At 51.4% G+C, this 51,423-nt stretch overlaps 4 protein-coding genes and 1 long non-coding RNA gene across 5 annotated transcripts; 4 read left to right on the top strand and 1 right to left on the bottom strand.

The window, feature by feature from the left end:
- Positions 1–659: 659 nt before the first annotated feature.
- On the top strand, positions 660–10,855 carry SENP3 (SUMO specific peptidase 3; the record flags this gene model as incomplete). Its single annotated transcript, XM_030970038.1, has 10 exons — positions 660–831; positions 1,297–1,575; positions 2,835–2,946; positions 4,706–4,853; positions 6,208–6,255; positions 6,338–6,415; positions 7,050–7,187; positions 8,220–8,303; positions 9,224–9,274; positions 10,417–10,855. Coding segments are annotated over 10 exons (1,221 nt in total), but the record flags the coding sequence as incomplete, so codon positions are not given.
- Positions 10,856–11,885: 1,030 nt separating this feature from the next.
- On the top strand, positions 11,886–25,826 carry LOC115916364 (eukaryotic initiation factor 4A-I-like). The gene is given in 12 exon segments (XM_030970069.1): positions 11,886–11,976; positions 12,532–12,580; positions 13,364–13,442; positions 13,445–13,489; positions 14,681–14,820; positions 16,829–16,997; positions 19,213–19,322; positions 20,962–21,105; positions 22,548–22,685; positions 23,770–23,859; positions 24,395–24,474; positions 25,519–25,826. Coding segments are annotated over 12 exon segments (1,212 nt in total). The 5' UTR covers positions 11,886–11,953; the 3' UTR covers positions 25,664–25,826.
- Positions 25,827–32,895: 7,069 nt separating this feature from the next.
- Positions 32,896–34,514, bottom strand: LOC115916337 (galactose-3-O-sulfotransferase 4-like; the record flags this gene model as incomplete). The annotated part of the gene is given in 4 exon segments (XM_030970037.1): positions 32,896–33,366; positions 33,369–33,505; positions 33,508–33,787; positions 34,131–34,514. Coding segments are annotated over 4 exon segments (1,272 nt in total), but the record flags the coding sequence as incomplete, so codon positions are not given.
- Positions 34,515–38,273: 3,759 nt separating this feature from the next.
- LOC115916366 (cohesin subunit SA-3-like) lies at positions 38,274–47,001 on the top strand. The gene is made up of 10 exons (XM_030970070.1): positions 38,274–38,394; positions 38,879–38,975; positions 39,080–39,190; positions 39,894–39,990; positions 40,502–40,578; positions 43,249–43,453; positions 43,986–44,137; positions 45,255–45,328; positions 46,327–46,450; positions 46,942–47,001. Exons 1-10 carry the CDS (start codon positions 38,276–38,278, stop codon positions 46,999–47,001), a joined length of 1,116 nt encoding a protein of 371 aa, XP_030825930.1. The 5' UTR covers positions 38,274–38,275.
- A 1,268-nt stretch (positions 47,002–48,269) lies between these two features.
- LOC115916336 lies at positions 48,270–50,590 on the top strand. The gene is made up of 3 exons (XR_004061595.1): positions 48,270–48,349; positions 49,978–50,057; positions 50,482–50,590. It is a non-coding gene; the product is annotated as an uncharacterized LOC115916336 (long non-coding RNA).
- The last annotated feature ends 833 nt before the right edge of the window (positions 50,591–51,423 follow it).

Raw genomic sequence — 51,423 nt, 5'->3', positions numbered from 1 at the left:
GGAATTTTGGGTGGAACGGTTGAGAATTTTGAGGGAATTTTGAGCGGAATTTTTGGGGAATTTTTTTTGGGAATTTTGGGTGGAATTATTGGGAATTTTTGGGGAATTTTGGGTGGAATTATTGAGGATTTTTTTGGGGAATTTTGGGTGGAATTACTGAGAATTTGGGGGGGGAATTTTGGGTCTAATTATTGGGAATTGTGGGGGATTTTTGGGTGGAATGATTGAGGATTTTTGGGGGAATTTTGGGTGGAATTGTTGGGAATTTTTGGGTGAATTTTCAGAGGATTCCTTCCATGATTTCTGTCTAATCCATCTCATTTTCTCTCTCCCCTCCCCCTCCCTCCCCGCCCCTCCCCCAGCCCATGAAAGAAGCCCCGCCCCGCCCTCACTCCGCGGGGGGAGGGGCCGCCCCTCGCCCCTCCCCCCCCTCCCCCGCTCCGCCCCCGTTCGGCCGCTCCCGCTGGGAGGGGGCGGGGCTGGGGGCGGGGCTGGGGCGGGGCCGGCCCCCGCGCAGGCCCCTCCCCCGGGGCGGGCGTGGCGGCGCGCGCGCGCCCCGGCGGCGGCTGCGGGCGCTGCGGCTGCTGCGGCTGCTGCTGGCGCGGGGCGGCCTCTGGGCGGGGCCCAAGCGCGGGGGCGGGGCGCCCGCAAAGCCCCGCCCCCGGCCCGTGGCAACCGCCCCGCCCCCGCCCCGCCCCCCGAGGGGTTCCAGCCCCTCCCCCACACCAGCAGGACATGGGGGAGGGGTCGCCGACCCTGGCCCCGCCCCCCCTTGCGGGGCTGCCGCCCCTCCCCCACCCCGAGAGCGCGGGGGGGGGGGGGGGGGTGAAGGTGAGGAGTGGGGGGGGAGGGGTTTGGGAGGGGAGGGGCCAAACATTGGGGTGGGGGAGGGGAAATTTGAGGAGGGAGGGGCTTAAAGGGGTGGGAAAGGGTTTGGGGGAGGGGCTTAAAGCGGAGGAGGGGCTGAAAATGGGGTGTGGGGGAGGGACTTGGAGTGGGGGAGGGGTTTAGGGGGAGGGGCCAAAAATGGTTGGGCAAGAGGCTCAAGGTTGGGGGAGGGGCTTAAATGAGTAGAGGGGTTTAAAAGGGGGAGGGGCTTAAAGTGGGGGAGGGGCTTCAGATACTCCGGGATATTCAAATTTGGAGGGGGGAGCGGCCAAAAGTTGAGGAGTGGTTGAACAATGTGGGAGGGGCTTAACTAAAAGAGGGCGTGGCCTAAGGTGCTGATGGGGGGAGGGGTTTTGGGGTGAACAATTCCAATTTTGGGTCTCTCACGCCCCCCCCCCTTTGTTCCAGGTCCCCTCCTGAACGGGCTGGGGGGAGGGGGAGGGGCGGGGCCTCTCCTGGGCTGCCCCTCCCCCCCCCGCGCCCCTCCCCCCTCCCAGGGCCCGATCCTGATCAGCAACGTCACCGGAGGGGGCGGGGCCGAGCCGGGGCCACGCCCCCTCCTGGCGGGGCAATGCCACGCCCCTTCAGCTTCCTCCCCCTCCTCGGCCACGCCCCCTCCGGCTCGGGCTCCGCCCCCTTCCCAGCCCAGCCCCCCCCTGCGGGAGGAGCACGTGACCTGCGTGCAGAGTGAGTGACGTCATCGTGACGTCATCGGGGGCGGGGTGTGGGGGGTGGGGCACAGTGGGGTGATGACGTCATCTAGGAGGCAAATTTGGGGCGGTGACGTCATCGGGGGCGGGGGGGTTGGGCGATGACGTCATCAGCAGCCGGAATATTGACGGGGATTTGCCGAATTTTGGGTCAAATTTGGGATTCGGGGTGAAATGTTGTAAATTTTGTGTGGTTTTGGTGAAACTCATCGGATTTTGGGTGAAATTTTGGGGTTTTGGGTGGAACTTGGTGAATTTTGGTCCAATTCAGCCACTTCTGGTGGAGTTTTGTGGATCTTTGGTTGAATTTTGGACTTTGGGGAGAAATTTAGGATGTTTGGGAAAATTGATCCAATTTTAAATGAATCCGATTTTGCGTGAAATTTTGGGCGTAATTTCGTGGGGTTTGGGTAAAATTCATCAGATTTTGTGTGGAATTTTGGGACTTTGGGGGAAATTTGCAGATTTTGGGTGAAATTCACCCAGTTTTGGGGAGAGTTTTGGGATTCGGGGTAAAATTGAGATTATTTTGGGTCAAATTTCGTGGACTTTCAGGGGAATTTTGGGTGGAAATTTGTGGATTTCGGGTCAAAATAATCAGATTTTTGGGTGGAATTCTGTGGACTTCAGGCAGAATTTTGCAGGAATTTTGGGTCAAATGTTTCAGATTCTGGGTGGAATTTTTGGCGATTTTTGGTAGAATTTTGGTTCTGTCGGGTGGAATTTTGTGGCAATTTCGTTGGAATTTCCCAGATTTTGGGCGGAATTCTGCAGTTTTTGGGTTTTGGGTCTTGATGGCGTCGCCAAGGAGGATTTTGGGTGGAATTTTGCAGATTTTGGGTGGAATTTCCCAGATTTGAGTGGAATTTTGCAGATTTTGGGTTGAATTTCCTGGATTTCATTCACAATTTCCCAGATTTTGGGTGGAATTTCCCAGATTTTATTCACCATTTCTCAGATTTTGGGTGGAATTTTGCAGATTTTGGGTGGAATTTCCCAGATTTGGGTGGAATTTTGCAGATTTTGGGTGGAATTTCCTGGATTTCATTCACAATTTCCCAGATTTTGGGCCGATTTTCGCAGGAATTTCACCAATTTTGGGCCGATTTTCGCAGGAATTTCACCAATTTTGGGCCGATTTTCGCAGGAATTTCGCCGATTCTGTTCAGAATTTCGCCGATTTGGTGTGGAATTTGGGAACTTTGGGTGACTTTTTGGTGTTTTGGCCGTTTGCAGGCATCCTGGATGAGTTCCTGCAGGCCTACGGGAGCCTGATCCCCGTCAGCGCCGACGAGGTGGTCGAGAAGCTCGAGGACATTTTCCAGCAGGAGTTCAGCACCCCCCAGAGGTGCCCGGGCCTTTTTGGGGCCATTCTAGGAATTTTTGGGCTTTTTGGGATTTTTGGGAATTTTTTCAGATTTTTTGCAGGATTTTTTGGGGATTTTTTCAGGATTTTTTAAAATTTTATTTGGGAATTTTTTTTTTTTTAGATTTTTAGGGGGTACTTTTTAAAAATTTTTATGGATTTTTGGGGGGTTTCGAGAGATTTTTTTGGGGTTTGGGGATTTTAAGGATTTTGGAATTTTTGGGGAATTTTGGGGGGACTTTTTTGGGGGATTTTTAGCAGATTTTCTGGAATTTCTTGGGGGAATTTTGCATATTTTGGGGAGATTTACAGAGGGATTTTTGGAGGGATTTCGGGGCCTCTTTTGTGGGATTTTGCAGTTTTTTAAGAGGAATTTTTTAGGGAATTTTTAAGTATTTTTGGTGGGATTTTTTGGAGGATTTTTGGAGAGATTTTCGGGGATTTTTAGGGACATTTTTTAGGAGCTTAGGAGGGATTTTTTCGGGGAATATTTTTGGGGTTTTTAGATGATTTTGGGGGGGATTTTGGTGGGATTTTTGGGTTTTTTTAAGGGGCGTTTTCAGGATTTTCTGAGGGATGTTTTTTGGGATTTTGGGGGGCGTTGTGGGATTTTGGGGGGATTTTTTGGGGGGATTTTTTGGGGAATTTTTTGGGAATCTTTGGGGCCTTGTTTTGAATGGTTTTGGTATTTATCTGATATATTTTTTATCCCGGGAGGGGCTCGGTGCAGCAGCTTTTGCAGTCCAACCAGCGGCTCCCTGGGATTGGGGAATTTGGGGGATTTTGGGGGGATTTTTTTAGGGAATTTTTGGGTGTTTTTTCAGCTGTTTTTGCAGGGATGTTTTTGAGGGTTTTCTGGGAATTTTTGGGGTACATTTGGCAGATTTTGGAGCATTATTTTATACATTTTTTGGTGCAGGAGGGGCTCAGTGCAGCAGCTTTTGCAATCCTACCAGTGGCTCCCCGGGAACGCGCTGCTCCTGGGAATGGGGAAATTTGGGGGATTTTGGGGAATTTTTGGGGGAATTTTCTGGGAATTTTTGGGGGGAATTTTGGGGGATTTTTGGGGGGATCGTTTTGGGGATTTTTGGGATTTTTTTGGGGGTATTTTTGGCAGATTTTGGAGCATTATTTTATACATTTTTCTGTGCCAGGAGGGGCTCAGTGCAGCAGCTGCTGCAGTCCTACCAGCGGCTCCCCGGGATTGGGGAATTTTTGGGGGGATCGTTTTGGGGATTTTTGGGATTTTTTGGGGGTACATTTGGCAGATTTCGGAGCATTATTTTCTGTGTTTTTTGGTGCAGAAGGGGCTCGGTGCAGCAGCTTTTACAGTCCTACCAGCATCTCCCCAGGATTGGGGAATTTGGGGGATTTTGGGGGGATTTTTTTAGGGAATTTTTGGGTGTTTTTTCAGCTATTTTTGCAGGGATTTTTTTGAGGGTTTTCTGGGAATTTTTGGGGTATATTTGGCAGATCTTGGAGCATTATTTTCTGTGTTTTTTGGTGCAGAAGGGGCTCGGTGCAGCAGCTGCTGCAGTCCTACCAGCGGCTCCCCGGGAACGCGCTGCTCCTGGGAATGGGGGAATTTGGGGGATTTTGGGGAATTTTTGGGGGAATTTTCTGGGAATTTTTGGGGGAATTTTGGGGGATTTTTGGGGGGATCGTTTTGGGGATTTTTGGGATTTTTTGGGGGTACATTTGGCAGATCTTGGAGCATTATTTTCTGTGTTTTTTGGTGCAGAAGGGGCTCGGTGCAGCAGCTGCTACAGTCCTACCAGCGGCTCCCCGGGAACGCGCTGCTCCGCGGGTTCCGCGTCAGCTACAAGCGCCACGTGCTCACCATGGACGACCTGCAGACGCTCTACGGCCCCAACTGGCTCAACGACCAGGTCCAGGGGGTTTTGGGGTGAATTCCGGGCATTTCGGGAAAATTCGGCTTTTTTCTGGGAATTTTTGGGGAATTTTTCGGGTTTTTTTTCTAATTTTTGGGGGAATTTCGATGGTTGTTTTGGGAATTTTTTAAGGGAATTTTTGGGGAATTTTTTGGGAATTTTTGGGGATTTTTTGGGGGTTTTTTTTGTAATTTTTTGGAGAATTTCGATGGTTGTTTTGGGAATTTTTTTAAGGAATTTTTGGGGAATTTTTTGGGATTTTTTGGGGATTTTTTGGGGTTTTTTTTTGTAATTTTTTGGAGAATTACGATGGTTGTTTTGGGAAATTTTTTAGGGAATTTTTTGGGAATTTTTGGGGATTTTTTGGGATTTTTTTTTGTAGTTTTTTGGAGAATTACGATGGTTGTTTTGGGAAATTTTTTAGGGAATTTTTGGGAAATTTTTCGGGATTTTTTGGGATATTTTTAAATTTTTAGGAGAATTACGATGGTTGTTTTGGGAATTTTTTTAGGGAATTTTTGGGGAATTTTTCGGGATTTTTTGGGATTTTTTTTCTAATTTTTGGGGGAATTTCGATGGTTGTTTTGGGAAGTTTTTTGGGGAATTTTTGGGGTTTCTGGGGGTTTTTCTGGGAAGTTTTTTTTTGGAAAAATTTCGGGAATTTTTGGGGAATTTTGGGGATTTTTAAAAAATTTTTTCAGACGCTTTTGGAGAATTTTGGGGGGGATTTTTGGGGGATTTTTTTTTTTTGGGGGAAATTTTTTTGGGAAATGTTGGGAAATTTTGGGGAATTTATGGGGAATTTTGGGATTTTTTTTGAGAGTTTTGGGGAATTTTTTTGAACTTTTTAATTTTTAAGGGTGTTTTTTGGGATTTTAGGGGGATTTTTTGGGGATTTTTTTGGGGTTTTTTGTGAATTTTAAAAAAATTTGGGGATTTTCTTGAAGTTTTTTTGAAATTTTTTTTTTTGGAATCTTTTAGGATTTTTGAAATTGTTTTTAATTTCTTGGGGCAATTTTGGAGAATTTTTGGATTTTTTAGAAATATTTTTTTAGGAATTTTTGGAGAATTTCTTTTGTATTTTTGGGGCTTTTGAGGGGAATTTTTTGGGGGGGAGAATCGTTTGAGATTTTTTAAAGAATTTTGGGGAATGTTTCAGGGGATTTTTTGGGTGGAATTTTTGCAGATTATTTTGAGATTTTCGGGGGATTTTTTGGGGATTTTTTGGGTGGAATTTTTGCGGATTTTTTTCAGATTTTCAGGAGATTTTTTGGGTGGAATTTTTGCAGATTTATTTGAGATTTTTGGGGGGATTTTTGGGTGGAATTTTGGCTTTTTTGGACCCCCCCAGGTCATGAACATGTACGGGGACCTCGTCATGGACGCCGTGCCCGACAAGGTGAGGGGGGGGGGCGTGGCCTGAAGTGGGCGTGTCCCGGCCGCGGTGGGCGTGTCCCCGCTAAGCCCCGCCCCCTCGCCAGGTGCATTTCTTCAACTCCTTCTTCTACGACAAGCTGCGCACGCGCGGCTACGAGGGCGTGCAGCGCTGGACCAAGAACGTGAGGGGCGGGGCCTGAAGGGCTGGGCAGGGCTTGTGTGGGCGTGGCCGGGGGAGGGTGTGACCAGCTATGCTAATGAATCTCTGTGGGTGTGGTCAGGCGTGGGTGTGGTTTTGGAAGCAGCGCTGGAGCAAGAATGTGAGGGGTGGGGCTTAATGGGGTGGGTGGGGATTAATGGGGTGGGCGGGGCTTAACGGGGTGGGCGGGGCTTTGTGGGTGTAAGCGTGGCTTGGGGATCGAAGTGATGAGCAGTCAGAGTTGTGGGCGTTGCAGGTTTGTTAAGGAAGATGTGAGGGCGTGGCCAGGTGTGGGCGTGGCCAGATATGCAAATGATCAGGTGTGGGTGTGGCCAAGTCCATTCAGATAGCATTTTGGGTGTGGCCAGGTGCACTCAGTGACAGGAGTGGGCGTGGCTTTAGAAGCAGCGCCACGCCAAAAAAGGAAATTATCATGCATTGAGGGGCGGAGCTTAGAGGGGCGTGTCCCTCTATGGGCGTGGCCAGATGTCCGCATTGCCGGACTGGGCGTGTCCCCCGATTAACCCCTCCCACCGCCCAAACCCCGCCCATTCCCCTCCTGGGGCGGGCGTGGCGGCGCGTGGGCGTGTCCCGAGCGTGGCCCCGCCCCCCGGCAGGTGGACATTTTCGGCAAGGAGCTGCTGCTGATCCCCATCCACCTGGAGGTGCACTGGTCGCTCGTGGCCGTGGACGTGGCGCGCAGAACCATCACCTACTTCGACTCCCAGCGCACGCTCAACCGCCGCTGCCCCAAGGTGGGCGGGGCCTCGGACAGGGGGCGGGGCTGCCCGGAGAGGGGGCGTGGTCGTGGGGGTTGAAATTGGAGTGGGCGGGGTTTGGTTCGATCCGTGCTCGTCGGGTACTCTGGGGGGAAATTGGATTGGTTTGGGAGTGGGAGTGGTTAAAAAACAAGAATTTGCCGATAAATGTGGGCGTGGCCTCTCAAGAAGGGGGCGTGGTCACAGGGTTAAAATTTGGAGGGGCGGGGTTTAATTTTATGCCGGCTTGTTTGAGAATTCCTGATGAAATTTAAATAATTTTGGGCTAGAAAGGGTAAAGTGGTCACTGAATGTGGGCGTGGTCACTTTAAAAGTGGGCGTGGTCACTTAAAAAGTGGGCGTGGTCATGGGCTTAAAAATAGAGTGGGCGGGGTTTAGTGTGATCCATGCCCATTGGTTGATTTTGGAGAAAATTTGGTTAGTTTTGGAATTCGAAGGGTTAAAAGGGAGGGGGATAACATAAAATGTGGGCGTGGTCTCACAAAAAGTGGGCGTGGTCTCCCAGTAGTGGGCATGGCCACCTTTGTAAATTATGAAGGGGCGGGGCTTGGCTTTTCCAGCAATTTAGAATTATTATGCAAATTAGATTAAAATTTCCATCTAAAACCGCCTCCGATCTGCAGTAGGAGGAGTTGAACAGGAAGGGGCGTGGCTTCCAAATTGTGGGCGTGGCCTCACCAAAGCAGCAATTTCTGGGGGTGTGGCTAAAGAAAAGGGGCGTGGCCAAACTCAGAGCACCTGAATGCCATTGTATTGCCTTAAAATGAACCGGGCGGGGCTTCAACGGGCGTGGCGGTGGGCGTGGCTTAATGGATGGGTGGGGCGTTGTTGGGAGTGGTGGGTGGGCGTGACTCACTAACTCAGGGGCGTGGCTTCCTATTTTGAGGGCGTGGTTTGCGTTTTGTGGGCGGGGCTTGGAGGCTGGTGGGTGGTGGGTGTGGCCGTAGGGGCCACGCCCAGTTTGGCCCCTCCCCTCGCTGACCACGCCCCCTTTGGCCCCGCCCCCAGCACATCTGCCGCTACCTGCAGGCCGAGGCCGACAAGAAGGAGCGGCCGGATTTCCGCGAGGGCTGGCGCGGCGCCTTCAAAATGGTGAGCGGGGCGAGCCCCAAAACGGCCCAAACTCACCCCAAAAACCCGCCCCAAATCCGCTCCTGACGCGCCCGAAAATCCTCAAATCAAACACCCCAAATAATCCCAAAATTTCCCAAGAATATTCCCACGAAGCTGCCCCGAGACGGGACAAAATCCGGGTTTTTGGTGCCTGAAAATTCCCCAAAAAAATGTCCGAGGTATTCGTAGAAAACCCGAAAAAAACCCGAAAAAATGGCCCCAAAAAATTTCCAGAAAAATCCTAAAAATTCCCCCCAAAATAAAAAAAACAGCCCGCCCTAAAAAACCCCAAAGCAATCCCTAAAAAGCTGCCAAAAAACCAAAAGAAAAACCTAAAAAAAATTCCCAAATATCCCCAAAAAACTCTTTAAAAACTCATAAAAATCCCCCAAAAGAAATCTGCTAAAAAGCCCCAAAAAAACCCCCAAAAAGCCCCCAAAAACCCGAAAAGAAACCTCAGAAATCCCAAAAAACACCCCTAGAAAAGCCCTAAGGAAAACCTAAAAAAATTCTCAAAAAAACTCCAAAATGTCCCCAGAAAAATCCCAAATCCCCCCCAAAAATCCCCCAAGAAATCCTCTAAGAAAACCCCTTAAAAATAAAAAAAAATCCCCCAAGAAATCCTCCCAAAAAATCTCCAAAAAGCTGCAAAAATAGCCCAAAAAATCCCCTTTAAAAACCTTTAAAAAACCCTAAAAAAACCTAAAAAATCTCCAAAAAATCCTAAAAATCCGCCCAAAAATCCGCCCAAAAAAACCTCCAAAAAACACCCCATTAAAAAAACCCCAAAAATCCCTAAAAATCCATTCCAAAATCCCCTAAAAATCCCCCCAAAATCCCCCCAAAAAATCCTAAAAAACCCTAAAAAAAAATCCCAAATTTGGTTTTTTTTCCCCCAGAACGTCGCCCGGCAGAACAACGACAGCGACTGCGGCGCCTTCGTGCTGCAGGTGGGGATTTGGGGCATTTGGGGAATTTGGGGTGAAATTTGGGGAATTTGGGGATTTTCTGGGGTGAATTTTCTGGGAATTTTGGATTTTTTGGGGTGAATTTTTGGGAGAATTTGGGATTTTTGAGGGGACATTTTTTGGGGCGATTTGGGGAATTTTTAGGGAAGATTATTGGGATTTTGTTGGGTGAATTCTGGGGTTTTTTGGGGGGAATTTGGCGAAATTTTGGGTGAATTTTTTCGGGAATTTCGGGGGCTTGGAGAGGATTTTTGGATGGATTTTGGGGAGATTTTCAAGGAGAATTCTCGGATTTTTGAGGGGATTTTTGGGTGGATTTGGGGGAGATTTTTTGGGAGGAATTATTGAATTTTCCAATGGATTTTTCAGGGGATTTTTGGGACAATTCTGGATTTTTTGGGTGGATTTTTCGTGGCTGTTTTGGGGGGAAGTCTGGGATCTTTTAGGGAGAATTTTGAGGGGATATCCAGAAGTTTTGGGGGGAATTTTTAAAAATTATTTTTTATAAATTAAATTTATTTTTTAATTTAATTTCCCCCCCAAACGCTCTCCTTTCCCCCCTTTTTCCCCCCACCCGTCCCCATTCAATTTTTACCCAAAATCGGAATTTTTGGGGGAACATTTGGGGTGAATTCTGAGATTTTTGGGGCAATTTTTCCAGAGATTTGGGGTGGATTTTATTTGGAATTTTTCAGGGGATTTTTGGGGGGATTTTTGTGGACAATTCTGGAATTTTGGGGGGGAATTTTTGGGAGAAACTTTTGAGGGAATTCTCCGATTTTTTAAAAGGATTTTTCGGGGGATTCTGGAATTTTTGGGGGAGATTTTTGGGCGGATTTGGGGGAGGATTTTTGGGGTTTTTTAAAGGATTTTTTAATGGCATTTTGGGTGGAATTCCGGGATTTTTTTAGGGAGAATTTCCAAAAGATATCCGGAATTTTTCAGGGGATTTTATTTTCAAATAAATTTTAAATTGAATTTTCTAAACTTCAATTTTAACTTTTTCTTTCATTTCCCCCCCAAACCCCCGTCCTTTCCCCCTCTTTTTTTCCCCCTTTCCCCCCCCACCCATTTGGGTTTGATTTTTACCCCAAATGTGAATTTTTTGCCCCGTTTCCCCCCAGTACTGCAAGTTCCTGGCGCTGGGGCGCCCGTTCAGCTTCACGCAGCAGGACATGCCCCACCTGCGCCGCCTGATGTACAAGGAGCTCTGCCACTGCCAGCTCGCCCTCTGAGCCCCAAAAATCCAATTTGGGGACACCCCGGATCCTTAAGAACAGAAAAAATAAAAAAAACCCCAAGAAAATCCGAAAATCCTGCGAAAAACGGCGTCAGAACGGAGGAGAAATGGGAAAAAAATGGGATTTTGGGGGGTAAAAATGGGAGGAGAAATGGGGAAAAAAAATGGATTTTTTTTTGGGGTTTCTGAGATTCTAAAGATCCGAAAATTACAAATGAAATGCGAAAAAAAAAAGCCCCAAAAAATCAGAAAATTCGGAGGAAAAATGGAGTCGGAATGGAAGAAAAATGGAAAAAAATGGGATTTTTGGTTTTTTGGGTAGCAAGGGGTGGGTTTTGGGGGTCTTGGGGGCTCCAAAAATTTGGGAATGGTTTGGATCCTGAAAAAAGCCCCAAAACAAGTCCAAAAACACAAAAAAATAATTCCCAAAAATCTCAAAAAAAAAATACAGAAAAAACCTCAAAAAAAAAAACCTAAAAAAATTCCCCAGAAATAAAATTTCAAAATCCCCGGAAAACCCCCAAAAATTCCTTGAAAGTCCCCCAAAATTCACCCCAAAATAAAACTTTTTTTGGTGGCAAACGAAGGAATTTGGGGTTGTTTTTCTTGGGTGTGGGGCCAATTGGGGGGTTTTGGGGGGATTTGGGGCCAATTTTGGGGTGGGGGAGGGGTCCAGGGAACACTTGGGGACATTTTGGGGTTTTTTGGGTCATTTTAGAGAGATTTGGGGACACTTTGGGGGGATTTGGGGGATTTTGGGGTCACTTTTTGGGTGAGTTTGAGGAAATTTTTGCTTTTTTGGCGCTTTCTTGAGGGAATTTGGGGAGGAATGGAGCCATTTCAGGGACATTTCGGGACAATTTCGGGGGATTTGGGGATAATTTGGGGCAATTTTGGGGCTATTTGGAGCCATTTCGGGGCCATTTTTGGGTCATTTTCAGGGAATTTTGTTCCATCCGCGCCCGGCCCGGGGGGGTCGCGCCCACTCCGCGGGGGGGGGAGGGGCGCCCTCCTTCCCCTCCCCCTTCCTTTCCCTGCGTCACTTCCGGTTCTCGGCCCCTTTAGAAGCCCCTCCCCCCCGTTTTAGGGTCTCCCCTCCCCCTCCCCGGGAAATTTTGGGGTCTCCCATGAGAGGGGGGCGCCCAAACCCCCCCTCCCCTCGCCCCCACATGGTTCAGTCCAGCCACGCCCCCTCCTCCCTTCGGCCACGCCCCCTCCGCCATTAAATGAATAAAACCCTCAGAGGGGGCGTGGCTTTGGTCTTCCCAACCAATCCCCGCGCGATTCTGAGCTTCCAACCAATCACAGCGCGGCGCGGGCGGGGCTTAGGGCGGATCAAACCAATGGCGGCGCGGGGGGAGGCGCGGCCTGGGCCCTTTTAAGGCGGCGCCGGGCGGGGGAGGCCCGAGCGGAGCGCGGAGATGTCGGCGAGTCACGACAGTCGGTGCGATAGCGGCGGGGGGGAGGGGCTCCGGGACCGCGGGGGGGGGCGCAGGGAGGGGGGAAAATCGCGACCCTTTGGCGGGTGGGGGGGAAGCGGCGATTTCGCGCTCCCGCCGCGATTTTCTGAGGGGAACTTTGGGTCCTTTTGCCTTTTTTACTTCAGTTTTGGTCTGTCCTGCCTTTCCCGCGCGGGTTTTTGGGTTTTTTCCGGTTTTTGCCCGTTTTCTCGGGGTTTTTTCTGCCTTTTTTCTCGCTCCCCCCCCCCGCCCACGTGGTCGGCGCCGCGCGCGCCTCCATTGTCCCGGCGGACGCGATGACGTCACTTTCGACGCGCTGGTGGATTGGTCAGTTCGTGAGGCTTTAAGAGCGGAAGTGGGCGGAGCTTTCTCGCTGTGGCGACTTCCGGTGCCGCCGCGTGGTCGGGGAGGGGGCGGGGCCGGCAGCGAGTTTCGGTCACGTGGGGGCGAAACGCGGGAATTTCGCGGTTCGGCGGCGGTGACGTCACGGCTCCGCGGGTGATGACGTCATTGTTTCCCCCTTCCCCCCCCCCCGGCAGATCTCGCGAGAGCGGCCCCGAGGGGATGGAGCCGGACGGGGTCATCGAGGTCAGGAACTGGGAGGGGTTAAATTGAACTGGGAGGGGTTAAATTGAACTGGGAGGGGTGAGAGACAAACTGGGAGGGGAATTGGGTCTGACTGGGAGGGACTGGGATGAACTGGGAGGGGTTTGAGCGGGACTGGGCCAGACTGGGATGGACTGGGAGGGGTTAAAGGCAAACTGGGAGGGAACTGGGCCTTACTGGGAGGGGTAGAACCTGGGAGGGGTTTGGGCCATACTGGGAGGGACTGGGAGGTTAAACTGGGATGGACTGGGAGGGAGCCGGGCCATACTGGGAGGGACTGGGAGGGGTTAGAGTTAAACTGGGATGGACTGGGAGGGAGCCGGGCCATACTGGGAGGGACTGGGAGGGGTTGGAGTTAAACTGGGAGGGAGCCGGGCCATACTGGGAGGGACTGGGAGGGGTTAGAGTTAAACTGGGAGTGACTTAGAAAGACTGGGAGGGGTTAGACTGGGAGGGAGCCGGGCCATACTGGGAGGGATGTATTAACTGGGAGGACGGCTACTGGAGGATGGGGGGTAATAATGGGGGACGGGGGGGCCGGGCCATACTGGGAGACTGGGAGGGTCCAGAAACTCTGACGGGTCATACTGGGACTGGGAGGTGCGGCTCCAGTCCCGGTTCGTACTGGTTTGTTGGGGGGTCTGTACTGGGTTGTACTGGTTCCCGCGGGTGTGCACTGGTCTGTACTGGGTTGTACTGGTTCCCGCGGGTGTGCACTGACTGCGCCCGGCCCTCACTGGTCCGTACTGGTCTGTACTGGTGCAGAGCAACTGGCACGAGGTGGTGGACAGCTTCGACGAGATGAACCTGTCGGACGGCGCTTGCCGCTGCCTCGGGATCTACGCCCGTATAGCCAGCCCGACCATCCAGAAGCATTGCCCTGCATCAAAGGTGAGAACCAGTACGGACCAGTATAGACCAGTACAGACCAGTATAGACCAGTACAGACCGGTATGAACCAGTACAGACCAGCACAGACCAGTACAGACCAGTATAGACCAGTATAGACCGGTATGAACCAGTACAGACCAGTACAGACCAGTACAGACCAGTATAGACCAGTATAGACCGTATAGCGTATGAACCAGTACAGACCAGTACAGACCAGCACAGACCAGTACAGACCAGTATAGACCAGTATAGACCAGTACGGACCAGTATAGACCAGTACAGACCAGCACAGACCAGTATAGACCAGTACAGACCAGTATAGACCAGCACAGACCAGTACGGACCAGCACAGACCAGCACAGACCAGTATAGACCAGTATAGACCAGCACAGACCAGTATAGACCAGCACAGACCAGCACAGACCTGTGCACACCTGAGTGTGCATTCACACACCTGTGTCATACCTGTACACGTGTGCCACAGCTCTACACTTCTGTAACTCACCTGTACCTACCTGCCCTCACCTGTAACTCACCTGTGCACACCTGTGACACACCTGTGCACGCCTGTGACACACCTGTGCCTGCCTGCCCTCACCTGTGCCTGCCTGTGACACACCTGTGCATGCCTGTGACACACCTGTGCACGCCTGTAACTCACCTGGGTGCATTCAGCTGGTGTTCCAGGCTATGACGTCGCGGCGCAGGCGCAATCCGGCACAGGTAAAACCTGTGACACACACACACCTGTGCACACCTGTCACACACACACCTGTCTCTGTCTCTCCTTCCAGGTTATGATGTCATTGCCCAAGCCCAATCCGGCACAGGTAAAACCTGTGACACACACACACCTGTGCACACCTGTCACACACACACACCTGTGACACACACACCTGTCACACACACACCTGTCTCTGTCTCCCCTTCCAGGCTATGACGTCATCGCGCAGGCGCAGTCGGGCACAGGTAAAACCTGTGACGCACACACACCCTGTGCACACCTGTCACACACACACCTGTCACACACACACCTGTCTCTGTCTCTCCTTCCAGGCTATGATGTCATTGCGCAGGCGCAGTCGGGCACAGGTAAAACCAGGTAACACACCTGTGCACACCCCACACCCCCCCCACACACACCTGTGACACACACACACCTGTCACACACACACCTGTGTCTCGTTGCAGGCTATGACGTCATCGCGCAGGCGCAGTCCGGCACAGGTAAAACCGCCACCTTCGCCATCTCCATCCTGCAGCAGGTGGAGCTCGAGCTCAAGGCCACGCAGGCGCTGGTGCTGGCGCCCACCCGCGAGCTGGCGCAGCAGGTACGGACCAGTGCGCACCTGTACGGACCAGTATGGACCAGTATAGACCAGTATAGACCAGTATGGACCAGTATAGACCAGTATGGACCAGTGCGCACCTGTACGGACCAGTATGGACCAGTATAGAACAGTACAAACCAGTATGGACCAGTGCGCTGGCCAGTATGGACCAGTATAGAACAGTATGGACCAGTGCGCACCTGTACGGACCAGTATGGACCAGTACGGACCAGTGCGGACCAGTATGGACCAGTATAGAACAGTACAAACCAGTATGGACCAGTATGACCTGTATGGACCAGTATAGACCAGTATGGACCAGTATAGACCAGTATGGACCAGTGCAGACCAGTGCGGACCAGTGCGACCAGTATGGACCAGTATGGACCAGTGCTGGCCAGTATGGACCAGTATAGACCAGTACGGACCAGTGCGCACCTGTATGGACCAGTATAGACCAGTATGGACCAGTATAGACCAGTGCGGGCCAGTATGGACCAGTATGGACCAGTGCGGGCCAGTATGGACCAGTATAGACCAGTATGGACCAGTGCAGACCAGTATAGACCAGTATGGACCTGTACGGACCAGTATGGACCAGTATAGACCGGTATAGACCAGTATAGACCAGTACAAACCAGTATGGACCAGTATAAATCAGTATAGAGCGGTACAAACCAGTATAAATGTAGATAAATGAGTTAAAACCAGTCCAAACCAGTCTAACCCGGTCCCTCCCAGTCCAAACCAGTCCAAACCAGTCTAACCCAGTTTAACCCAGTATAACCCAGTCTAATAAGTCCAAACCAGTATAAATGTATATAAATGAGTCCAAACCGGTCCCTCCCAGTACAAACCAGTATAAATGCATAGAAATGAGTTAAAACCAGTCCAAACCAGTCTAACCCGGTCCGTCCCAGTCCAAACCAGTCCAAACCAGTCTAACCCGGTCCGTCCCAGTCCAAACCAGTCCAAACCAGTCTAACCCGGTCCGTCCCAGTCCAAACCAGTGTAACCCGGTCCGTCCCAGTATAACCCAGTCTAACCAGTATCCCCGGTGCCCCCGCCGCCTGGGCAGGGCCGGCGCCGCCGTGGCCGCGCTCCCGAATCCGGCGGGGGCAGAGCAGCCGCTCCCAGTTCATCCCAGTCCGGCCGCACTGCCCCGACTGGTTCATGCCTGGGCCACACCCCCCGTGACGTCATCGCCGTGACGTCATCGCGGGTGATGTCATCGAGGTTGACGTCATCGGGGGCGGGGAATGGGGGGAAATCCGGGATTTTTGGGGCGGGATTGAAATGGGGATTTTTGGGCTTTTCTTGGGCGCTGATGTCGCTGATGACGTCACTGGTGACGTCGCTGCTGACGTCACCGATGACGTCACCGACCCGGAAGGCGGCGGTGGCGCTCGGGGACTCCGTGGGCGCCCCGAAAACGGGGATTTTCATGGGATTTTGGGGTTTTGGGTGGGATTTGAGGGGGGGTTTTTTTGCACCGATGACGTCACTGATGACGTCACGCATTCAGGAGGCAATGACGTCGCTCGGGAGTAGAATTTTGGTGCTAAAATTGGGGTTTTGGGGGGTTTTAATGCAATTTTGGCGTTTTGAACGGGATTTGAGCGGGGGTTTTTTGCCTTGGTGACATCACTGATGATGTCATTGATGACGTCACATCCTTAGAAGGCGATGAAGTCGCTCAGGAGCTGAACTTTGGTGCTGAAATTGGGGTTTTTAATGAGATTTTGGGGGATTTCAATTTTGGGGGATTTCAATGTAATTTTGGCGTTTTTAACGGGATTTGAGCGGGGTTTTTTGCCTTGGTGACGTCACTGATGACGTCACAGATCCAGAAGGCGGCGATGGCGCCCGGGGACTCCATGGGGGCCCCAAAAATGGGATTTTCATGGGGTTTTGAGCTGTTGGATGCGATTTTGGCGTTTTTAACGGGATTTGAGCGGGGTTTTTTGGGTTGATGACGTCACTGATGACGTCACCGCTGACGTCGCAGATCCAGAAGGTGGTGATGGCGCTCGGGGACTACATGGGCGCCTCGTGCCACGCGTGCATCGGCGGCACCAACGTGCGGGCCGAGGTGCAGAAGCTGCAGCTGGAGGCGCCGCACGTGGTGGTGGGGACGCCGGGCCGCGTCTTCGACATGCTCAACCGGCGCTACCTGTGTGAGTGAGCCCGGAAACGGGAAAATTCACCCCAAAAACGGAACCCCCGACCCCGAAAACCCCAAAAACGACACCCGGGGGGCGAAAAACGGGCGAGAAACGGGCGAGAAACGGGCAAAAAAATCTGCGTTAAAATGGGGCGTGGCGGGGCTCCGCCGCAGATATCTGTGTGAGTGAGCCCGAAAATGCAAAAATTCACCCCAAAAACGGAACTGGCGACCCCAAAAACCCCAAAAACGACACCTGGGGGGTGAAAAACGGGCAAAAAATGGGCAAAAGCGGCCAAAAATGGAGTGAAAAAGGCCCAAAATGGGATCCGGGTTACAAAAATTCTGATTTTTAATGGTTTTATTTTTCTTTTTGTGTTTTGTTTTTTCCCATTTTTTAACTTTTTTTTTCTCAATATTTTGGGACTTTTAGGGATTTCAAAATCTCAATTTTTAGAGGTTTTTTTCCTCCATTTTTTCCAGGATTTTTTCCCCTTTTTTTGGGGATTTTTTCCCCCTTTTTTTTGGAATTTTTCTCTTTTTTGGGGATTTTTCCCCATTTTTGGGATCGGGATTTTTTGGGTATTTTGGTAGTTTGGGAATCTTGGGGGTCCCAAATCTGGGGGTTTTTCATTAAAATTTGAATTTTTATTAATTATTTTTTCGTTTTCTTCTGGGGATTTCCAATTTTTAGGGATTCGGATTTTGGGGTTTTGGGATTTTTGGGTTTTTTGGTTAAAAATCTGAATTTCTATTGATTTTTTCACCTTTTTTTTTTTTTTTTTTTTTGCTTTTTTTCCCTTTTTTTGGGCTGTCCTGTTTTTATGGATGGGGAATTTTGGGAATTCGGAATTTTGGGGATTTTTGGGAATTTTTGGGATTTTTGTTCCCCTCGGGGATGAGCTGCCCTGGCTGGGGGGAGCTCCCAAAATTGGGGTTTTTGGTTTAAAAAATCGGAATTTTTGCTCGTTTTCCCCCGTTTTTGGGGGGATTTTTGGGATGCCCGGTTTTTTGGGGATGGGGAATTTTGGGAATTTGGGATTTTTGGGATTTTTGGGGATTTTGTGCCCCCCGGTGATGAGCTGCGTGTCACCTGACCCCGGGCGGGCCCGAACCCGGCCTGGGGGCTGATCAGCGCCGCGGCTGAGGGGGACCCAAAAACGCCGGAATTCCCCCCAAAAATCCAACACCCACCCCAAAAATCCAACACCCACCCCAAAAATCCAACATTCCCCCCAAAAATCCAACACCCACCCCAAAAATCCAAAACCCACCCCAAAAATCCAACATCCACCCCAAAAATCCAAAACCCACCCCAAAAATCCAACATCCACCCCAAAAATCCAAAACCCACCCCAAAAATCCAACATTCCCCCCAAAAATCCAACACCCACCCCAAAAATCCAAAACCCACCCCGAAAATCCAACATCCACCCCAAAAATCCAACACCCACCCCAAAAATCCAAAACCCACCCCAAAAATCCAACATCCATCCCAAAAATTCAACATCCAACCTAAAACCCTGTGAACTCACCCAAAAAACAAAAACTCACCCAAAAATCCCAAACTCACCCCAAAAATCCAACACTCACCCAAAACCACCTGAACTCGCCCAAAAATCCAGGGTTGGAACGCTAAAAATCCAACATTCCCCCCAAAAATCCAAAACCCACCCCAAAAACACCCAAATTCACCCCAAAACTCCGGGTTGGAACACCAAAAATCCAAAATTCACCTTAGAAATCCAAAACTCGCCCCAAAAATCCAACATCCACCCCAAACATCCAAAACTCAGCCCAAAAATCTGGGTTGGAACCCCCGAAAAAACCCAAATTTTATTCAAAATATCCCAAAATTTATTCCAACGACCCAACTGGAACCCTCGAAAATGCTGAAATGACCTCAAAGTTCGTCCCCAAAAATCTGGCTTGGAACTCCAAAAAAACCCAAAAATTATCCCAAAATTTGGCTTGGAACCGCAAAAAATCTAAACCTTCTTAGAATCCCTCAATTTTTTTCCCAGATTTTCCCAAAATCCCCCAAATTTTCCCCAGAAATTGTCCCAAAATCCGCCCCAGAACCCTTTATAAAAATCACCAAAAATGCCCCCAAAATCCTCGTTTTTCCTCTATAAACCCCCCCAAAAAAACCCAAATTTTTGGGGTTCACCCCAAACCTTCTAAAATTCCCGTTTTCCCCCAAATTTTTCCAAAATCTCCTTTTTCAGCCCCAAAATTCATCAAGATGTTCGTTCTGGACGAGGCTGACGAGATGCTGAGCCGCGGCTTCAAGGATCAGATCTACGACATTTTCCAGAAGCTGAGCGGGAACACGCAGGTGGGGGGACCCCAAATCACCCCAAAATCACCCCAAAAATCCATTCCCAACCTTTGCAAACAATTTCGGGGAAAAACCCGAAAAAAACCGGCCCAAAAAAGCCCCAAAATTCGAAGATTTCGCCCCAAAACAAAACGGTGTCGGCGCAGCGCCCCCCGGTGGCCGCGGTGGGTAAGGGCGGATTTGGGGTTGATTTTTAATTTTTGGGGAAAATTTTGGGGGGTTTTGGGGTGGTTGAAAAACCCTAAAAAATTTGTTGGAAATTCGGGGTTTTTAGAGGGGATTTTGGGGGAGTTTATTGGGGTTTTTTGGGCAATTTAGGGATTTTTTTGGGAGGGATTTGGTGGATTTTTTGGGGAATTTTTGAGGATTTTTTCCGAAAATTTTCAGGATTTTGGGAGGGGTTGGGGATGATTGGAAAATCCTAAAAAATTCTGGGGGAAATTTTGGGGACTTTTGGTGGGATTTTTTGGGTATTTTTAGGGGAGAATTTGAGGGGGATTTTTGGGGACGACTTTTGGGGATTTTAAGAGGATTTTTTTGGGAATTTCGGGAGGATTTTGGGGTTTTTAAAGATAATTTGGGGTCTCTTGAATTTTCCAAATGAACTTTTGGGGGGATTTTGGGGGAACTTTTTGGAATCTTGGGGTCTGGTTTTAAATTTTTGGGGAATTTTGGGCTTTCCAGGGGAGGTTTGGGAGGGATTTTGGGGTCCTTTGTTTTTTTTGGGATCCTGATTCCATTTTTGGGGTCTGATCCCATTTCTCGGAGGTTTTTGGGGTCCTATTCCTGGTTTTTAGGGTCCCTGTCCTGTTTTTTCGGGTCTCTTTGCCATTTTTTTTCCATTTTTGCCGTTTCTCTCCCTTTTTTGGGCGTTTTGTTCCCTTTTTTGGGGTCCCAAACCCATTTTAGGGTTCCCTGCTCCCCCAGGTGGTCTTAGAGGTAAATTTTGGGGTTTTCCAGCTGGATTTTAGGCTTTTTGGGGGTTTTTTTTGGGGTCCCAAACCCATTTTTGGGGGTCCTTTTCCAATTTTTCAGGGTTCTGTTCCCAATTTTTGGGTATTTTCCCCATTTCTTGAGGTTCTGAGCTCATTTTTTAAAATATTTTTCCCATTTTTGGAGGTTCTAACCCCATTCTTGGGTGCCCCAGGTGGTTCTGTCGGCCACCAAGAAGTTCATGAAATTCTGGGTGTCCTGAGCCCATTTTTTGGGGTTTTTTCCCCATTTTTTGAGGCTCTGACTCCATTTTTTTTTTGTATTTTTCCCATTTTCAGGGTTCTGATTCCATTTTGGATCCCCCAGGTGGTTCTGAGTGGACTTTGGGGTTTTCAGATGGATTTTGGGTGGATTGATGCTTTTTAAGGTTTTTTTGGGGTCCCCAACCCATTTTTGGGGGCATTTCTCCCATTTTTTTTTTGTATTTTTCCCATTTCTGGAGGTTCTAACCCCATTTTCGGGTCCCTCACGTGGTTCTGCTGTCGGCCACGATGCCGCTGGACGTCACCAAGAACTCCATGAAATTCTGGGTGTCCTGAGCCCGTTTTTTGGGGTATTTTCCCCGTTTTTTGAGGTTCTGAGCCCATTTTTTTTGCGTTTTTCCCATTTCTGGGGGTTCTAACCCCGTTTTCGGGTGCCCCAGGTGGTTCTGCTGTCGGCCACGATGCCGCTGGACGTGCTGGAGGTCACCAAGAAGTTCATGCGGGACCCGATCCGGATCCTGGTCAAGAAGGAGGAGCTGACCCTGGAGGGGATCCGGCAGTTCTACATCAACGTCGAGCGGGAGGTCGGATTTGGGGCCGATTCGGGCACTTTTGGGAAAAATTATTTTTTATTTACTGGGGGGATTTTCAGGGGAATTTCTTGGGATTTTGGGGGGGGGGGGGATTTTTGGGAATTTTTTTTTATTTTTTGAAGGGATTTTCAGGGGAATTTCTTGGGATTTTGGGGGGGGAAAGGGGGGATTTTTGGGATTTTTTTTATTTTTTGAAGGGATTTTCAGGGGATTTTTTGGGAGTTTTGGGAATTTTTTGGGGGAGAAAGGGGGGATTTTTGGGATTTTTTTTTTTTTTTTTTTGAAGGGATTTTCAGGGGATTTTTTGGGATTTTGGGGAAAATTTTTTTGTTCGTTTTTGGAGGGGTAATTTGGGGGGGATTTTTTTGTTGTTTTTTTTAGGGGATTTTTGGTTTTTTGGGGGGGTTTCAGTCAATTTCCATTCGATTTTGGGTCATTTCAGCTCCGGTTTTGGGTCATTTTTGGGGATTTTTGTTCCAGCCCCTCCCCACCCCTCCCCCCCCCCCCCCGCACGGTTCATGGATTTGTGGGGGGGCCCCTCCCCCCGTGGCCCCCCCGCAGTGACCCCGTGCCACAGTGACCCCGGGTGACCCCGGTGACCCCGGGTGACCCCGGTGACACCCCCGGAACCATGGGCCGCCCCTCCCCCACCGTGGGGACGGCCCCTGAGCGGGGGGGACAGAATTTGGGATTTGGGGGAATTTCGGGTTCATTTGGGCCGGTTTGGGTCAGTTTGGGGAGTTTTGGGTCATTTTTGGGTCACTTTGGGGCCCTTTTGGGGTTTTGGGGCGTTTTGGGTCCATTTTGGGGAGGTTTGGAGCATTTTAGGGTCATTTTTGGGGAGTTTTGGGGGAATTTTGGGACATTTTGGGTAATTCTGGTTGGATTTAGGGTCCATTTTGGGTCATTTTGGGGTCAGTTTTGGTCGCTTTGGGTCAGTTTGGGGTATTTTAGGTTAGTTTGGGTCAGTTTGGTCACTCCTGGGTCAGTTATTGGTCAGTGGTCACTCAGCGGTCATTTGTCCGGCCAGGAGTGGAAGCTGAGGGACCTGAGGGTCACTTTTGGGTCACTTTTGGTCCATTTTGGGTCAGAGTTGATCAGATATTGGTCAGCGGTCACTCAGTGGTCGCTCAGCGTCAGCGGTCGCTCAGCGGTCGCTCAGCGGTCGGTCACTCAGCGGTCACTCAGTGGTCACTCAGTGGTCGCTCAGCGGTCACTCGTGGTCACTCGTGGTCATCTGTCCAGCCAGGAGTGGAAGCTGGACACTCTGTGTGACCTCAGGGTCACTCCTGGGTCACTTTTGGGTCACTTTTGGTCCATTTTGGGTCAGAGTTGATCAGATATTGAGCAGTGGTCACTCAGTGGTCACTCAGTGGTCACTCAGTGGTCACTCGTGGTCACTTGCGGTCACTCGTGGTCATCTGTGCGGCCAGGAGTGGAAGCTGGACACGCTGTGTGACCTGTACGAGACGCTGACCATCACCCAGGCCGTCATCTTCATCAACACGCGGCGCAAGGTGGACTGGCTGACGGAGAAAATGCACGCCCGGGACTTCACCGTGTCCGCAATGGTCAGTGTGGTCATCTGGGGTCATCTGGGGTCAGTGATGGTCAGTTATGGTCAGTTATGGGGTCAGTGGTCACTGGCTGACCAAGAAAATGCACGCCCGGGACTTCACCGTGTCAGCTATGGTCAGTGATGGTCAGTGATGGTCACTCATGGTCACTCATGGTCACTCATGGTCAGTGATGGTCACTCATGGGTCACTATGGGTCACTCATGGTCATTCATGGGTCAGTGGGGTCACTCATGGTCAGTGATGGTCACTCATGGGTCACTATGGGTCACTCATGGTCACTCATGGTCACTCACGGTCAGTGGGGTCACTCATGGTCAGTGATGGTCACTCATGGTCAGTGATGGTCACTCATGGTCACTCATGGTCATTCATGGGTCACTATGGGTCACTATGGGTCACTATGGGTCACTCATGGTCAGTGGGGTCACTCATGGTCAGTGATGGTCACTATGGGTCACTCCTGGGTCACTCACAGTCAGTGATGGTCACTCATGGTCACTCATGGTCACTCATGGTCAGTGATGGTCACTCATGGGTCACTATGGGTCACTCCTGGGTCACTCACAGTCAGTGATGGTCACTCATGGTCACTCATGGTCACTCATGGTCACTCATGGTCAGTGATGGTCACTCATGGGTCACTATGGGTCACTCCTGGGTCACTCACAGTCAGTGATGGTCACTCAGGGGTCATTGAGGGTCACTCAGGGGTCACTCAGGGGTCAGAGGTCACTCTTGTGGTCCCGCGGGGTCACTCTGGGGGTCACTGTCGTGGCCCAAGGGTGGGGGAGGGGCAGAACCCCCGGATTTTGGGAGCTTCTGTGGCTCCGAAAAGGAAAAAAGTCCAATTTTAAAGAGTGGGGGAGGGGCCAGATGATGGGGGCGTGGCCTAAGGGTGTGGGAGGGGCAAATAAAAATGGGGGCGTGGCCTAAGGGTTGGGGGGAGGGGCAAAATCCCCGAACTTTGGGCGCTCCCAAAGCTCCGAATCGGGAATTTTTGAGGGAAAAAAGAGAATTTTGATGCGTGGGGGAGGGTTGGAGGGAGGGGCCTGCTGTGACCCCGCCCCTCCCCCAGCACGGGGACATGGACCAGAAGGAGCGTGACGTCATCATGCGGGAGTTCCGCTCGGGCTCCAGCCGCGTGCTCATCACCACGGACCTGCTGGTGGGCGCCGCCCCCCCCCCCCCCCCCCCCCCCCCGCGCCGCCCCTCCCCACCCCCAACCCTGCCCCCCCCCAAACCCCAAAATTGCCCATTTTGACATGGAGCCCCCCCTCCCCACCCCCGAAAACTTCCTGCCCCCAAATCCCCAAAAAAATTCCCAAAAAAAAGCCCCAAAATATTCAAGTTTGAAATCGGAAGTTCCGCCCCTCCCCCACCCTGACCAAAGCCCCTCCCCCACCCTCGAAAAGTTCCCGGGTGAAAAAATCCCCAAAAATTCCTGAAAAAAAAAAAAAACCAAAATTTTGCCGAATTTAATCAAATTCAGGGCTTTGCCCCTCCCCCAACCCCTTGGCCCCTCCCCCCACCCTGTTTTCGCCCCTCCCCCACCCACCTCAACCCCATTTTCTGCCCCCAAACTCCCAAAATTTCGGGGGTTTTTTTCCTCCCTCTCCCCTCCCCCACCCCTTGGCCCCTCCCCCCACGCTGACGGCCCCTCCCCCGCCCCCTTTCCGCCCCTCCCCCGCCCCCGATTGCAGGCGCGCGGCATCGACGTGCAGCAGGTGTCGCTGGTGATCAACTACGACCTGCCCACCAACCGCGAGAACTACATCCACAGGTGGGGGCGGGGCCTCGCCAAAGGGGGCGGGGCCTCGGGAAAGGGGGAGGGGCTTCGGGAAAGGGGGAGGGGCGAAAAAAACCCCAAAACTCTGGAGGTTTTGAGGGAGAAAATGGGAGGAAAACGGGGTTTGGAGGGGTGGGGGAGGGGCTAGAAGGTGGGGGAGGGGTTAAAAGGAGTGGGGGAGGGGCTAAAGGTAGTGGGGGAGGGGCTAGAAGGTGGGGGAGGGGTTAAAGGAGTGGGGGAGGGGCAAAACCCCCACAGAATTTTGGGGCTTTAAGGGGAGAAAATGGGAAATAAAAACGGGGTTTGAGGGGGTGGGGGAGGGGCAAGACATCCCCCAAATTTCCGGATTTTTAAACCAAATTTTTTCCCAAATCGGTCACTTTAAAATGGAATTTTTTTTATTTAAAATCCCGTTTTCTCGCCCGCTTTCGGTGCTTTCAATCCCATTTTTTTACCACTTTTTCTCCTAAAAGTCTGAATTTTCACCCGAATGAATTTTTCTCTTCTGGGATTTTTTGGGGATTTTTTGGGGGGAATTTTCTCCCATTTTTTCCCTACAAATCTCCTCACTTCCCGCTGTTTTTTGCCCATAAATTCCATATTTTTAACCAAATTTTTTTGAGGATTTTTCCCCCATAAAACTCCAATTCTTCACCCATTTTTCACCTTTACAATTCGAACGTTTTACCCTTTTTTTTTTCCCCTAAAAATCCCAAATTTGTTACCAACACTTTCCCCAAAAAACCTGAATTTTTGATGGGATTTTTTGGGGATTATTTTCCCCCGTAAAACCCCAATTCCCAACCTTTTCTTTTTTCCTAATTACCTGAATTTTTAACCAAATATACCCCTAAAAATCTGAATTTTTTAATTTAATTTCACTCCTAAAAATCAACATTTTTCACCAACAAAAAACTCTGATTTTTTCCATTTTTTTTTCCCTCAAAAACCTCCGATTCTGAGCGGATTTTTGAGCGTTTCCCTCGCGGTTTTTTGCCGTTTTTTTGCCCAAATTTGGGATTTTTCGCCCCATTGCAGGATCGGCCGCGGCGGCCGCTTTGGCCGCAAGGGCGTGGCCATCAACATGGTGACCGAGGAGGACAAACGGACGCTGCGGGACATCGAGACGTTCTACAACACGGCCATCGAGGAGATGCCGCTCAACGTGGCCGACCTCATTTGAATGCGCCGGCCCCGCCCACAACGCCCCTCCCCCGCCACGAAGCTCCTCCCCCTTTTTTCCCGCCATTTTTTTCCGTTATTTTTTTCTAAATTTTTGTTCCCTTTTTCCGGTTTTTTTTCTGAATTTCTTTTCCCATTTTTGGTCAGATTTTTTTTTTTCCCCAATTTTTTATTCTTTTTTTACACTTTTTTTTCCTCATTTTTATTTAACTTTTTTTCCGAAATTTTTTCCTTTTTTCCGTGTATTTTTTCTAGATTTTTTTTTCTTTGTTTTCTGATTTTTTCCCCAATTTTTTTCTCAATTTTTTCTGATTTTTTCCTTTTTTTTCCCTAAACTTTTTTTCTGATTTTTAATTTTTCGCCTATTTTCTCAGTATTTTTCTCTTTTTCCTCCCAGTTTATTTTATAATTTTTTCTGCAATTTTTTCAGTATTTTTTCTGGTTTCCCTGAGGTTTTTTCTGGTATTTTTCCTCCTTTTTCCCGACTTTTTAAAGGTCATTTTTATGAAATTTTAAAACATGGTGCTTTCCCTCATTTTTCTGGATTTTTTAAAATCATTTTCCCACTTTTTTAGGGTCATTTTTACCAATTTTGGGTCTGCTTTTAACCCCACCCCTCCCCAGCATTTTCCCCAATTTTCCCCCCATTTTTCCCCAAATTTTCCCTTTTTCACCCCAATTTTTTGGGACTTTTAGGGCTGATTTTCCCATTTCCCATCCTCACTTTTTACCCAATTTCCCAATTTTTTAATCTAATTTTTGTCATGAATTTCCCCAAATTTGGGGGGTTTTTTAATCACATTTTTAGGTCAATTTTAGGGTTTTTTTTCCCAAAAATCGTCACTTTTTAGAGGGGTCCAAACCCACCCCATTTTTTCTTCATTTTTTTCAGGAATTCTTTTAGGTTAAAAAAGTCACTTTTTGGGATTTGGGGGGCAATCCCTTCCCCTGCCCATTTTTTCTCTTTTCCCTTTTTGGGATTTTTAAAGAACTTTTTTGGGAATTGTTTGGAATTTTTTTAGGATTTTTTTTTTTTTCTATTTTTTAAGATTAGTTTTAATTTTTGGGGATTTTTTGGGGGTTTTTTTTGGATAAACGTCGCTTTTTGGGGGTTTCCCACCCTGCCCTTCACCCCTCCCTCACCCCCCTTTTGTAACGTTTATTTATTCAAATAAAAGCGATTTTGGGACAAAAATTTTCTTTAATATATTAAAGTTCTGGGTAAGAGAGGGGTGGGAAAAATTCGGGGCAACTCCCAACGATTTTGGGGCGTTTGGAGGCCAAAATTGGGTAAAAAAATCCTAAAATCCCCAAATCCCGCCTGAGACTCCCAAAATCCCCCCAGGATTCCGAGAACCCCAGAAATCCCCCTAAAATTCACCAGAAACTTCCACAATTCAACTGAGACCTCCAAAATCTCCCCAGAATTTATCTGAGACCCCCAAAATCCACCTGAGCCCCCCAAAAATCCACTCGAGACACCTGAGAGTCCTGGGCTTTATTGACCGGATCATCCGAGACCCCCAAAATCCGTCTGGGACCCCAAAGTTGGGGCTGACCCTCCCCAAATTCGGCTCCTGGATCCTCTGAGACCCCAAAAATCCCCCCCGAATTCCATCTGAGATCCCCAAATTGCCCCCAAAATTCATCCGAGACCCCCAAATTTGGTTCCGAGCCCCCCCAAATTGGGCTCTGAGCCCCCCAAATTGGGCTCTAAACCCCCCCAAATTGGGCTCTGAGCCCCCCAAATTGGGCTCTGAGCCCCCAGATTGGGTTCTGAATCCCCAGATTGGGTTCCGAGCCCCCAAATTCGGGCTCCTCACGGCTCCAGCGCCGCCGCCACGGCCGCGCGGAGCCTCCTGCCCTCGTCGGTGTCCCCGGCAGGGCTCGGGGGGCCGGAACCGGGGCAGAAATCGGGGCACAGATCGGGGAAATCGGGGCACGGCTCCCCGGGCTCGGCGCAGTCGGGGGGCAGCGGGTCCCCGCGCAGCTCGCACACGTTGTGCAGCAGGACGCAGCTGAGCAGCAGCGCGCGCAGGAACCGCGGCTCCGCGGCGCCCCCGTGGCCGAGGCAGCGCCAGCGCCCGCGCAGCCTCCGCAGCGCGCGCAGCGCCCCCCGCGCGGCCAGGGCGGCGCCGCGGTTAAAGCGCCCCTCCCCAAACCCAGGGACCGCCCCTCCCCCACCTCTAGGGACTGCCCCTCCCCACAGACCGCCCCTCCCCACCTCTAGGGACTGCCCCTCCTCCAATCCCAGAGACCGCCCTCCCCCAGCCCCAGGGAGCGCCCCTCCCCAGCCCCAGGGACCGCCCCTCCCCAGCCCCAGGGACCGCCCCCCCCAAACCCACAGACCGCCCCTCCCCAGCCCCAGGGACCGCCCCTCCCCCACCCCTAGAGACTGCCCCTCCCCACAGACCGCCCCTCCCCACCCCCCACAGACCGCCCCTCCCCAAACCCAGAGACCGCCCCTCCCCCACCCCCCAGGGAGCGCCCCTCCCCCTCCTCCAGGGACCGCCCCTCCCCCAATCCCAGAGAGCGCCCCTCCCCCACCCGCCGGTCCCGCCCCTCCCCCCGCGCGAAGGGGCGGAGCAGCCAGGGCAGCAGCGGATCCCGCGGGGAGCCCAGGAAATAGGGGCGGAGCAACGGGGGGGGGGCGGGGGCAATTCCCCATTTCCCATCAGTATTCCCGCAATTTCCCGAATTTTCTTCATCAGTATTTCCCGAATTTTCGGTGGAATTTCCTGACTTTTCATCGATATTTTCCAAATTTCCAGGAAAATTCCCCGAACTTTTGGCTGAAATTCCCGGTTTTCCATCAGTATTCCCCAATTTTGCATCAATTTTTCCCGATTTTCCAGTAAAATTCTCCAAATTTCCATCGATATTCTCCAAATTTCCAGCGGGATTTCCCCAATTTCCATTGATATTTTCTGAATTCCCCAAATTTCCATCAATATTCTCCAAATTTCCAGCGAAATTCCCAGAATTTCCATCAGAATTCCCTGAATTCCCATGGAAATTCACGGATTTTCCCCCAAAATTCCCAATTTTCCACCTGGAATTCCTCTTTTTCCCCTTGGAACCCCCAGAATTCCCATTTTTCCCCCCAGAATTCCCAAAATCCCCACTTTCCCCCCCTAAATCCCCAATTTCCCCTCTGAAATTCTCATTTCCCTGCCGGAAATTTCCATTTTTCCCATCGGAACCCCCAGAATTCCCATTTTTGCCACCAGAATTCCGATTCTCTCCCCCAGAATTTCCAGTTCTCCCCCCAAAATTCCCATTTTCTCCCCCACTTTCCCCCATCAACTCCCCATTCTTCCCCCCAGAATTCCCGGGTTTTTCCCCTGAATCCCCGTTTTCCCCCCCGTTTTTCCCATTTTCCCCGTTTTTCCCGTTTTCGCGGTTTTCCCCGTTTTCCCCATTTCTCTCCCTGTTTTCCCCGTTTTTCTCCCCATTTTCCCGGTTTTTCTCCCCGTTTTGTCCCCGTTATTCCCGGCCCGTTCCCGGCGCCGCTGCATCCAGCGGAACAGCGCCGAGTCGCGCATCGCCGTCCCCGGCCGCTGCAGCTCCACGTTCCACAGGCAGCCGCGCGCGTCCACCGTGGCCTGCAGCGTCAGCCCCGCCCCCCCGCGGCCCCGCCCGCTATCGCGACAGGAGCCGCGACAGGAGCCGCCCATAGCGCCGCTATCGCGACAGGAACCACCCCTCACCACAGGAACCACCCCTATCGCGACTATCACGCCAGGAGCCGCCGATAGTGCCACAGGAGGCACCGCCATCACAACTAGCGCGACAGGAGCCGCCATTAGTGCCACTATCGCGACAGGAGCCGCCCCTATCACAACTATCGCGACAGGAGCCGCCCCTATCGCCACAGGAACTGCCCCTATTGCGACTATCGTGACAGGAGCCGCGACAAGAACCGCCCCTATCGCAACAGGAGCCGCCGCTATCGCGACGGGAGGCACCCGTATCACGACTACCGGGACAGGAGCCGTGACAGGAACCACCCCTATCGCGACAGGAGCGGCCGCTATCGCGACAGGAGCAGCCGCTATCGCGACGGCGGCGCCCGGAGGCGCGGATCGGGACGCGCAGCCGAGCCAGGACCCCGGCCAGGCGGGGCAGGGCGGGGGAGGGGCACAGAGGGGAATTTGGGGCAAATTTGGGGCAATTCGGGAAATTTTCCGGGGGGTTTTCAAAAAAAATCGGGAAATCCGGGGAATTTTCCGAGGAGGCTTTCGGGGAGTTGTTTTGGAAACTCGGGAATTCGGAAAGATTCGGGAGATCTGGAAAATTTTCCAATGAATTTCTTGGGAAGTTTTGGGAATTTTGGAGTTCAGAGAAATTGGGGAATTGGGAAAAGTTCGGGGAATTTGAGAGGCGGGGGAACGAAGGATCCGAGGGGAGTTGGGGATTTCGGGAATTTTCCGACGGAATTCTGGAATTTGGGGAATTTTCCGAAGGAATTTGGGGATTTATGGAAGGAATTGGGGAGTTTTCCAATAAAATTTGGGAGCTTCCCGATGGAATTTGGGGATTTGGGGAATTTTCTGAAGTGATCTGGGGACTTCCTGGTGGAATTTGGGGATTTCCAGAGTTTTCCCCCAAAACTCCTGCATTTCCTGACAAATTTTGGGAATTTTCCCACAAATTGTCCGAATTCCTGCGTTTTTTGGCCGGAATTCCAGAATTTTCTGCAGGAATTTGAGGAGTTTCTGATGAATTTTTGGGATTTTCATCATTTCCAGGCTGAAATTTTCCCAATTTTGGGGATTTTCGGGCGTTTCCCGCTGGGATTTTTCTCCTCCTGCTGCTCCTGCCGGGAATTCCTGACGGATTTTGGGAGTTCAGGCCCAAATTTGGGCCAAAATCCGCCGGGATTTGGGATTTTGGGCCAGAATCCGCTGGATTTTGAAGTTTTGGCCCCAAAAGTTCCAAGTTTGGGTTGGAATCTGTCGGATTTGGGGATTTTGGGTCAGAATCCATCGAGATTTCGGATTTTGGGTCATCATCTGTCAGATTTTGGGGTTTTGACCCCAAATTTCTTGAGAGCTGCTCCTGCTCTTGGGATTTTGATTCCAAAAGTTCCAATTTTGGGTCGGAATCCATCAAGATTTCCGAATTTGTCCTGGAATCCGCTGGGATTTGTGACTTCAGGCTCGAATCCGTTGGATTTGGGGATTTTGACCCCAAAAGTTCCAATTTTGGGTCAGAATCTGTCGATATTTGGGATTTTGGGTGAGAATCCGTCGAGATTTGGGATTTTGGGTCAGAATCCATCGATATTTGGGATTTTGGGTCAGAATCCGTCGAGATTTGTAATTTCGGGCTGGAATCCGCTGAAATTCGTGATTCTGTCCCGAGATCTTCAGGATTTTGTAATTCCGGCCCCGAAAGTTCCGATTTTGGGTCGGAATCCGCCGCGATTGGCGCGTTTGCCCCGGAGCCCGTCGGGATTTGAAGCTTTGCCCCCAGAGGCTTCGATTCGGGCTCGGAATCCTTCGAGGTTTGGGGTTTTGAGCCGGGATTTTGCGCTTCTGCCCCGGATGGTTCCCCGCTCGCCCAGGCCGCCCAGTGCCCGGCCAGGCTGCTCTCGGGGTCCCTGGGCAGGTGCAGCTTCATCCCCCACGCTCCCTCCTCCTCCTCCTCCTCCTGCTCCTCCTCGTCGGGCGCGCCCAGCATGGCCACCACGGCGCCGCAGACGTCGCGCAGGATTTTGCAGACGGAGCTGCGCGAGACGCCGAACGCGGCCTCGAGCGCGCGGTACTCGGTGGCGGCGCCCAGGCGGCTGAGCGTGAGCGCCAGGCGCACCTCGGCGGGCACGGCGCGCCGCATGGCGGTGTCGCGCCGCCCGATGGCCGCGCCCAGGCGCCGCAGCAGCGCGCTCGAACGTGGCCGGCGGCACGCGGAAGCGCTCGCTCCACTCGCGGCCGCACAGCGATTTGTCGCGCACCGCCGGCCAGAAGGCCGAGCTGCGGGCGCGGCTCCACACGCGGCCGCGGCGCCGCCGCCATGGCGGGGCCTGGGGGCAGGAGGAGGAGGGAGGGCGGGGAGGGAGGAGGGCGAGGCGGAGCGCGGAGAGGCGGCGGCGGCGGAGGAGGCGGACGCGGTACAGGAGGGCGAGGCGGCGGCGGCGGCGGCGGCGGCGGCGGCGGAGGAGGAGGAGGAAGAGGAGGGAGAGGGAAGCGGCGGCGGCCGCCATGGGCGGCGCCATCTTGGGCGGCTGTGAGGGGAAGAAGAAGAGCTGAGTGCGCATGCGCGGAGGTGTGATCCCGACCTGTGCATGCGCACCAACGCCAGCACACCCCGCTCCTCTACGCTCCTCGCCCAATCAAATTCCTTGCCCTGCTAAACCCGCCCTTGATTGACAGCAAAACGAACCAGTTGAATGCTTTAATCAAATGACTGACACCCCGCGCAGCCAATCAGAGCACGTTTATTATATTTATACGTATATACAGGGTAAAGCGAAGCACGCGCCGATTCCACAGCGAGAATTCCAAAAATTCCTCAAAAATTGGGAAATTCCCGCCGGGATTTAAGGAAAAAAAATTGGGGGAAGGGGTCGTACCTGTCCCGGGGGAGGGGAAACTGAGGCACGGAGTGGTTCCAGAGGGAGAAAATTCCTCAAATTCCCCAAAATTCCCGCCGGGATTTTTGTACCTTCCCTGGGGAAACTGAGGCACGCAGCGGTTGCATTAAAAAATTCCCCAAATTCCAAAAATTCCTGGAATTCTGGGGCTCGTACCATGATCTGGGAGGGGGGAAACTGAGGCACGGGATGATTCCCGATGACAAAATTCCCAAATTCCCGGGATTTGCGGGGGGTTTGTACCTTTCAGAGGTAAACTGAGGCACGGAGCGGTTCCACAGGAAAATTCCCAAAATTCTTGGAATTTTGGGGCTCTCATCCCAAATTCGGGGGAAAGGAACAAATCCACAGGAAAATTCCTCAAGGAACTGGAAATTTTGGGGCTCCAATCCCAAATTTTTTGGGGAGGAAAATTCCCCAAATTCCTGGTGGTTTTGGGGGAAATTCCCGAGATTTTGGGTGAAACTTTTGGGATTTTTGAGAATCGCATTCCAAGTTTTTTTGGGAAATTATTCCACAGGAAAATCCCCAAATTCCTGGGATTTTGGGGCTCAAATCCCAAATTTCAGACCTCTTATCTGAAATTTTTGGGGAAAAAAGGAACAAATGCACAAGAAAATTCCCCAAATTTGGGGCTTTTAGCCAATGGGAAACCGAGGCCCGGGGGTGGTTCCAGCCCCAAAGCGGCCGATTTCGAAGGGAATTTCGCGGGGATTTTTAAGGGAAAATTCCAGAAAAGCCAGGATTTTCACGCAGCGGTGCCGTTGGCGGCGCCGAACTGGATCTGCTCGAGCAGGTCCTTGTAGGGCAGCTCGGGCAGCGCCAGGCGCCGGCAGCGCCGCGCTGGCGCGAGCGCCCCGGGCGCAGCGCGGCAGCCCAGGATGGCGGGCGGCGCCGGGCGGCTGGAACGGGCGCAGCGCTTCGCTGGCGATGGCGCCCGGGGCACGGGGCCCCCGCCCTGCAGGCACAGCGCGCCAGGGCGCTGGGCGGCGCCGCCGCAGCTCGCCGCTCGCGCCGCAGCGCCAGCCAGCCCGGCGCTCGGCCTCGCGCCAAAAGCTGCGATTGAAATGCGAGTAGAGCGCCCAGTCCAGCGAGTTCCAGGCGCGCGCAGGCGCCGCAGCTGCTCCGCGGACAGCCGGGGCGCGCGCCGCTGCGTTGCGGGAACAGGTCGACGGCGTCGCCGCGGCCAGCACAGGCGGTGCCGCAGCAGCACCAGCGACTTCGTCGGGCGCTCGGCCAGCAGCACCAGCGGAAGACGCGCTCCAGCTCGCCCAGCAGCGCCGGGACGCGCGCCCGGCTCCGCGCCTCCGGGCAGGCCGGTTCGAACCACTGCAGGTTGCGCGCGTAGTGGTTGCCGCGCTGCCCTGCGCGGAAAAACCGCGACGGCGCCGCCAGGAAGGCGGCGAGCGACGGAGAGTTCCGGAAGGCCGGGGCGGCCGCGCGGAAATACGAGAAGGCCGACTCGGCCACGGCGCCCGGGTCGCGCACGATGGAGAAGTAGAACGAGTCGTTGGGCATCACCCGCTGCACCTGCGGGGAATTGGGCATTTGGGGAATTTCTGGGGGGTTTTTTTCTGATTTTTTGGGAATTTTTTGGGGATTTTTTTTCTGATTTTTGGGGATTTTTTCCTGATTTTTTGGGGATTTTTTTCTGATTTTTGGGGGGATTTTTATCCTGATTTTTTGGGGATTTTTTTCCTGATTTTTTGGGGATTTTTTCCTGATTTTTTTGGTGATGTGGTGGCAGATGATGTCGAACTTGCGCCCCCTGGGGCTGAACCCACCGACCCCAAAAATCCCCAAAAAAAAACCCCCAAAAATCCCCCAAACCCCCATTTTTGCCCCAAATCCCTTGTTTTGCCCCCAAACGGACCTCGCTGAGGTTGAAGCGCATGTGGTGGCAGATGATGTCGAACTTGCGCCCCCCGGCGCTGAAGCCGCGCACGCGCTCGGCGCGGAACGGCGCGGGGTAGCCGAACTGGTAGCGGCGCGGGAGGGCGAAGCGCAGCCGTCGCGACTCGCCGTATCGCGACAGCAGGTTCAGCACGCTGCTGCCGCCCGTCTTGTGCGTCTTCAGGAACACCACGTGCGTAGCGGGGCCGGCACGGCGCCGGGCGGGGCCCTGGGGGGGCGGCACAGCGGCCGTGTCGCGACAGTCGCGCCGCGAATCCCGTTGGGATCGCGATGGTTGCACCCCAAATCCCGGGGTTTGACGCCCCAAATCCCGGGGTTCACGCCCCAAATCCCGGGGTTTACACCCCAAATCCCGGGGTTCACGCCCCAAATCCCAGGGTTTACACCCCAAAATCCCGGGTTCACACCCCAAATCCCGGGTTTACGCCCCAAATCCCCGTGTTTACACCCGGTCTTTGGGGTGCACGACCCCAATCCCGGGGCGGCCCCCCAATCCCCGGGTGTCACACCCCAAAATCCCAGGAATCCTCACACCCCGAAATCCCGGGTGTTTACACCCCAAAATCCCGGTGTTTTCCCCCAGGCTTTGGTGTGCAGGAACACCACTCTCTGTGGGTTTTGGGGTCTCTCTGTGGGATTTGGGGTTTTTGGGGTCTCTCTGTGGGATTTGGGGTCTCTCTGTGGGATTTGGGGTTTTTGGGGTCTCACCTGATCGGATTTGGGGTTTTTGGGGTCTCTCTGTGAGTTTGGGGGTTTACAGCTCAATCTGTGGGTTTGGGTCTCCCCGTGGTTTTGGGGTGTTGGGATACCATCTCTGTGGGTTTTGGGGGTCTCTGTGGGATTTGGGGTTTTTGGGGTCTCTCTGTGGGATTTGGGGTTTTTGGGGTCTCTCTGTGGGTTTTGGGGGTCTCTCCTGTGGGATTTGGGGTCTCACCTGTGGGTTTTGGGGTTTTTGGGGTCTCTCTGTGGGATTTGGGGTCTCACCTGTGGGTTTTGGGGTTTTTGGGGTCTCACCTGTGGGATTTGGGGTTTTTGGGGTCTCTCTGTGGGTTTTGGGGTCTCACCTGTGGGTTTTGGGGTTTTTGGGGTCTCACCTGTGGGATTTGGGGTTTTTGGGGTCTCTCTGTGGGATTTGGGGTCTCACCTGCGCAGGAAGGGCCCCCCCAGCAGCCCCAGGGTGAAGCTGAGGGCGGTGGGCGGCTGGGGCCCCGGGCTGAGGGGAGAGCAGGCAGGCGGCCGGGGGGCTTCATCCTGGGGGGCTGGGACGGACAGACAGACAGACAGACGGACAGGGGTCACACAGGGGTCACCCCAAAACCGGGCACAGCATCCCACACGTCCCACGAGTGTCCGTCCCCAAATCCCAATCCCTGTCCCCAAATCCCTTCCTCCCCGATCCCAAATCCATCTTTCCCCCATTCCCAATTCCCCCCAACCCCAAATCCCTTTTTTTGCCCGATCCCAAACCCCTTTCCCCTCCATCCCAAATCCATCTTTCCCCCTTTCCCCCATCCCAAATCCCTTTTCCCCGATCCCAAATCCCTTTCCCCATGATCCCAAATCTCTTTCCCCCCCTTCCAGTTTCCCCCCATCCCAAATCCCTTTCCCCGACCCCAAATCCCTTTTCCGACTCCAAACCCCTTTTTTCCCCGACCCCAAACCCTTTTCCCCCACTTCTCTCTCACCGCGGCCTCGCTCAGCTCCGCCACATCCCGGGATCGGCTCCCGGCGATCCCAAATCCCCTCAGCGATCCCAAATCCCCCGGGCGATCCCAAATCCCCTCAGCGATCCCAAACCCCTCAGCGATCCCAAATCCCCTCAGCGATCCCAAATCCCTCAGCGATCCCAAATCCCCTCAGCGATCCCAAACCCCCTCAGCGATCCCAAACCCCCTCAGCGATCCCAAAGCCCCCGGGCGATCCCAAATCCCCTCAGCGATCCCAAAGCCCCTCAGCGATCCCAAATCCCCTCAGCGATCCCAAATCCCCCGCAGCGATCCCAAAGCCCCTCAGCGATCCCAAACCCCCTCAGCGATCCCAAAGCCCCTCAGCGATCCCAAACCCCCAGCGATCCCAAAGCCCCCGGGCGATCCCAAAGCCCCTCAGCGATCCCAAATCCCCTCAGCGATCCCAAAGCCCCTCAGCGATCCCAAAGCCCCTCAGCGATCCCAAATCCCCTCAGCGATCCCAAATCCCCTGGGCGATCCCAAATCCCCCGGGCGATCCCAAATCCCCTCAGCGATCTCCCTCCTCCCAGGCGATCCCAAAGCCCCTCAGCGATCCCAAACCCCCTCAGCGATCCCAAAGCCCGAACTTCCCGATCCTTCTCTTCCCTGCCCCGCCAACTTTTCCCCTTTTGTCTCCGGGCCCGCCCCGGGACGGCCCCGGCGGGCGGAGCGGGACAGGGGCGGGGTTTGGGATTGGGGATCGGGGCGGGGAGCGGGGATTGGGGGAGCGGGGGTTTGGGATTTGGGATCGGGGCCGGGATCGGGGAGGGGAGCGGGGCGGGGTTTGGGATTTGGGATCGGGATTTGGGATCAGGGCTGGGAATGGGATTTGGGGTGGGGAGTGGAAGGGAAATGGGGTCGGGAATAGGAACGGGAATGGGATCAGGCTGGGAATGGGGCGGGAATGGGATTTGCGGCCAGGAATGGGATCGGGAATGGGACCCAGCCCCCTCCAGACCCCAAATTCCCCACAGAATTCCCAAATGTTGGGGGTTTTAAGGTCCTCACTCTAAATGGGACCCCAAAACTACAGTAGAACCCCATCCCCCAAGCCCCTCCAGCCCCCCATCCCCCCCAAACCCCAAATTCCCCACAGAATTCCCGAATTTTGGGGTTTTGGGGAATCCCCCCTCACGGAGCGGCCCCGCTGCGGTTTTGGCGCCACGAGCCACGTGACCAATGAAGCCACGCCCACTCACACACGCCGCACCGCCCCTTTCGGCCACGTGACCGCGCGTAGCCACGCCCGCCGAGGCTGGGGCGCGTGCCGGGCGCCATTTTGTTTTGGCGCGAAGCGAGGCAGGCGTGAGGTGGGCGGGGTTCGGCGCGGTTTTTTTTGAGGGAGTTTTTGAGTTTTTTCGGGACTTTCAGCCCCGTAAAGGTGAGGGAGGGGCACGAGGGGTTCGCAGGTTCTTTGAGGAGGGGTTTTAGGGAGCTGAGAGGTTCCGACTCCGCCCCTCAGTGGGAGCCGAGAGGTTTTTGTGAGGGGGGGCTTCATTCACCTCATTCCAGGGGGGTTTTGTGAGGGGGGTACTTCATCCCTACCCCTTAGAATGGGGTTTGGGGGAGTCTGAGAGGCTCGGAAAGGTCCTGACCTCCTCTCTTTGAGGGATTTGTGAGGGGGAGCTTTAGTCTCCTCGCTCCAGAGGGGTTTTCTGAGGGGGGGCTTCACCCCCACCCCTCAAATTGGGGTCTGGGGGGGTCTGAGAGACCCCTTGATGTGATCCAGGGGGGCTTGGGGATTTTTTGAGGGGATTTTTCAGGGGTTTTGGGTTTTTGACCCCACAAATGTGAGGGAAAGGCTTCATTCACCCCTGAAATTGTGACCTGGGGGGATTTTGATGCTCCCATCCCTCATTTTTCCCTTTGGAGGGAATTTTGAGGATCCCTCCCCTCATTTTTTACCTTTTGAGGGAATTTTGGTCTCCCTCTCTCTTTCCCTGAGGTAATTTTGACGTTTCCATGGCTCATTTTTCTGTTTTGAGGGAATTTTGAGCCTTCCATCCCTCATTTTTCCCTTCCGAGTGAATTTTGGGCTCCCTCACTTTTCCCTGAGTTAATTTTGAGGTTTCCACCCCTCAGTTTTCCCTTTTGATGGAATTTTGGGTTCCTGCCTTTTCTCCTGAGGTAATTTTGAGGTTTCCATCCGTCATTTTTATCTTTTGAGGGAATTTTGAGCCTTCCACCCCTCACCTTTCCCTTCTGAGGGAATTCTGGGCTCCGCTTTCCCCTGAGGGAACTTTGGTGCTCGCACCCCCCATTTTCTCCTCTGGGAGGGTCCCAGCCTTTAGAGACCCCCATATAATCCCTTTCCCCCCAGTTTTTACCCTGTTTTTCCTGGTTTTTGCCCCGTTTTCCCATTTCTCCCAGCTCGGCCATGGCTCCCCGCCGCTCCCCCCGGCTCCGTGCCTCGGGCTCCTCCTCAGGCTCCTCGTCCGGCCGCGCTCCGGGATCGGCCCCGCGGGTCAGCGGCTCCCCCGGCTCCCCCCGCAGCCCGTGAGTTTCTTGGCAATGTCCCAAAAACCCTCTCATTCCCCTTTCCTCGCTACTTTATCCCAGTTTTCCCGACATTTCTTCATTTCTGGCCCATTTTTGCCACGTTTCCCCCCATCCCAGCTCTTTTTTATCCAGTTTTTTCATAATTCCAGCCACATTTTCCTCAATTTTTTTATTCCAGTTTTTCTCAGTTTCTCCCCATTTTCCCCGTTTCCCCGCTCATTTCTCCCATTTTCCCCTCATTTTCCTCAGTTTTTCCCCCATTTCCTCCTCATTTCCCCTCTTTTCCCCCCATTTCCCCCAATCCCATCCCTTTTCCCCCCTCATTTTCCCATTTTTTTCTCTCATTTTCCCCCCTCATTTTCCCATTTTTTTCTCTCATTTTCCCCCCACTTTCCCATTTTTTTCTCCATTTCCCCCCATCCCACCCCTTTTTCCCCCCTTTCCCCCAAAATTCCCGGTTTTCCCCCCAAAATCCCCTCAGAGAATTCCCGGACGGTTCCGACTCCGGCAGCGACTTCGAGGCCTCTCTGCGGCCCCGGAGCAAGCGGGGCCCGCCCCGAGGAGCCGCCAGGAGCCTCGTAAGTCCCAAAAGCCTCATTTTTCTAACGGATTTCCACTCGTTATAGCCGATTTTTATTCATTTTCCCCGGTTTCCGTTGATTTTCCGCCGTTTTCCCCTCAGGCCCCGAAGCGCTCCCGTGTCTCCCGCGGGGATGGGCGGGACCCGGAGCGAAATTCCCCGGAGCAGAATTCCCTGTTCGAGGCCGTTTTTTCGGGAAAGGTGGCCACGGAGGTACCGAAAAATCGAAAGAAATCCCTGGGAGGTTCCCAGAATTCCCAGGATTTCCCCTAAATCCCCTTTCTCCCCTCAAATCCCAATTTTTCTCTCAAAATTCCCCTGTTTTTCCTCTAAATGTTCAGGTTTTTTTCATGAAAATTCCCGATTTTTTCCTCCAAAATTTTCTTTTTTACTTGAAATTCCTGGCTTTCCCCCCAAAATTCCTGATTTTCCCCCGAAATTCCCATTTTTCCTTCCCCTGAAATTCCCTTTTTTTCCCCTGAAGTTCCCGTTTTCCCCCTGAAATTCCCGTTTTCCCCCCTGAAATTGTTCTTATTCCCCCAAAATTCTCTTTTTTCCCCCTGAAATTTCTGTTTTTCCCCCAAAATTTCCAGATTTTTTTCCCTCCTGAAACCCCTGTGTTCTCCCTTGAAATTCCTTTCATTTCCCTGCAAAATTCTTATTTTTCCCCCTACAAAATTCCGATCTTTTTCCCAGCACATTTCTATGTTTTCCTAAAATTGTTTTCCTCCTAAAATTCTCTTTTTTCCCTTGAAGCTCATAATTTTTTCCCTCCTGAAATCTCAATTTTTTTCTCATAAAAATCTGTTTTTTTCCCCCCCAAAATTCCCGGTTTTTTTCCCCAAAATTAATTTTTTCCTCCCAAATTCCCTTTTTTCCCCTGAATTCCCTTTTTTCCCCCCAAATTGCTGCTCAGACCCTGGTGGACGAGTGGCTGGAGTGGTACCGGCGGGACCGGGAGGCCGCGTTCCTCGAGCTGCTCAATTTCATCGTGCGCTCCTGCGGCTGCCGGGGTGAGAAACGGGGCAAAAACGGGGGAATTGGGAAAAATGGGGAAAAAACCCGGGAAAAATGGGGAAAACGAGTGAAAAAATTGGGGAAAAATGGGATAAAAACCAGGAAAAATGAGGGAGTTCCTGGCGCTGCTCAACTTCACCGTGCGCTCCTGCGGCTGCAGGGGTGGGAATGGGGCAGAAATCAGAAAAAATGGGAAAAAAAAGGAGAAAATGAGGGGGAAAATGGGGAAAATGAGGGAAAATCAGGAAAAACAGAGGGAGAAATGGGATTGGGATGAGGGAAAATGGGGAATATTGGGATTGGGAAAAACGGGATTGGGATGAGGGAAAATGAAAAATCCTGGGGCTGAGATTGGGAAGAATGGGATTGGGATGGGGAAAAACGGGGTGAAATGGGATTGGGATGAGGGAAAATGGGGAATTTTGGGGCTGGGGTTGAGAGAAATGGGGAAAACCTTGGAATCCTGGGGTTTGGGCTGTGGGGAAAGGAATCCTCGGGGATTTTCAGGCGTGGTGAGCCCGGAGATGTTCCGGGAGCTGCAGAACTCCGAGATCATCCGGAGGCTCACCGAGACCTTCCAGGAGGTACCGGGGCTTCCGCGGGGGTTTTGGGGCTTTCACGGGGATTTGGGGCTTCCGCGGGGGATTTGGGGCTTCCGCGGGGCTTTTGGGGCTTTTCCTGGGGGTTTGGGGGGCTTTTCACGGGGGTTTTGGGGCTTTCCTGGGGATTTTGGGGCTTTCCTGGGGGTTTTGGGGCTTTCCTGGGGTTTTGGGGGCTTTTCCTGGGGGTTTTGGGGCTTTTCCTGGGAATTTTGGGGCTTTCCTGGGGGGTTTTGGGGGCTTTTCCTGGGGGTTTTGGGGCTTTCACGGGGGTTTGGGGCTTTCCTGGGGGTTTTGGGGCTTTCACGGGGGTTTGGGGCTTTTCCTGGGGGTTTTGGGGGCTTTTCCTGGGGTTTTGGGGGCTTTTCCTGGGGGTTTTGGGGCTTTCCTGGGGGTTTTGGGGCTTTCCTGGGGGTTTTGGGGGCTTTTCCTGGGGGTTTTGGGGGCTTTTCCTGGGGGTTTTGGGGCTTCCGCTTGGGGATTTGGGGGCTTCCTGGGGCTTTTGGGGGTTTTCCTGGGGGTTTGGGGGGCTTTTCACGGGGGTTTTGGGGGCTTTCCTGGGGTTTTGGGGCTTTTCCTGGGGGTTTTGGGGCTTTTCCTGGGAATTTTGGGGCTTTCCTGGGGGTTTTGGGGCTTTTCCTGGGGGTTTTGGGGCTTTCACGGGGGTTTGGGGGCTTTCCTGGGGGTGGTTTGGGGCTTTCACGGGGGTTTGGGGGTTTTCCTGGGGGTTTTGGGGGCTTTTCCTGGGGTTTTGGGGCTTTTCCTGGGGGTTTTGGGGCTTTCCTGGGGCTTTTGGGGGCTTTTCCTGGGGGTTTTGGGGGCTTTCCTGGGGGTTTTGGGGGCTTTCCTGGGGGTTTTGGGGCTTTTCCTGGGGGTTTTGGGGCTTTTCCTGGGGGTTTTGGGGCTTTTCCTGGGGCTTTTGGGGCTTTCCTGGGGCTTTTGGGGGCTTTTCCTGGGGGTTTTGGGGGTTTTCCTGGGGGTTTTGGGGCTTTCCTGGGGGTTTTGGGGGCTTTTCCTGGGGTTTTGGGGCTTTTCCTGGGGGTTTTGGGGCTTTTCCTGGGGGTTTGGGGCTTTTCCTGGGGGTTTTGGGGCTTTTCCTGGGGCTTTTGGGGCTTTTCCTGGGGGTTTTGGGGCTTTCCTGGGGGTTTGGGGGCTTTTCCTGGGGGTTTTGGGGCTTTTCCTGGGGCTTTTGGGGCTTCCGCGGGGCTTTTGGGGCTTTTCCTGGGGGTTTTGGGGCTTTTCCTGGGGGTTTTGGGGCTTTTCCTGGGGGTTTGGGGCTTTCCTGGGGGTTTTGGGGCTTTTCCTGGGGGTTTTGGGGCTTCTCCTGGGAATTTTGGGGCTGTCCCGGGGAATTTTCCAGGTTCCCCCTGGAATTCTTGTTGTTTTCCTGGAATTTTTGGTGTTTTCCCTGGATTTATTTGCAGGTCTCCCTGGAGTCCCCTCTGTCCCTGGATTTTTTTGGTGTTTTTTCCTTGGATTTTTGGTGGTTTTTTTTTTTCCTGGGATTTTTGGTGTATTTATTTGTTTATTTGGATTTATTTGCAGGTCTCCCTGAAGTTCCCTTTCCCCCTGGATTTTTGGTGCCTTTTCCCAGGATTTTTGGTGCATTTATTTCTTTACTTAGATTTATTTCCAGGCCTCCCATTTGTCCCTGGATTTTTGGTGTCTTTTCCCTGGATTTATTTTTATTTCTCTGTTTCCAGCCCTCCCCAGAGTCCCCGTTGTGCAGGAATTCCCAGCCCTGGCACTGGTTCCATTTGGATTTGGGTGGATTGATGGATATATTTCCATTTATTTATTTGTATTTCTTTATTTCCAGGATACATTTCTATATATTTGTTTTATATTTATTTTGTATATTTTTATCCCAGCACTCTGGTGATGTGTGGATTTTTGGGGGATTTTCAGGGAATTTTCAGTGGATTTTTACTGGATTTTTGGTGGATTTTCAGTGCATTTTTATTGGATTTTTGGTGGATTTTCAGTGGATTTTTATTGGATTTTTGGTGGATTTTCAGTGCATTTTTATTGGATTTTTGGTGGATTTTCAGTGCATTTTTATTGGATTTTTGGTGGATTTTCAGTGCATTTTTATTGGATTTTTGGTGGATTTTCGGTGCATTTTTATTGGATTTTTGGTGGATTTTCAGTGCATTTTTATTGGATTTTTAGGTGGATTTTCAGTGGATTTTCGGTGGATTTTCAGTGGATTTTTGGTGGATTTTTGGTGGATTTTCAGTGAATTCATCAGGAGCTGCAGCACCTTTGCGTTTGGCTGCATTTATGGATACGTTTACATTTACATTTACATTTATATTTCTATATTTTCAGGACTCCCCAGAGTACCCATTGTCCCTGAGCTCCCAGCCCTGGCGCCGGTTCCGCTCGGGTTTCTGTGAGCTCCTGCCAGTGCCAGTTCTGGGCAGATTTATGAATGTATTTATATTAATTTATTAAATTTTTATATTTATATTTACATTTCAGGACTCCCCAGAGTACCCGTTCTCTCAGAGCTCCCAGCCCTGGCGCCGGTTCCGCGCTGGTTTCTGTGAGCTCCTGGCAGTGCTGTTGCGGGGCTGCACGGAGGTTTTCCTCATGGACTGTGTTTATGGATGCATTCACATTTACATTTACATTTATATTTCTGTATTTCAGGACTCCCCAGAGTACCCGTTCTCTCAGAGCTCCCATCCGTGGCGCCGGTTCCGCGCTGGTTTCTGTGAGCTCCTGGCGGCGCTGGTGTCGCGCGGGCAGCACCGCGAGCTGCAGGACGGTTTCCTCATGGACTCGCTGCTGTCGTTCCTCACGGGCCTGGCCGACTCGCAGGTGCGCCCGTTCCGCCACACCGGCACCCTGGCAGGTGCGCTGCCCCTCCTGCGCTTTGTGATCCTGCCCGTTCTCTTCTTTCCTCTCCAGCCCTGAGCATTCCTGCTTTTCCACTTTTCTCCTGGTTTTTCTCACTCTTTTCCCCTTTTTTTTCCTGTTTCTTTCTTGTTTTTTTCACGTTTTATTCCTGATTTTTCTCGATTTTTAAATCCTTTTACCCGGTTTTTTCTCTTTTTTTCCTCAGTTTTTCTAATTTTTTTCCCATCTTTTTCTGCTTTTTCTCATTTTTTCCCCATTTTTTCACCTATTTTTCCCATTTTTCCCTGTTTTTTCCCATTTTTTCCACTTTTTTGTCCCCTTTTACCCAAATTCCCCGTTTTTCCCCCATTTCCAACCCTGAGGCCGATGCACTCCCTGCTGGGATTTCCCCCATTGCTGCTCTGTTTATTCTCCTTTTTTCCCCATTTTTTCGCCTATTTTCCCCATTTTTTCGCCTGTTTTCCCCATTTTTCCCCATTTTCTCTCCTTTTTCCCGTTTTTCCCCGTTTTTCTCCCCGTTTTTGCAGCGCTGAAGCTGATGAGCTCGCTGGTGGAGGTGGCGCTGGCCGTGGGGCAGCAGCAGGAGAATTGTCAGCGCCAGTTTGGGGCAGAAAAGGGCAAAGAGCCCGGCCGGAGGGGCAGCGAGCGCCTGGAGGCCCTGAGGGACAGGCAGCTGCAGGTGGGCAATGAAAATGGGCTGAAAAACGGGGATTTTGGGAAAAAGGGAAAAACCCGGAAAAACAGAGAAAAAAAAGGCAGAAAAATGGGGGAAATGAGAACAAAAATGGGGGGAAAGTGAGGGGGAGATGGGGAAAAATGGGGGGAAATCAGGGATAAAAACGGGGGAAATGGGAAAAAACAGGAAAATTGGGAGAAAATAGGAAAAAATGGGGGAAAATACAAAAAATGGGGGAAAATACAAAAAAATGGGGGAAAAAGAGTCCGGCCGGAGGGGCAGCGAGCGCCTGGAGACCCTGAGGGACAGAGAGCTGCAGGTGGGCAATGAAAACGGGGTGAAAAACGGGGATTTTGGGGAAAAAATGGGGGAAAAAAAGGAAAAAATTGGGGGAAATGGGAATGAGAGTGGGGGGAAAAAGTGGGGGAAAATCAGGGACAAAAATGGGGAGAAGTGGGAAAAAATGGGGGAAAACCCAGGAAAATGGAAAAAATAGGGGAACACCAGAATTTTGGGGGGTGTGGGGTGAAAGTTTGGGAATTTTGGGGTGAATATTTGGGAATTTTGGGGGCTTTTAGGTGGAAATTTGGGGATTTTGGGAATTTGGGATTTTAGGTGAAAAATTGGAGATTTTGAGGGGAGTTTGGGGGATTTTTGGTGAAAATTTGGGACTTTTGGGGGATTTGGGGTGGTTTTGGGCGGGTTTTGGTAATTTTGGGGGCGCTTTAGGTGAATATTTGGGAGTTTGGGATTTTAGATGGAAAGTTGGGGATTTTGGGGGGAATTTGGGGGATTTTAGGTGAAAATTTGGGTTTTTGAGGGGATTGTGAGGGAGTTTTGGGTGGGATTTTGGGTGGGATTTGGTGGATTTTGGGGGGAATTTTGGGTGGGATTTGGGTGGAATTTTGGGTGGGATTTGGGTGGGATTTTGGGGGATTTTGGGTGGAATTTTGGGGGATTTTGGGAATTGCAGCTGCGGGAGGAGCTGGAGCTGCTGATGAACGGGATTTGGGGGGGATTTTGATGGATTTTGAGTGGGACTTTTTGGGGATTTTTGTGGGATTTCGGGTGGGATTTTGGGAATTTGGATGGATTTCGGGGGGAATTTTGGGAATTGTAGCTGAGGGAGCAGCAGGAGGAGCTGGAGCTGCTGATGAACGGGATCTTCAAGGGCGTCTTCGTGCATCGGTACCGGTGAGAAAACGGGGGAAAAAGGGGAAAATGGTGAGAAAAATGGTGAAAAACGGGGAAAAAGTGAGAAAGAATGGGATAAAATGGGTAAAAATGGGAAAAAGTGGAATGGGATGGGGGAAAACGGGGATAGGATGGAGCAAAATGGGGAAAAAGCCGTGAAATGGGGTAAAAATGGGCTAAAGGGGGGGAAATGGGGTAAAATGGGGAAAAAAGGGAAAAGAATGGGAGAGAATGGGAGAAAATTGGGAAAAAATGGGCAAAAACAAGAAAAAAGGGGTGAGGGGAGATTTGAGGTTTGAAGGGGGGATTTTGAGGTTAATGGGAATTTTGGGGTCCCAGGGGTGGAATTTTGGGGGCTCTGGGGGGATTTTAGGATTAAAGGGATTTTAGGGAGGATTTTGGGTGGATTTGGGGTGATTTGAGGGGATTTGGGTGGATTGGGGATGGATTTTGGATGGATTTTGGGGGATTTGGGTGGATTTTGGGGGTTTTGGGGTGATTTGAGGGGATTTGGGTGGATTTAAGATGGATTTTGGATGGATTTTGGGGTGATTTGAGGGGATTTCGGGGTGATTTGAGGGGATTTTGGCGGGATTTTGGGTGGATTTGGGGGATTTTGGGTGGATTTTGGTGGATTTTGGGGGTTCTGGGGTGGATTTGGGTGGATTTTGGGTGGATTTTGGGGTGATTTGGGTGGATTTTGGGGATTTTGGGTGGATTTTGGGTGGATTTTGGGGATTTTGGGTGGATTTTGGTGGGTTTTGGGGGTTTTGGGGTGGATTTGGGGGATTTTGGGTGGATTTTGGGGGTTTTGGGGTGGATTTGGGTGGATTTTGGGTGGATTTTGGTGGATTTTGGGGGTTTTGGGGTGGATTTGGGTGGATTTTGGGTGGATTTTGGGGTGATTTGGGTGGATTTGGGGGATTTTGGGTGGATTTTGGGGGTTTTGGGTGGATTTTGGGGGTTTTGGGGCCGCTGTTGGCAGTTTCCCCCGGCAGGGACGTGGTGCCCGAGATCCGCGCGCTCTGCATGGAGGAGCTGGGGCTGTGGGTCCGGAGGTTCCCCGGCTCCTTCCTGACCGACAGCCACCTCAAGTACCTGGGCTGGACCCTGCACGACAAGGTGGGCGCGGAAACGGGGGGAAAACGGGAAAAAACGGGAAAAATCCGAAAAAATGGGGAAAAAATCCGAAAAAATGGGGAAAAAATCCGAAAAAATGGGGAAAAACGGGGAATTCCTGGGTCCTTCCTGGGTGAGCCACCTCAAGTACCTGGGCTGGACCCTGCACGACAAGGTGGGCACGGAAATGGGGGGAAAAAAGGGGGAAATTGGAAAAAAAAAAGAAGGAAAAATCAGGGGAAAAATGGGGGAAATCCTGGGGAAAAAATAGGGAAAAAATCCCGGGGAAAATGGGAAAAAAAATCAGAGAAAAATGGGAAAAAATCCAAGAAAAATTGGGAAAAATCCTGGGAGAAATCTAGGGGGAAAATCCAGGAAAATTCCAGGAAAAATGGGGGGAAACTCTGGGAAAAATGGGGGAATACCCCAGGAAAATCCTGGAACAATGGGGGAAAATCTGGGCAAATCCTGGGGGAAATGGGGGAAAATCCCAGGAATTCTGGGGCAAACGGGGAATATTTGGGAAAAGATGGGGGCAGATGGGTTGGGAATGAGGGAGAATGGGGAAAATGGGAGAGAATGGGGAAAAATGGTGGGAAAATGGGGAAAAATGGAGGGAAAATGGGAAAAATGGTGGGAAAATGGGAAAAATGGAGGGAAAATGGGGAAAATGGAGGGAAAATGGGGAAAATGGAGGGAAAATGGGAAAAAATGGAGGGAAAATGGGAAAAATGGAGGGAAAATGGGAAAAATGGAGGGAAAATGGGAAAAATGGAGGGAAAATGGGAAAAAATGGAGGGAAAATGGGAAAAATGGAGGGAAAATGGGAAAAATGGAGGGAAAATGGGAAAAAATGGAGGGAAAATGGGAAAAATGGAGGGAAAATGGGAAAAATGGAGGGAAAATGGGAAAAATGGAGGGAAAAGGGGAAAAAATGGAGGGAAAATGGGAAAATGGAGGGAAAATGGGAAAATGGAGGAAAATGGGAAAAAATGGAGGGAAAATGGGAAAAATGGAGGGAAAATGGGAAAAATGGAGGGAAAATGGGAAAAAATGGAGGGAAAATGGGAAAAATGGAGGGAAAATGGGGTTGGGATGAGGAAAATTGAGGGAAAATAGAAAAATTGGGGAAAACAGGGAAATGCGGGGGAAAATTGGGAAAAAATGGGGGGAAAGTGGGGAAAAGGGGTAAAAAACGGGGGAAAATGGGAAAAAATTGGGGGGAAAATTGGGAGAATTGGGGAGCGGCTGGGGAGGATTGGGGAGCAAATGGGGAGGATTGGGGAGAATGGGGGGGCGGCTGGGGAGAATTGGGGAGCGGCTGGGGAGGATTGGGGAGCGGCTGGGGAGGATTGGGGAGGATTGGGGAGCAGCTGGGGAGGATTGGGGAGCAAATGGGGAGAATTGGGGAGCAGCTGGGGAGGACTGGGGAGCAGCTGGGGAGGATTGGGGAGCAAATGGGGAGAATTGGGGAGCAGCTGGGGAGGATTGGGGAGCAAATGGGGAGGATTGGGGAGCGGCTGGGGAGGATTGGGGAGCGGCTGGGGAGAATTGGGGAGCGGCTGGGGAGAATTGGGGAGCGGCTGGGGAGAATTGGGGAGGATTGGGGAGGATTGGGGAGCAAATGGGGAGGATTGGGGAGCAAATGGGGAGGATTGGGGAGGACTGGGGAGCAGCTGGGGAGGATTGGGCAGCAGCTGGGGAGGATTGGGGAGCAAATGGGGAGGATTGGGGAGCAGCTGGGGCAAAGGCGGATTTGGGGATTCGGGGGCTGACGTTGCCGCTCTGCGCTCCCCAGCAGGGCGAGGTGCGGCTGCGCTGCGTCAGCGGGGGGCCCTGCAGGGAATTTACGGAATCCCCGAGATGGCCCCGAGCCTGGAGCTCTTCACAGAGAGGTTCAAGGTGGGCACGGAAATGGGGCAAAGAAATGGGAGATAAATGGGGAAATGTGGGGAAAATAAATGGGGAATTATGGGGAAATAAATGGGGAAATATGGGGAATTATGGGGAAAGAAATGGGGAAATAAATGGGGAATTAAATGGGGAAATATGGGAAATAAATGGGGAATTATGGGGAAATAAATGGGGAGATAAATGGGGAATTATGGGGAAATAAATGGGGAGATAAATGGGGAAATATGGGAAATAAGTGGGGAAAGAAATGGGAAATAAATGGGGAAATGTGGGAAAATAAATGGGGAAAGAAATGGGGAATTATGAGGAAATAAATGGGGAGATATGGGAAATAAATGGGAAAATAAATGGGGAATTATGGGGAAATAAATGGGGAAAGAAATGGGGAATTATGGGGAAATAAATGGGGAAATAAATGGGGAGATATGGGAAATAAATGGGGAGATATGGAAAAAATGGGGAAATGGAAAGTGGGAAAAATCCAGGGGAGAAATGGGGAAAAATGGGGGAAAAAAGGAAAATATTGGGCGGGGAAATGGGAAAAATAGATGGGGAAAATGGGGAGAAATGGAAAAATAAATGGGAACAAATAAACGAGGAAAATAAATGGGAAAAATGGGGGGAAATGGGAAAAATCAATGGGGGAAAAGGAGGGAAAATGGGAAAAATCAATGGGAAAAATTAATGGGAAAATGGGGGAAAATAAATGGGAGAAATGGAGGAAAATCTGAGAAAAAAAGGGGGAAAATAAGTGTGGGAAATGGAGAAAAATTGGGGGGAAAAAGACATGGGGGGAAAAGGGAAAAACTGGGGAAAAAGGGAAAAAATGAATGGGAAAAATGGGGGTGGGAGGAGGGGAAAATTGGGGGGGAAATGGAGAAAAATGGAGAAAAATGTGGGGAAAATGGGGGGGATGGAGTGGGTGGAAATGTGGGGAAAATGAGCTAAAAATGGTCAGGAAAAATGGGATTTAAAAAAGCCTGGGATGGGGAAAGAGTGGGGAAAATGGGATAAAAATGGGATAAAAGTGGGATAAAAATGGGATAAAAATGGGATAAAAATGGGATAAAAATGGGATAAAAATGGGATAAAAATGGGATAAAAATGGAATAAAAATGGGATAAAAATGGAATAAAAATGGAATAAAAATGGAATAAAAATGGAATAAAAATGGAATAAAAGTGGGATAAAAATGGGATAAAAGTTGGATAAAAATTGGATAAAAATGGGATAAATCAGATCTGGAATGGGGAAAATGGGATAAAAATGGGATGAAAATGGAATAAAAAAGGCCTGGAAAATGGGGAAAAGATGGAATTGGAAAAGCTTGAGAAAGGGGAAAAGTGGGAAATTGGGGCTGGGGGTGCCCAAGTCCCGGATTTTGGGGATTTTGGGAATTGGGAATTATTAGGAATTTTTGGGGATTTTGGGGAATTTGGGCAGTTTGGGAATTTTTGGGGATTTTGGGGAATTTGGGCAGTTTGGGAATTGGGAATTTTGGGGAGTTTGGGAATTGGGGATTTTTGGGAATTTTGGGGAATTTTGGGGAATTTGGGCAGTTTGGGAATTGGGGAATTTTGGGAATTTTGGGAATTTTGGGGATTTCGGTCCTGCAGCCGCGGCTGGTGGCCATGGCTCACGACAAGGAGCCCCAGGTGGCCCTGGAGGTGCTGCGGCTGCTCACGGACATGGACAGGTGAGAAAAACGGGAATTTGGGGAAATTTGGGGGGGAAATTGAGAATTCGGGAATTTTGGGGATTTGGGGTTGGAAATTGGGATTTTAGCGGGAATTTGGGGTCAGGGATTCGGGATTTGGGAAATACATTGGGGATTTGGGAAATTGGGGAGTTTGGGAATTTAGGGTGGAAAATTGGGGATTTGGGATGGGAAATTGGGGGGGGGGGAATTTGGGGGGGGGAATTTGGGAATTCGGGATTTGGGAATTTTGGGGGGGAAATTTGGGGATTTAGGGGGGGAAATCTGGAATTTGGGGTCCAGGAGGCCCCAGAATCTCGAATTTTTGGGGGAATTTTGGGCTGGGGAAGGGGAATTGGGGACCCGGGATTTCTGGAATTTCTGGGATTTCTGGAATTTCTGGAATTTGCGGGACAATTCCCAGGAACCTGGAGGAGGCGCTGAGCCCCGAGGATTGCCAGAGCATCTTCCCCGTGGTGTTCGTGTCCAGCCGCGCCCTGGCCTCGGCCGCGGGCAGGTTCCTGTACCAGAGGTGAAAATCCCAAAATTCCAACCAAAATCCCAAAATTCCAACCAAAATCTGGGAATTCCTGCCCCAAAATCTGGGAATTCCAAACCCCTAAAACTCGGGAATTCCAGCTCCAAAATGCTCAGCACTCCAGCCCCAAAACCTGAAAATTCCAACCTCAGAACCCAGGAATTCTGATCCCAAAACCCTGAAAATTCTGATCCCAAACTCTCAGAATTCCAGCCCTAAATCCTCAGAATTCCAAACTCGAAAAACCTTGGGAATCCTGACCCCAAAACTCCAGGAATTCTGATCCCAAAACCCTGAAAATTCCAACCCCAAACTCTGAAAATTCCAACCCCAAAAATCTGAGAATTTCAATCCCAAAATCCTGAGAATTCCAATTCCAGACTCTGAAAATTCCAACCCCAAAAACCCTGAGGATTCCAGCCTCAAAAATGTGAGAATTTCAATCCCAAAACCCTGAAAATCCCAACCCCAAAACCCTGAAAATCCCAACCCCAAAACCCCCAGGAATTCTGACCCCAAACCCTGAAAATTTCAGCCCAAAAATCCTGACAAATTCGACCCCAAACTGTGAAAATTCCAGTCCCAAACTGGGAGAGTTCCGTACCAACCCCTCCCCAGTCCCGGGGAATTTGTTGGGAATCGGCTCGGGTATCCCAATCCGCCGCGACTGTGATTTATTTATCCCAAAATCTGCGATTTATTCATCCCAAAATCTGCGATTTATTTATCCCAAAATGTGCGATTTATTTATCCCAAAATCTGCGATTTATTCAGCCCAAAATCTGCGATTTATTCAGCCCAAAATCTGCAGTTTATTTATCCCAAAAT

This window comes from Camarhynchus parvulus, unplaced genomic scaffold (assembly GCF_901933205.1).
Source record: "Camarhynchus parvulus unplaced genomic scaffold, STF_HiC, whole genome shotgun sequence".
Taxonomy (NCBI): Eukaryota; Metazoa; Chordata; class Aves; order Passeriformes; family Thraupidae; genus Camarhynchus; species Camarhynchus parvulus.
The sequence above is the reverse complement of the archived record's forward strand: the minus strand, read 5'-3'. Positions and strand labels throughout refer to the sequence as shown.

Coding starts and splice junctions, on each gene's coding strand:
- LOC115916366 (XM_030970070.1), top strand. CDS start 38,276: ATGGCTCCCCGCCGCTCCCCCCGGCTCCGTGCCTCGGGCTCCTCCTCA. Junction 45,329..46,326: donor GTCTTCGTGCATCGGTACCG/GTGAGAAAACGG, acceptor TTCCCCCGGCAG/GGACGTGGTGCCCGAGATCC. Junction 46,451..46,941: donor GCTGGACCCTGCACGACAAG/GTGGGCGCGGAA, acceptor GGAAAATCCCAG/GAATTCTGGGGCAAACGGGG.